Genomic DNA, 72,089 nt, shown 5'->3' with positions numbered 1-72,089 from the left:
AACGCCGACCTCTCAACCACAGATCCTGCTATCTGGCAAAGTTACCAAATCAAGCCTAAAAACTGGACGAAGTGTCCAAGATATTCGGCATCATGAGGGCAGGGCCTGGAATGAGCAAACCACACAAAACCAGACAGCAGTACCTCCACGCGTCCACCAGTAGGCGTCTACTTAATGGTACTGGTGAAAGCTCGGGGTCCGCATGCCAGCCCCCGTAAGCCTTTTCAGGCCAGGGTCCAAAGCGGGCCCCATGGAAAATGCGCCACCCCCCAAGAACACCATCCCGACAGACAAGGAAAAAGAAACCGAAGAAATGAACACACCACTAAACAACAGTGAAGGCAGATGAGTATGGTTCCTACCATCACATATAAGGTGAAGGGTTTGTACTAACGGGGGGGGGGGGGGGGGGGGGTAGGGGGGTCACATATGGGTTTGGAAGCATGAAGAACTATCACACTTGGTAGTTATATACCAAAAGTATTCAAGGATAAAAATTGAATTAAGAAACTTGCCACCAGTTCAGCATGCACCCCAAAGGGGTTTAACCTCCCACTAAAAAAGAACACGAGGGACTAGCTAACTGGAGAAGATATACAAAGGGGTCAGAAAGAAGTCTAATATGAACCTTTGGTACCAAAAAACCCAAAGATGGTGAATGTCGCACCATCATTTACTTAACCACTTGAATATTTTTACCAGGTATACACACTTATGGAAACTTGTAACTGCTAACCGTGGATTTCCTAGGACACTTTATGGTAGACATCGACTTAAAAGATGCATACTATTCAGTACCCATTCATAAAAGATCTTCGGAGATACCACAATTTACCTGGATGGGGTAACTATGGCAGTATAAATTATTGACAATGGCAAAATATGAGCCAAAACTGTTTTCCAAAATATTCAAACCAGCCCTGACACTATTAAGGAACATATCGTCATGGCAGTGGAGTAGAATTCTCCCAGTTTTGCTAGCCCTTGCTGTCTCCTCCCCTTCCTTAACCCTCGAGCTGTCTCCTCCCAACCCCCCGCCCTCGGGCTCCTCCTTCACCCTTTTTCCTTCCTTCTCCCCCCCTCCCCCACCCCTATCAGTCTGAAGAAGGGTTTCGGCCCGAAACGTTGCCTATTTCCTTCGCTCCATAGATGCTGCTGCACCCGCTGAGTTTCTCCAGCATTTTGTGTACCCCCATATCGTCATGGCATGTCTCTATGATATTAACGACAGACAAAACCATGGAATAGCTAAATCAGCAGCATTAGCTATTAAAACTTATTTAGCCTAGGCTCTGTCATACAATCCAGATAAATCTACGTTGACACCATCCACAACTATGGACTATCTGGTATTCAATTAATTCTATCCACTTATCTATAGCATTGCCAAAAGGAGAGTGAGTCGTCATCACTACAGACACTGGGCATAAAACCTAGTTGGAAATATTGAGTACGTTCTATGGGTAAAAGCATATTGTTCAGTAGTGCACCATTTTGCATGTTCATTTATAAATTAACAACATCACAGTGGTGGCATATACCAAACCACTTGGGCGGAAAAAAATCGATATCATGTGACAATTTAACAATTGGTAACCGTATGTCATCAAACATATTTGACCATCAGCGACTTACCTACCATGTGAGCTAAATACTGTAAACAGACATATTAAACCAAAGTATTGCTGAAATTCCCGCTGAACTGGGGGGGGGGGGGGCTAATCTCTATGTTTCTCCCCTTTTCTACCTCATCAGTCAGGTACTACGGCCTCATCAGTCGGGTACTACGCAATATACAGATGGACTCTGCTTCAGGTATTTTGATAGTACCCGACTAAACCTACACAGTCATGGTTCCCAGTGGTCCTCGACGGTCATTAAATCCCTAATGATTTCCCCAGTAGCCCAGACTTATCAACTCACCCAGTATCAGGCATAAGCCACCCATGCCACGATAAATTAAACTACCGGGTTGCAGATTTGAAAAGACCACTGCTGGACCTGGGTTGCAGAATTGGGAAGACCACTGCTGGGCCTGGATTTGTCAGACAGCCCTATCGACACGATGACAGCATTCCACAAGGGAACATACTTGGCAAACATCAAGAGTAGGAAGATACTGTTCAAATACAGGAACTACATATTCAACTACAACAAAACCTGTACTGGAGTTCCTGGCAAGTCTTCACCACAATGAAGGACTCAGCTACTCAGCCATTAATACAGCCAGAAGTGCCCTGTCAGCCTATTTAACTCAGGTACCAGGACAACAGGCCATAGGGCACCACCCACTGGTGATCAAATTCAGGAGAGGCATATTCAACTCTAATCCCCCAGACCAAGGTACACCCAAATCTGGGATGTCAGTGTGGTCCTGACGTACCTTAGGGGATGGTCACCAGCCAGGTCCCTCAACCTGGAACAGCCCATCCTGAAGACGGTCATGCTGATGGCCTTGTCTCAGCACAAAGAGTCCAGTTCCTCCATCTACTACGTTTCTACAATATGGTAATGACATCAGATCGTGTCACATTTACCATTCAGGGGCTGGTCAAACAGAGCAGACCAGGAACATCAGGTCCAGTCATGGAATTCTGGGCATACCCACCTGAACCACGGTTATGTGTCATGACCCACTTATTGAATTACAGCGACACAATAATAAATCCCCGAGGGAGAGAAAAAGCCTTATGGGTCAGCCACAAGAAACCTCATGGTCGGGTGACGAGCCAAACTATCTCAAGTGGCTCAAGCAGGTACTGGGAGTTGCGGGAGTAAATACTAACGTGTATACATCTTACTCTACCAGGGCAGCATCCACATCGGTGACTAAGAGGGTGGACGTGCCTATGGACCGCATCCTAGCTACAGCGGGGTGGTCTAGGGAGTATACGATCCAAACGTTATAACAAGCCACTGGCAGAACCTGTATCGTTTGCAGAAAAATTATTAGAATCTGCAAATATATAATTTAAGCCCGGGGGAACATTTTGGTCTTGTTATTGTTAATAACACCATTATTGTTTTACAAACAGATTCATGGTTGATTACGATAACTTACCTCCTCCCTCGAATGAGTTCGGCAGCGAGTGAAGTATGAACTGTTACACGGTTTGAAATCACAGAGCTTTAAAATCTTCACGTAGTCACTCACGTGACTCCGAAGTAAAATAGTAAGATTAAACGAGAACTTACCAGTTCGAAGTTTGATCTGTATTTTATGAGGAGTTACGATGAGCGATTACGTGCCCTCCGCTCCCACCCTCAATTATAGAGATCAACTGATATTTAAGTTTTTCCTTTTCTTTACTATGTTTATTTCAATTATTGTGTCTTCTGTGATTCCACACCGCTGCTTTGAAGTATGGCGCGCATGCGTGCTGGACGGGTTCTTCACGTAATCCATCATCGTAACTCCTCATCAAATACAGATCAAACTTCGAACTGGTAAATTCTCGTTTAATCTTACTATTTTTCTCTTTTGCCGAGGATCGCCCGTGAGGAACTCCAACCTCGGGGCCTGTGGACTTTAACACCGTGAAGCCCGCGGTCTCCGGTAAGAAGAGGCCGACTCGGGAGCTCCATGCTACGGAGTGTTCCAATACTTCCCGATGCCGGAGTTTCCGTCATCCCGACGCGAGGGCTTGACATCGGACCGTCGGCAGCGGCGACTGCGGAGGGTTCAACAGCCCCGACCACTGGTGAACAAACGAGGAAGGTGATTGAACTTTATTACCTTCCATCACAGCGAGGAATATGGATTCCGCTGTGGTAGATGTTTCTGTTAAATTTTATTTGGTATGGCTGTATGGTAACTCAAATATCACTGTACCTTAGTTGGTGCATGCGACAGTAAATGTGAACTGAACTAACTTTTGAAAACATCCAGTGAATTGGCCTCCACTGCCTTCTGTGGCAGGGAATTCCGGATTCACAACTCTCTGGTTGAAAAGGTTTTTCCTCATCTGAGTCTGAAATGACCTACCCCTTATTCTTAAACTGTGCCCCCCTGGGTCTGATAATATCCTAGTGACATAATACAAGTTATAACGCAAGGTATTTTATTAAGTAAAGTTTAATTTGACTTATTTGGGCGGCGGGGGGGGAAGCTGGAAAAAAGAGTTGGGGTCGGGACAGACTCCAGGATTTCATTTGGATGAGGGGAGAGTTTCCACAAATTGGAGAATTCTGTGTTCATGTAATTGGGCTGTAAGGAACAGATAGGTGACGTTTCAGAGTGCTGGAGTAACTCGGCGGGTCAGGCAGCATCTGTGGAGAACATGGATAGTGACATTTCGGGTCAGGACCCTTCTTCAGACTAACACTATGTTGACAGTTGAGAGGGTGATCGGCAGATGAGTGAAGTGACAGAGGCGAGGGAAAATAAGGAGATAAATGGATGTCAGATAAGGAGAGAGGAGTGTATATGTGTAGCTTTAAGGGACATTGTTCAGGTAGCATTTGGAATATTACATTAAGTTAACCAGAATGGTTTAAATACAAGGAACTGCAGATGCTGGTTTACAAAAAAGGACACAAAATGCTGGAATACCTCAGTGGGCCAGGCAGCATCTCTGGACAGAAGGACTGAGTGACATTTTGGGTCGAGACTGAGGAGGGTCTCGACCAGAAACGTTACCCATTCCTTCCAGCATTTTGTGTTTACCAAAACTGCGCCTATCCAGGTGACGGTGTGCCAGCAGGCTGGAGGAGCGGGGAAAGGCATTGCCACAGAGCGGGCAGGTGAAGGGGCGCTGGCCGGCGTGGTCTCGCTAGTGCTCCAGCAGGTGGTCAAGGCGGGTGAAGCCCTTACCACAGGACGGGCAGGGGAAGGGACGCTCAGGGCTGGACATGCGGGTGAAACCCTTGCCACACTCAGCGCACACGAGGGTCTCTCTCTGGTGTGTTTCCGTTGGTGCTCCCGCAGCCCCCATGCTCTCGTCACAGAGGGATCAGCTGCTCGCCAGCATGGGACCGCTGGTGCTGCCGCAACCCACGCGAGCAGTCAAACGACTCACCACAGTACGGGCAGTCGTAGGGCTGGCCACTGGTGTGCTCGCCACACACCGGGCTGGGACGGGACTGTCACCGGCGTGCACCCACTGGTGGAACAGCAGCCGGGTGGAGTTGCTGAAGCCCTTGCCGCACTGGGCACAGGTGTAGGACCGCTCGCTGGTGTGGTTGCACTGGTGCTCCAGCAAGTTGCTGGAGTGGGTGAAGCCCTTGCCGCACTGGATAGAGGTGTAGGGGCGCTCGCCGGTGTGGGAGCGCTGGTGCACAAGCAGGTTGCTGGATTGGGAGAAGCCCTTGCCACACTGGGCGCAAGTGTAAGGGCGCTCGCCGGTATGGGTACAGCGCTGGTGCTTCAGGAGGTTGCCGGTGTGGGTGAAGCCCTTGTCACATTGGGCACAGATGTAAGGACGCTCGCCGGTGTGGGTGCGCTGGTGCTGCAGCAGGCTGCTGGATTGGGTGAAGCCCATGCCGCACTGGGCACAGGTGTAGGGGCGTTCGCCGGTGTGGGTGCGCAGGTGCTGCAGCAGTTTGCTGGACTGGGTGAAGCCGATGCCACACTGGGCACAGCTGTAGGGGCACTCGCCGATGTGTGTGCGCTGGTGCTGCAGGAGGCTGCTGGACTTGGTGAAGCCCTTGCCACACTGGGCACAGGTGTAGGGCCGCTCCCCGGTATGCAGCCGCCTGTGCACCTTCAGGTCCTTGGACGATTTGAAGTCTTTGACGCAGTCGGAGCAGGTGAAGGGCCGCTCACTGCTGTGCACCCGCTGGTGCACCCGCTGGTGCACCCGCATCCCTGACAACTGGGTAAAGCTCTTGCCGCATGTGGAGCAGCCATAGGGCTTCTCGCCCCTGTGCACTTGCCGGTGGGCCTTAAGGACATTCGCCGCCTTGAAAGTCTTGCCGCAATCCGAGCAGTTGAAGGGATGTTCTCCCGTGTGCACCCACCGGTGGATCTCCAGCTCGCTCGGGCTCTGCCAGTCCTTGCCACATACGTCGCACTCATAACGCTTCTCCTTGTTGTGCCCCATCATGTGGTCCTCCATTAAAGCTCAGCCCCTCGAAGCTCAACCCACACACCGAGCGGGGGGGGGGGGGGGGGGGGTCACCTGCACCCTGGCCGCCTTCAATAGCCGCTCACGTCCCCGTCTCCGTCCACAGCAAAGGCTCCTAAACCCTGCAGGAGGGGAAGAACGAGGGACAACAAGCTGGCAAACAGGACATTACTAGCACATGTAGAGCGTGTTTATGGCGGAGGAAACCGTTACATAATTCTGCGCGGCACACTGGCGCACCGTTACAGTTGCTGCCTCACCGCCAGAGACCCGGGGTCGATCATGACTACAGGTGCTGTCTGTGTGGAGATTGTACGTTCTCTCCTTGACCTGCGTGGATTTTTATTCCTGGTGTTCTGGTTTCCTCCAACATTTCAAAGACGTTCAGGGTTGTAGATTAATCGGCCTCCGCAAAATTGCTGAATTGTCCCTAATGTGTATGGGACAGCGCTGGTCGGTCCGGACTCCGTGGGCCGAAAGATCTGTTGATTCCACTCTGCATCTCTAAACTAAGCTAAACCAAATAGTGTCGATCCAAAACGCCACCCATTCCTTCTCTCCACAGATGCTGCCTGACCCGCTGAGTTACTCCAGCACTTTGTCATAGTCATAGAGTGATACAGCGTTTGAAAGAGGCCGCTCGGCCTAACTCGTACCCGCAGTCCTAGATCCCTCGGCTCCACACATTCCGCAAGGCTCAGAGTTGTACAGAGTCCTAGCGAGACCACACCTGGAGTATTCTGTGCAGTTTTGGTCCCCTAATTTGAGGAAGGACATTCTTGCTGTTGAGGGAGAGCAGCGCAGGTTTACAAGTTTAATTCCCGGGATGGCGGGACTGTCATATGCTGAGAGAATGGAGGGGCTGGGCTTGTATACTCTGAAGTTTAGAAGGATGAGAGGGATTCTTAATGAAACATATAAGATTGTTAAGGGTTTGGACATGCTAGAGGCAGGAAACATCTTCCCGATGTTGGGTGAGTCCAGAACCAGGGGCCACAGTTTAAGAATAAGGGGTAAGCCATTTGGAATGGAGGTGAGGAAACACTTTTTCTCACACGGAGTTGTGAGTCTGTGGAATTATCTGCCGGTTCTCTGGATACTTGCAAGAGAGAGCTAGATAGGGCTCTTGAAGATCGCGGAGTCAAGGGATATGGGCAGAAGGCAGGAACAGGGTACTGATTCGGGAAGATCAGCCATATTCACATTGAATGGCGGTGCTGCCCCAGCGCCCCACCATTCACAGTGAAGATCCTGCCCTGGTTTGAATTCATAAACTGCAACACCCTCCCCACCCCCAAAACAATGTGCCCTCCTCACTGCCCCTTACTCCCATTGCTCCCTCCCCCCTTCTTCCCACCCCACCAGGCTCCCTCCCCCTTTCCTTGACCCCTCTCTCGCCCCCAGTTCCCTGCCCCCCCTAGTAACCTCTTCAAAATTTCCCTAGTAACCTCTTCAAAAAATTCAAGAAGATTAGTCAAACATGACCTTCCAGGCACAAATCCATGTTGACTGTTCCTAATCAGACCCTGTTTATCCAGATGCTTATATATATTATCTCTAAGTATCTTTTCCATTAATTTGCCCACCACTGAAGTCAAACTAACAGGTCTATAATTGCTAGGTTTACTCTTAGAACCATTTTTAAACAATGGAGCAACATGCACAGTACGCCAATCCTCGGGGACTATTCCCGTTTCTAATGACATTTGAAATATTTCTGTCATAGCCCCGGCTATTTCTACACTAACTTCCCCCAATGTCCTAGGGAATATCCTGTCTGGACCTGGAGACTTATCCACTTTTATATTTTTCAAAAGTGTCAGTACTTCTTTTACTTTGAAACTCATAGTATCAATAGCTACTCTACTAGTTTCCCTCACCTCACATAATTCAATATCCTTCTAACCATATAACAATTACAGCACGGAAACAGGCCATCTCGACCCCTCTAGTCCGTGCCGAACACATAGTCTCCCCTAGTCCCATATACCTGCGCTCAGACCATAACCCTCCATTCCTTTCCCATCCATATAACTATCCAATTTATTTTTAAATGATAAAAACGAACCTGCCTCCACCACCTTCACTGGAAGCTCATTCCACACAGCTACCACTCTCTGCGTAAAGAAGTTCCCCCTCATGTTACCCCTAAACTTCAGTCCCTTAATTCTCAAGTCATGTCCCCTTGTTTGAATCTTCCCTACTCTCAGTGGGAAAAGCTTTTCCACGTCAACTCTGTCTATCCCTCTCATCATTTTAAAAACCTCTATCAAGTCCCCCCTTAACCTTCTGCGCTCCAAAGAATAAAGCCCTAACTTGTTCAACCTTTCTCTGTAACTTAGTTGCTGAAACCCAGGCAACATTCTAGTAAATCTCCTCTGTACTCTCTCTATTTTGTTGACATCCTTCCTATAATTAGGCGACCAAAATTGTACACCATACTCCAGAATTGGCCTCACCAATGCCTTGTACAATTTTAACATTACATCCCAACTTCTATACTCAATGCTCTGATTTATAAAGGCCAGCACACCAAAAGCTTTCTTTACCACCCTATCTACATGAGATTCCACTTTCATGGAACTGTGCACAGTTATTCCCAGATCCCTCTGTTCACCTACATTCTTCAATTCCCTACCATTTACCATGTACGTCCTATTTTGATTTGTCCTGCCAAGATGTAGCACCTCACACTTATCAGCATTAAACTCCATCTGCCATCTTTCAGCCCACTCTTCCAACTGGCATAAATCTCTCTGTAGACTTTGAAACTCTTCTTCATTACCCGCAACCCCACCTATCTTAGTATCATCTGCATACTTACTAATCCAATTTACCACACCATCGTCCAGATCGTTGATGTACATGACAAACAACAGTGGACCCAACACAGATCCCTGTGGCACCCCACTCGTCACTGGCCTCCAACCTGACAAACAACCATCCACCATTACTCTCTGGCATCTCCCATTCAGCCACTGTTGAATCCATCTTGCTACTCCACCATTAATACCCAACCATTGAACCTTCTTAACCAACCTTCCATGAGGAACCTTGTCAAAGGCCTTACTGAAGTCCATATACACAACATCCACTGCTTTACCCTCATCAATTTCCCGAGTAACATCTTCAAAAAATTCAAGAAGATTAGTTAAACATGACCTTCCAGGCACAAATCCATGTTGACTGTTCCTAATCAGACCCTGTTTATCCAGATGCTTATATATATTATCTCTAAGTATTCTTTCCATTAATTTGCCCACCACTGACGTCAAACTAATAGGTCTATAATTGCTAGGTTTACTCTTAGACCCCTTTTTAAACAATGGAACAACATGCGCAGTACGCCAATCCTCCGGCACTATTCCCGTTTCTCCTTGGTGAATACCGAAGAAAATAAATTGTTCAATATCTCCCCCATCTCTTTTGGCTCTGCAGATAGCTGTCCACTCTGTCTCTCCAATGGACCAATTTTATCCCTTGTTATCCTTTTGCTATTAATATAGCTGTAGAAACCCTTTGGATTTACTTTCACCTTGCTTGCCAATGCAACCTCATATCTTCTTTTAGCTTTTCTTATTTATTTCTTAAGATTCTTTTTACATTCCTTATACTCCTCAAGCACCTCATTTACGTCATGCTGCCTATAATTATTGTAGATCTCCCTCTTTTTCCGAACAAGATGTCCAATTTCCCTTGAAAATCAGGGCTCTTTCCAATTTTTACTGTTTCCTTTCAACCGAACAGGAACATAAAGATTCTGTACTCTTAAAATGTCCCCTTTAAATGTCCTCCATTTCTCTTCTACATCTTTCCCATAAAACAAAATGTCCCAGTTCAGTCCTTTTAAATCATCTCGCATCTCATCAAAGTTAGCCTTTCTCCAATCAAAAATCTCAACCCTAGGTCCAGTTCTGACCTTCTCCATAATTATATTGAAACTAATGGTATTGTGATCACTGGACCCGAAGTGCTCCCCAACGCATACCTCCGCCACCTGTCCCGTCTCATTTCCTAACAGGAGGTCCAGCACTGCCCCTCCTCTAGTAGGTACCTCTATGTATTGCTGCAAAAAACTACCCTGCACACATTTTACAAACTCCAAACCATCAAGCCCATTTACAGAATGTGTTTCCCAGTCTATGTGTTGAAAGTTGAAATCTCCCACAATCACTACCTTGTGCTTACTACTAATATCTGCTATCTCCATACATATTTGCTCTTCCAATTCTCGTTCCCCATTTGGCGATCTATAATACACCCCTATAAGTGTTGCTACACCTTTCCCACTTCTCAGTTCCACCCAAATAGCCTCCCTAGATGAGCCCTCCAATCTATCCTGCCAAAGCACTGCTGTAATATCTTCCCTGACTAGCAATGCAACACCTCCACCTCTTGCCCCTCCAATTCTATCACACCTGAAGCAGCGAAATCTTGGAATATTTAGTTTCCAATCACAGCCCTCATGCAACCATGTTTCACTGATCGCCACAACACCATACTTCCAGGTGTCTATCCAGACCCTAAGCTCATCCACCTTTCTTACAATGCTCCTAACATTAAAATATGCACATTTAAGAAACCCCCCGTCTCTTATTCTCTGTTTATTTCCTTTTTTTATTTCTCCTCTTGAGTCCGAGTGCTTCCCTTTTCTGCTTCCTGCCTCCCATTCTGTATACTAGCTTTCTCTATTTGAGTCCCTCGCCCCAACCATTCTAGTTTAAAGTCTCCCCAGTGGCCTTTGCAAATTTCCCCGCCAGGATATTGGTCCCCCTCGGGTTCAAGTGCAACCCATCCTTTCTGTACAGGTCCCATCTTCCCCAAAAGAAGTCCCAATGATCCAGAAACTTGAATCCCTGCCCTCTGCACCAGTCTTTCAGCCACGCATTTATCCTCCACCTCGCTCCATTCCTACTCTCACTGTCGCGTGGCACAGGCAGTAATCCTGAGATTGTTACCTTTTTGGTCCTTTTCCTTAACTCTCCTCCCAACTCCCTAAATCCTCCCTTCAGGACCTCTTCCCTTATTTTACCTATGTCATTGGTACCTATATGTACCACGACCTCAGGCTCCTCTCCCTCTGATTTCAGAATATCTTGGATTCGTTGAGACACGTCCGAGACCTTGGCGCCAGGGAGGCAGACCACCATCCTGGTCTCCCGACTGCGTCCACAGAATCACCTATCCGACCCCCTAACAATAGAGTCCCCAGTTACTATTGCCCTCTTATTTTTTTCCCCCGCCTTTCGGAGCAACAGGGCCGGTCTCTGTGCTGGAGACCCGTCCGCTGTCGCTACCCCCGGGTAGGCCGTCACCCCCATCCGTACTCAAACAGGATTACTTATTTGCAAAAGTACACAAAATTGCTGGAGAAACTCAGCGGGTGCAGCAGCATCTATGGAGCGAAGGAAATAGGCGACGTTTCGGGCCGAAACCCTTCTTCAGACTGATGGGGGGTGGGGGGGGGGGGGGGAAGGAAGGAAAAAGGGGAGGAGGAGGAGCTCGAGGGCTGGCGGATGGGAGGGTGGGAGGAGACAGCTAGAGGGTTATGGAAGGGGAGGAGACAGCAAGGGCTAGCAAAATTGGGAGAATTCAATGTTAATGCCATCCGGACGCAATGTCCCCAGGCGGAATATGAGGTGCTGTTCCTCCAATTTCCGCTGTTGCTCACTCTGGCAATGGAGGAGACCCAGGACAGAGAGGTCGGATTGGGAATGGGAGGGTGCGTTGAAGTGCTGAGCCACCGGGAGGGCAGGTTGGTTATTGCGGACTGAGCGGAGATGTTCGGCGAAACGATCGCCCAACCCACACATCGCCCCGTCCCCAGTCCACCCACCTGCCTTCCTCTGGCCCCAACTCCCACCCTGCCGGGTGTTCACCATCCCCCCCCCCCGACCTCCCCCTCTCCCACACCCAACGGTATGTCCTCTGCAGAGGTCTTACCTTTGTCCCCCTCCGTCCCCATCTCAATGAGTTCCGCGCCCACCATGACTTGGAGCGCTTCTACCGTCGTCTCCGCCTCACAGCGCACTGCCATGGGAAGGAGTCCTCGCCCCCCAATGATGACCCTTTTCCCCGTCTCCGACGCACCCCCTCCTCGTGGAACCCCTCTCGTAAAGTCCCGGCTCTGGAACTCTTTATCCAGAACTGCCGCCGCGACGTCAACCGCCTTAACTTCTCCACTCCCCTGTCTCACTCTAATCTTTCCCCCTCTGAACGCACTGCCATTGAATCACTCCGCAAAAACCCAGATTGGGTCATCAAACCAGCCGACAAGGGAGGTGCCGTGGTAGTCTGGCGCGTCGATCTCTACAAAGCTGAGGCCACGCGCCAACTATCGGACACCTCCTCCTACTTACCCTTGGACCATGACCCCACTGACGAGCACCAGGCCACCATTTCTAGCACCATCACCAACTTCATCAATTCCCACGCCCTGCCCGACCAAGCTTCCAACCTCATCGTTCCCCAGCCCCGCACGGCCCGTTTTTACCTTTTCCCCAAAATCCACAAACCCGGATCTCCCGGCAGACCGATTGTCTCTGCGTGTTCGTGCCCCACCGAACTAATCTCCACATACCTTGACTCCATCCTATCCCGCTTGGTCGAATCCCTTCCCACCTATGTTCTAGACACCCCAGACACTCTCCGCCGCCTCCACGCATTCCACTCTCTGGGCCCTCACCCCCTCATCTTCACCATGGATGTCCGGTCACTCTACACCTCCATCCCCCACCAGGATGGCCTCGGAGCCCTCCGGTTCTTCCTCGACCAGAGGAGCAACCTATACCCAGCCACTGACACTCTCCTCCGCTTAGCGGAGTTAGTCCTCACCCTCAACAACTTTACATTTGACTCCTCCCATTTCCTCCAAACACAATGCGTAGCTATGGGCACACGCATGGGCCCCAGCTACGCCTGCCTCTTTGTCGGGTACGTTGAACAATCCTTGTTCAATACGTACCAGGGCCCCATCCCCGACCTCTATCTCCGTTACATTGACGACTGTTTTGGGGCCACCTCCTGCACCTACACACAACTGACTGACTTCATCCACTTCACCACCAACTTCCATCCGGCACTCCAATACACCTGGACCATTTCCGACACTTCCCTACCATTACTTGACCTCACCATCTCCATCGCAGGGGACAGACTCCTGACCGACATACATTACAAACCCACTGACTCACATGGCTATCTGGACTACACGTCTTCCCACCCTGCCCCCTGTAAAGACTCCATCCCCTACTCCCAATTCCTCCGCGTACGCCGCATCTGTTCCCAGAATGAGACATTCCATACCAGGGCATCGGAAATGTCCTCGTTCTTCAGGGAACGGGGATTCTCCTCCGCCACCATAGATGAAGCTCACACCAGGGTCTCCTCCATACCCCGTAACACTGCTCTCTCTCCCCATCCCCGCACTCGCAACAAGGGCAAAGTCCCGCTTGTCCTCACCTTTCACCCCACCAGCCGGCAAATACAACACATAATCCTCCGCCATTTCCGCCACCTCCAACGTGACCCCACCACTCGCCACATCTTCCCATCTCCCCCCATGTCTACCTTCCGCAAAGACCGCTCCCTCAGCCACTCCCTCGTCAATTCTTCCCTTCCCTCCCGCACCACCCCCTCCCCGGGCACTTTCCGTTGCAACCGCAAGAAATGCAACACCTGTCGCTTGACCTCCCCCCTCGACTCCATTCAAGGACCCAAGCAGTCGTTCCAGGTGCGACAAAGGTCCACCTGTACCTCATCCAACCTCATCTACTGCATCCGCTGCTCTAGATGTCAGCTGATTTACATCGGGGAGACTAAGCGGAGGTTGGGCGATCGTTTCGCCGAACACCCCCGCTCAGTCCGCAATAACCAACATGACCTCCCGGTGGCTCAGCACTTCAACACCCCCTCCCATTCCCAACCCGACCTCTCTGTCCTGGGCCTCCTCCATTGCCAGAGTGAGCAACAGCGGAAATTGGAGGAACAGCACCTCATATTCCGCCTGGGGACCTTGCGTCCGGATGGCATTAACATTGAATTCTCCCAATTTTGCTAGCCCTTGCTGTCTCCTCCCCTTCCTAAACCCTCTAGCTGTCTTCTCCCACCCTCTCATCCGCCCGCCCTCGGGCTCCTCCTCCTCCCCTATTTCCTTCCTTCTCCCCCCTACCCCCCATCAGTCTGAAGAAGGGTTTCGGCCCGAAACGTCGCCTATTTCCTTCGTTCCATAGATGCTGCTGCACCCGCTGAGTTTCTCCAGCAATTTTGTGTACCTTCGATCTTCCAGCATCTGCAGTTCCTTCTTGAACACTTTGTCTACTCCACTGCGATATCTCCTCAAGGTATGCCTACTTTGAAGAAGTTCTCCTCCTCTCTCCGGAGACAGTTTCACAACCTCCTCTCTAACTGCACACCCTCTGTGATCCCCCTGCCTTCCAACTGTACGACCACATCCTTGCCCAGACTCGATACCGCAGCCACATTTGCTTCCTCGGGGCCTGCCTGCGCCTCCATCTCATACCCCATGGCTTCCAGCTCCAGTTCCCTACCTCCCAGTTCGGACCCCAACCGGACCATCGGTACCGATTGGCTATCCACCGGCATACCCAGCAATTCTCCAACCGGGCACTGAGATCCACCCTGGTCGCGATGCGCCGGCACCAGCAGGACCTCACATCGTCACTCTCTGAACTTCAGGCCTCACTAACCCATACCTGCAACGGACCCCAATTATATTTCATCCTCCGGAAGATCCACCTCTTCAATCAAAAATTCCTGGCCTACCTAACTCCACCAAGGACCTTAAATTATCCCGCCTACAGGCTGCTCCCGACGCCCCGCGACTCGACCACCAGCAGACTCCAGGCCCCAACTCCGGCCTGCATCGCCTGCCCGAGTCCCTACTCACCAGGACGCCGCCTTCACCGACTTCCACATCGATGCCGCCGCCGACCCTCACCTGCCTACCGATGACGCCCAGCCTCGCCGCTTCTACGGTAACTTGGACTTTCTCCCCCTCGCTGATTCCTCCGACCCTCGCCGCCCTCCGGGACCGCCCAGCCTCATCGCCGCACCGGGCCTACCCGACATCGCCGCCGCACTGGGCCCATCCAGCATCGCCGCCGGTCCGGGCCCACTGAACTTCGCCGCCGCACTGGGCCCGCCTAACATCGCCGCGGGACCCGACCTACCCAACATCGCCGCCGGACACGACCTACCGGACACCGCCGCCGGACCCGACCTACCCGGCATCGCCGCCGGACCCGACCTACCCGGCATCGCCGCCGGACCAGACACACCCAACATCGCCGCAGGACCCGACCTACCGGACACCGCCGCCGGACCAGACCCACCCAACATCGCCGCCGGACCCGACCTACCGGACACCGCCGCCGGACCAGACCCACCCAACATCGCCGCCGGACCAGACCCACCCAACATCGCCGCCGGACCCGACCCACCCAACATCGCCGCCGGACCCGTCCTACCCGGCATCGCCGCCGGACCCGGGGCTCCCCCAACATGGACGCTGCAACGCACCCGACTCATCTCGCCGCCCCACCGCTATGGCCGACCCGCGCCGCCCCGCCGACTATCCACCCACCGGGACCTGCCACGCATCGCCCGCGGACCCCGACTCAACCGCCACTGGACCCCGACCATCGGGTCCGGTGACCATCGCCACTGGACTCCGACCATCGGGTCCGGTGACCCGCGCCACTCCACCTCCCTCCAGCAACCCACAGCAGTCGCCTTACCTGGAGCCTGGACTCTGCACTGGGCCTGGAGCCTTCACCTGCTTACTCCCACTCTCCTGGGCGTAACTCCACTGGGTCCTAGTGCCCGTCTGCCCAGCCTTGCTAACCTCAGTGGCTGTTCCACTGACTCTCCCCATCCCCCTCTAACTATGTCACCCCGCTCTTCCCCACCCACATTACAGCCCTCTCACCCCCCACCCCCTGACCACCCACCACCCCTCCAACACCCACAACCCCCCCCCCCTTCACATCGCCCTGTCCCCAGTCCACCCAAATGCCTTCCTCTGGCCACAACTCCCACCCCTGCCGGGTGTTCACCACACCCCCCGATCTCCCCCTCTCCCACACCGAACAGTCTGTACTCAGCAGAGGTCTCACCTTTGTCCCCCTCCGTCCCCATCTCAATGAGTTCCGCGCACCATGACTTGGAGCGCTTCTGCCGTCGCCTCCGCCTCACAGCGCACTTCCATGGGAAGGAGTCCTCGCCCCCCAATGATGACCCTTTTCCCGTCTCCAACGCACCCCCTCCTCGGGGAACCCCTATCGTAAAGTCCCGGCTCTGGAACTCTTTATCCAGTACTGCCGCCGCGACGTCAACCGCCTCAACTTCTCCACTCCCCTGTCTCACTCCAATCTCTCCCCCCCCTGAACGCACTGCCATTGAATCACTCCGCAAAAACCCAGATTGGGTTATAAAACCAGCCGACAAGGGAGGTGCCGTGGTAGACTGGCGCGTCGATCCCTACAAAGCTGAGGCCACGCGCCAACTCTCGGACACCTCCTCCTACTTACCCTTGGACCATTACCCCACTGACGAGCACCAGGCCACCATATCTAGCACCATCACCGACTTCATCAATTCCCACGCCCTGCCCGACCAATCTTCCAACCTCATCGTTCCCCAGCCCCGCACGGCCCGTTTTTACCTTCTCCCCAAAATCCACAAACCCGGCTCTCCCGGCAGACCCATTGTCTCTGCTTGTTGGTGCCCCACCGAACTAATCTCCACATACCTTGACTCCATCCTATCCCCCTTGGTCAAATCCCTTCCCACCTATGTTCTAGACACCTCAGACACTCTCCGCCGCCTCTCTAGGCCCTCACCCCCTCATCTTCACTATGGATGTCCAGTCACTACACCTCCATCCCTCACCAGGATGGCCTCAAAGCCCTCCGGTTCTTCCTCGACCAGAGGAGCAACCTATACCCAGCCACTGACACCCTCCTCCGACTAGCAGAGTTGGTCCTCACCCTCAACAACTTTACGTTTGACTCCTCCCATTTCCTCCAAACACAAGGCGTAGCTATGGGCACACGCATTGTCCCCAGCTACGCCTGCCTCTTTGTCGGGTACGTTGAACAATCCTTGTTCAATACGTACCAGGGCCCCATCCCCGACCTCTACCTCCGTTACATTGACGACTGCTTCGGTGCCACCTCCTGCACCCACACACAACTGACTGACTTCATCCACTTTACCACCAACTTCCACCGGCACTCCAATACACCTGGGCCATTTCCGACACTTCCCTACCATTCCTTGACCTCACCATCTCCATCGCAGGGGACAGACTTCTGACCGACATACACTACAAACCAACTGACTCACATGGCTATCTGGACTACACTTCTTCCCACCCTGCCCCCTGTAAAGACTCCATCCCCTACTCCCAATTCCTCCGCCTACGCCGAATCTGCTCCCAGGATGAGACGTTCCACACCAGGACATCGGAAATGTCCTCGTTCTTCAGGGAACGGGGATTCCCCTCCGCCACCATAGATGAGGCTCACACTCAACTCCCTTGTCAATTCTTCCCTTCGCCTCCCGTAGCACCCCCTCCCCGGGCACTTTCCGTTGCAACCGCAAGAAATGCAACACCTGTCCCTTCACCTCCCCCCTCGACTCCATTCAAGGACCCAAGCAGTCGTTCCAGGTGCGACAAAGGTTCACCTGCATCTCCTCCAACCTCATCTACTGCATCCGCTGCTCTAGATGTCAGCTGATTTACATCGGGGAGACTAAACGGAGGTTGGGCGATCGTTTCGCCGACCACCTCCACTCAGTCCGCAATAACCTACCTGAGCTCCCGGTTGCTCAGCACTTCAACTCCCCCTCCCATTCCCAATCCGACCTCTCTGTCCTGGGTCTCCTCCATTGCCAGAGGGAGCAACACCGGAAATTGGAGGAACAGCACCTCATATTCCGTCTGGGTTGCTTGCGTGCGGATGGCATGAACGTTGAATTCTCCCAGTTTTGCTAGCCCTTGCTGTCTCCTCCCCTTCCTTAACCCTCGAGCTGTCTCCTCCCAACCCCTCGCCATCGGGATCCTCCTCCCCTTTTCCTTCCTTCTCTCCCCCACCCCCTATCAGTCTGAAGAAGGGTTTCGGCCCGAAACGTCGCCTATTTCCTTCGCTCCATAGATGCTGCTGCACCCGGTGAGTTTCTCTAGCATTTTTGTGTACCACCGTCAGTTAACATACTCATTGTCCTTACCATAGCTCATTACAGCACTCAGAAACCACCAGCCAGAAATCATTATTGAGCACAGGTACCTTCATTATCCACGTATCCAGGTCGCGATCTAGTGTCAGAATTGTTAACATATTACATAGTGTCAGAATTTATTAACAGATTGTTAAGGGTTTGGACACACCAGAGGCAGGAGACATTTTCCCGATGCTGGGGTAGTCCAGAACCAGGGGCCACACACAGTTTAAGAATAAGGGGTAAGCCATTTAGAACGGAGACGAGGAAACATTTTTTCTCACAGAGAGTGGTGAGTCTGTGAAATCCCCTGCCTCAGAGGGCGGTGGAGGCCGGTTCTCTGGATGCTTTCAAGCGAGAACTGGATAGGGCTATTAAAAATAGAGGAATCATAGAAAACACTAAAAAAATTAGAAAATAGGTGCTGTAGTAGGCCATTCGGCCCTTCGAGCCTGCACCACCATTCAATATGTTCATGGCTGATCATCCAACTCAGTATCCTCACCTGCCTTCTCTCCATACCCCCTGATCCCTTTAGCCACAAGGGCCACATCTAACTCCCTCTTAAATATAGCCAATGAACTGGCCTCAACTACCTTCTGTGGCAGAGAATTCCAGAGATTCACCACTCTGAGAGAGAGATAGAGATTCATGGGATATGGGGAGAAGGCAGGAACGCAGTACTGATTGAGGATGATCAGCCATGGTCACATTGAATGGCGGTGCTGGCTCGAAGGGCCAAATGGCATCCTCCTGCACCTATTGTCTATTGTCTATATCAATTATCCTTACCATGTGAACCCGTTAATTATGGAGCCAAGAAGTCTCGACCTTTGTGTAAGGTAAAAGTGAAGTATAGATTCTGTGATTTACATATCAATCTACCTCACCCTTGTACAATCTACCTCCCCTAGTCCCATATACGCAGGTATATGGGACTAGGGGAGAATACGTGTTCGGCACGGACTAGAAGGGTCGAGATGGCCTGTTTCCGTGCTGTATTTGTTATATGGTTATTTGGTTATATGGTTACTTCCTTAGTAATTATCGTTTTGGTAAAAAATGCTCTGCTGTACCAACTTAATTATAGAGTTGGGGTCACAGCCCTTCACTGTGACATTTCTCTCCTTGTGCAAGTAAAATAAACTCACTGCTGATGGTTAACCCAGTCGTCCACGAGTCTTGATGAAGGCTTTCGACACCTATGATGATAGCTTGACGGCACTGGGCCTGTAGTCGCTGGAGTTTAGAAGAATTAGGGGGGGCGGGGGGCTCAGTGAAACAAAGAGAATAAGGAAAGGCTTGGATAGAGTGGATGTGGAGAGGATATTTCTACTAGTGGGAGCGTCTAGGACTGTAGGTCACAGCCTCAGACTAAACTGACGTTATTTTTGGAAGGAGATAATAGACAGACAATAGACAATTCGGCCCGTCGAGCCAGCACCACCATTAAATGTGATCATGACTGTACATCTCCAATCAGAACCTCGTTCCTGCCTTCTCCCCATATCCCCTGACTCCGCTATTTTTAAGAGCCCCATCTAGCTCTCTCTTGAATGCATCCAGAGAATCGGCTTCCACTGAGGCAGAGAATTCCACAGACTCACAACTCTCTGAGAAGAAAAGTGTTTCCTCGTATCCGTTCTAAATGGCTTACTCCTTATTATTAAACTGTGTGGCCCCTGGTTCTGTCCTCCCCCAACATCGGGAACATGTTTCCTGCCTTTTGCGTGTCCAAGCCCTTAATAATCTTGTACGTTTCAATCAGATGCCCTCTCATCCTTCTAAACTCCAGAGTGTATAAGCCCAGCTGCTCCATTCTCTCAGCATATGACAGTCCGGCCATCCCGGAAATTAACCTTGTAAACCTACGCTGCACTCGCTCAATAGCACGAATGTCCTTCCTCAAATTAGGGGACCAAAACTGCACACAATACTCCAGGTGTGGTCTCACTAGGGCTCTGTACAACTGCAGAAGGACCACTTTGCTCCTATATTCGATTCCTCTTGTTATAAAGACCAACATGCCAATCGCTTTCTTTATTCGCCCTCTCTGCTACACCCTCTCTCTGTCAACCGCTCTCCCCTCACCCCTCCTTCCCCTCTGACTCTCACTGCATCTCTCCGTCCGTTTCTCTAAATATCTCTGACCCCTTGCAATCTCCCTGTTGCCAACCCACTCGCTCGGACCTCCCATCTCTCTTCATCTTCCCTCAATAAGGTCACTCCTCATCCTGCCGTGCGCTCCAAGGAATAAAGTCCCAGCCTGCCCCAACCTCTCGCTGTAGCTCAGGCCCCTCGAGTCCCGCCAACATCCTCGTAAATCTCAACTGCGCCCTCTCCAGCTCCAGTAGAGTCGCTGCCCCCCCCATGTTCCCCACAGATGCTGCCTGACCAGCTGAGTTACTCCAGCACTGTGTGAAATGTCACCTATCCATGTTCTCCACAGACGCTGCCTGACCCGCCGAGTAATTCCAGCACTCTGTGAAACGTCACCTATCCATGTTTTCCACATATGCTGCCTGACCGCCGAGTTATTCCAGCACTCTGTGAAACGTCACCTATCAATGTTCTCCACATATGCTGCCTGACCCGCCGAGTTATTCCAGCACTCTGTGCAACGTCACCTATCCATGTTCTCCACATATGCTGCCTGACCCGCTGAGTTAGTCCAACACTGTGTGAAATGTCACCTATCCATTTTCTCCACAGATGCTGCCTGACCCGTTGAGTTACTCCAGCACTTCGTGTTAGAGTCGTAGAGTGATACAGTGCGGAAACAGGACCTTCGGCCCAACTTGCCCACACCGACCAACATGTCCCGGCTACACTAGTCCCACCTGCCTGCATTTGGTCCATATCCATTCAAACTTGGCCTAACTATGTACCTGTCTATAACTGTTTCTTAAACGTGGGGATAGTCCCAGCCTTAACTCCCTCCTCCGTCAGCTCGTTCCGTACACCCACCACCCTCTGTTAAAGAGTTACCCCTCAGAATCCTATTAAATATTTTCCCCTTCACTTTCTACCTATGTCCTCTGGTCATCGACCCCCCTCCCTCATTCTGGGCAAGAGATTCTGTGCATCTAACTAAATTGTGCTCTATGCTAGATTAAAGCATCTGCAGTTTCTTGTGTCTCCATCACCTATATCCACCTATCACTTCTGAAGATGGTTCTCAACCTGAAACTTCACCCATTCCTTCTCTCTAGAGATGCTGCCTGTCCCGCTGAGTTACTCCAGCATTTTGTATCCACCTATCACTTGCCAGTCTTTGTCCAATCCACATATTTCTTTTCCAGCTTCCTCCCCCCACCCTCTCCAATCAGTCTGAAGAAGGGTACTGACTCAAAATGTCGTCTGTCCATACCCTCTAAAGCGGTGGAGGAACTCAGTGGGTCAGGTCACATCTGTAGAGGGAAGCCAATCTAGGGCGACCACTCCCACCTCTCCTTTCCAACTTTCTCCACCCCCCACACCAAGCAGTCTGAAGAAGGGTCCTGACCTAGAATGTTGCCTGTCTATGCTCTCCAGAGGTGCAAGTCACTCCAGGAGATTGTGTCTCTTTTTGTAAACCAGCATCTGCTGTTCCTTGCATCTAGACTAGGCGTGCATTTCACCCTACGCTTGCGCTCGGTCCGCCAAGGCCTGCTGGATCTCCCGGGTGCCAACCATTTTAACTCTCCTTCCCATTCCCACACTGGTCTTTCTGTCCTTGGCCTCCTCCATTACCAGAGTGAGGTGACATGTGAACTTGAGGGACAGCACCTCAAAGCTTACAGCCCAATCACATGAACATTGAATTATCCAAATTAAACGGACATCCCCCCCTCCCTCGTGGGCCATCTTTTCGTCATTCCTCTGTCTTCTTCTCGCTGGCGAAAGGCGTCAGGATTAATCCGGTCACCGCTTCCCGTATTTTAAATATGTTTTAAAAGTATGTTTTATTGTTTCCAGGTTTGTTTTATATGGAGGGGAGGGGGAGAATTGGTCGAAACTTTTTTTTAGTCACTTACCTCGACGGAGATGCGATTTTACTTCGGAGTCACGTGAGTGACTACGTGAAGAACCCGTCCAGCATGCATGCGCGCTTTGAGCGTTCACGCAGATGCAACAGCGAGGAACGGGAGTACGGGCGCTCCCGCTACAAGCCTGAAAGAATGGACCGTTAGGTAAGTACTTACCCACAGGTTCGAATTTACAACGTTGCTCCTCTTTGTGCTCCAGGTTAAACTGGAGCAAAGCAGCACAGAGGGAATCCGCCCCCGTTCGACTCCAGGGAAGGAGCAGAGGGGGGGGGGGGGAGGCGGCACCTGGACCGCACACGCTGCGGTCCACAGTCGGGGTACTGAGCCGATGCCCAGTCCGCTAACAGCTGTCTGACCAACAGCAGCGGACTGGAGGGAAATTCAAAAACCGGCCGGTAATCCCTGCAACTCCCGTCAAGGAGACTCGCTGCCCGAGAACTGCAGAAATGCCGCCCGAACATGGCAGGAAGCCTCTAGAGCAAAGTCAGCAACCAAACCTCGGACTGGAGACAGACACGGAAGATGGAACCGGCACTTCAAATTACCGCCAGAGAGCGAGTAAGTGTCTGTTTTCCAAGACTAGAGAAAGGTCATGGAGTAAAACCTCCAGTGAGACTTGCCTCGGGAGCTGGGGCAAGCTCGCCAAGGGAGCATAACACTCCCGCTCCAGTGCACTAACAGCACTGGCCATCTCCCTTATCGAGGGATCGATGGTGACCAGGGCTGGGCTGGTCAAGAAGAGGGGTCACTGGCTGAACAACATCGGGAGTATGCTCGAGGTACAGGATCAGGAAGAGCTGCTGGGTGTGAGATACCGCTACGTGGCTACACCACGAGCGAGATGGCCTTTTCAGTCTAAACTGACGGCAGCTTACTACCTGTCTCTACAATAAAAACCCCAAAAAACCTCTCCAAGACAGGTAGCCATGAAGCGTTGGATTTTATCACGCCTCCCCAAAATTGCATTTACTCAAAGTGCCTACCATTATTGGGGGTAAAGTGAGCAGGGCATTTAAAAACCCAAATATCTTAAATTGCATTTGATACCCCTGACGTCGGCTATCATTTTCGCATGCTCATTCCAGAGGGGCAGGGTAGTATGGTAAAACACCTGACCCTACTGTTCGCCACGGTATGTGATCCGCAAGCTCCGGAAGGAAGCCATAAAACCTGCCCTCAACCTAAAAATTCACAGGACTGTGAGAACGCCGACCTCTCAACCACAGATCCTGCTATCTGGCAAAGTTACCAAATCAAGCCTAAAAACTGGACGAAGTGTCCAAGATATTCGGCATCATGAGGGCAGGGCCTGGAATGAGCAAACCACACAAAACCAGACAGCAGTACCTCCACGCGTCCACCAGTAGGCGTCTACTTAATGGTACTGGTGAAAGCTCGGGGCCCGCATGCCAGCCCCCGTAAGCCTTTTCAGGCCAGGGTCCAGAGCGGGCCCCATGGAAAATGCGCCACCCCCCAAGAACACCATCCCGACAGACAAGGAAAATGAAACCGAATAAATGAACACACCACTAAACAACAATGAAGGCAGATGAGTATGGTTCCTACCATCACATATAAGGTGAAGGGGTTGTACTAACGGGGGGGGGGGGTGTAGGGGGGTCACATCTGGGTTTGAAAGCATGAAGAACTATCACACTTGGTAGTTATATACCAAAAGTATTCAAGGATAAAAATTGAATTAAGAAACTTGCCACCAGTTCAGCATGCACCCCAAAAGGGTTTAACCTCCCACTAAAAAAGAACACGAGGGACTAGCTAACTGGAGAAGATATACAAAGGGGTCATAAAGAAGTCTAATATGAACCTTTGGTACCAAAAAACCCAAAGATGGTGAATGTCGCACCATCATTTACTTAACCACTTGAATATTTTTACCAGGTATACACACTTATGGAAACTTGTAACTGCTAACCGTGGATTTCCTAGGACACTTTATGGTAGACATCGACTTAAAAGATGCATACTATTCAGTACCCATTCATAAAAGATCTTCGGAGATACCACAATTTACCTGGATGGGGTAACTATGGCAGTATAAATTATTGACAATGGCAAAATATGAGCCAAAACTGTTTTCCAAAATATTCAAACCAGCCCTGACACTATTAAGGAACATATCGTCATGGCAGTGGAGTAGAATTCTCCCAGTTTTGCTAGCCCTTGCTGTCTCCTCCCCTTCCTTAACCCTCGAGCTGTCTCCTCCCAACCCCCCGCCCTCGGGCTCCTCCTTCACCCCTTTTCCTTCCTTCTCCCCCCCTCCCCCCCCCCACCCCTATCAGTCTGAAGAAGGGTTTCGGCCCGAAACGTTGCCTATTTCCTTCGCTCCATAGATGCTGCTGCACCCGCTGAGTTTCTCCAGCATTTTGTGTACCCCCATATCGTCATGGCATGTCTCTATGATATTAACGACAGACAAAACCATGGAATAGCTAAATCAGCAGCATTAGCTATTAAAACTTATTTAGCCTAGGCTCTGTCATACAATCCAGATAAATCTACGTTGACACCATCCACAACTATGGACTATCTGGTATTCAATTAATTCTATCCACTTATCTATAGCATTGCCAAAAGGAGAGTGAGTCGTCATCACTACAGACACTGGGCATAAAACCTAGTTGGAAATATTGAGTACGTTCTATGGGTAAAAGCATATTGTTCAGTAGTGCACCATTTTGCATGTTCATTTATAAATTAACAACATCACAGTGGTGGCATATACCAAACCACTTGGGCGGAAAAAAATCGATATCATGTGACAATTTAACAATTGGTAACCGTATGTCATCAAACATATTTGACCATCAGCGACTTACCTACCATGTGAGCTAAATACTGTAAACAGACATATTAAACCAAAGTATTGCTGAAATTCCCGCTGAACTGGGGGGGGGGGTCTAATCTCTATGTTTCTCCCCTTTTCTACCTCATCAGTCAGGTACTACGGCCTCATCAGTCGGGTACTACGCAATATACAGATGGACTCTGCTTCAGGTATTTTGATAGTACCCGACTAAACCTACACAGTCATGGTTCCCAGTGGTCCTCGACATGGTCATTAAATCCCTAATGATTTCCCCAGTAGCCCAGACTTATCAACTCACCCAGTATCAGGCATAAGCCACCCATGCCACGATAAATTAAACTACCGGGTTGCAGATTTGAAAAGACCACTGCTGGACCTGGGTTGCAGAATTGGGAAGACCACTGCTGGGCCTGGATTTGTCAGACAGCCCTATCGACACGATGACAGCATTCCACAAGGGAACATACTTGGCAAACATCAAGAGTAGGAAGATACTGTTCAAATACAGGAACTACATATTCAACTACAACAAAACCTGTACTGGAGTTCCTGGCAGGTCTTCACCACAATGAAGGACTCAGCTACTCAGCCATTAATACAGCCAGAAGTGCTCTGTCAGCCTACTTAACTCAGGCACCAGGACAACAGGCCATAGGGCACCACCCACTGGTGATCAAATTCAGGAGAGGCATATTCAACTCTAATCCCCCAGACCAAGGTACACCCAAATCTGGGATGTCAGTGTGGTCCTGACGTACCTTAGGGGATGGTCACCAGCCAGGTCCCTCAACCTGGAACAGCCCACCCTGAAGACGGTCATGCTGATGGCCTTGTCTCAGCACAAACAGTCCAGTTCCTCCATCTACTACGTTTCTACAATATGGTTATGACATCAGATCGTGTCACATTTACCATTCAGGGGCTGGTCAAACAGAGCAGACCAGGAACATCAGGTCCAGTCATGGAATTCCGGGCATACCCACCTGAACCACGGTTATGTGTCATGACCCACTTATTGAATTACAGCGACACAATAATAAATCCCCGAGGGAGAGAAAAAGCCTTATGGGTCAGCCACAAGAAACCTCATGGTCGGGTGACGAGCCAAACTATCTCAAGTGGCTCAAGCAGGTACTGGAAGTTGCGGGAGTAAATACTAACGTGTATAAATCTTACTCTACCAGGGCAGCATCCACATCGGTGACTAAGAGGGTGGACGTGCCTATGGACCGCATCCTAGCTACAGCGGGGTGGTCTAGGGAGTATACGATCCAAACTTTATAACAAGCCACTGGCAGAACCTGTATCGTTTGCAGAAAAAGTATTAGAATCTGCAAATATATAATTTAAGCCCGGGGGAACATTTTGGTCTTGTTATTGTTAATAACACCATTATTGTTTTACAAACAGATTCATGGTTGATTACGATAACCTACCTCCTCCCTCGAATGAGTTCGGCAGCGAGTGAAGTATGAACTGTTACACGGTTTGAAATCACAGAGCTTTAAAATCTTCACGTAGTCACTCACGTGACTCCGAAGTAAAATAGTAAGATTAAACGAGAACTTACCAGTTCGAAGTTTGATCTGTATTTTATGAGGAGTTACGATGAGCGATTACGTGCCCTCCGCTCCCACCCTCAATTATAGAGATCAACTGATATTTAAGTTTTTCCTTTTCTTTACTATGTTTATTTCAATTATTGTGTCTTCTGTGATTCCACACCGCTGCTTTGAAGTATGGCGCGCATGCGTGCTGGACGGGTTCTTCACGTAATCCATCATCGTAACTCCTCATAAAATACAGATCAAACTTCGAACTGGTAAGTTCTCGTTTAATCTTACTATTTTTCTCTTTTGCCGAGGATCGCCCGTGAGGAACTCCAACCTCGGGGCCTGTGGACTTTAACACCGTGAAGCCCGCGGTCTCCGGTAAGAAGAGGCCGACTCGGGAGCTCCATGCTACGGAGTGTTCCAATACTTCCCGATGCCGGAGTTTCCGTCATCCCGACGCGAGGGCTTGACATCGGACCGTCGGCAGCGGCGACTGCGGAGGGTTCAACAGCCCCGACCACGGGTGAACAAACGAGGAAGGTGATTGAACTTTATTACCTTCCATCACAGCGAGGAATATGGATTCCGCTGTGGTAGATGTTTCTGTTAAATTTTATTTGGTATGGCTGTATGGTAACTCAAATATCACTGTACCTTAGTTGGTGCATGCGACAGTAAATGTGAACTGAACTAACTTTTGAAAACATCCAGTGAATTGGCCTCCACTGCCTTCTGTGGCAGGGAATTCCGGATTCACAACTCTCTGGTTGAAAAGGTTTTTCCTCATCTGAGTCTGAAATGACCTACCCCTTATTCTTAAACTGTGCCCCCCTGGGTCTGATAATATCCTAGTGACATAATACAAATTATAACGCAAGGTATTTTATTAAGTAAAGTTTAATTTGACTTATTTGGGCGGCGGGGGGGGGAAGCTGGAAAAAAGAGTTGGGGTCGGGACAGACTCCAGGATTTCATTTGGATGAGGGGAGAGTTTCCACAAATTGGAGAATTCTGTGTTCATGTAATTGGGCTGTAAGGAACAGATAGGTGACGTTTCAGAGTGCTGGAGTAACTCGGCGGGTCAGGCAGCATCTGTGGAGAACATGGATAGTGACATTTCGGGTCAGGACACTTCTTCAGACTAACACTATGTTGACAGTTGAGAGGGTGATCGGCAGATGAGTGAAGTGACAGAGGCGAGGGAAAATAAGGAGATAAATGGATGTCAGATAAGGAGAGAGGAGTGTATATGTGTAGCTTTAAGGGACATTGTTCAGGTAGCATTTGGAGTATTACATTAAGTTAACCAGAATGGTTTAAATACAAGGAACTGCAGATGCTGGTTTACAAAAAAGGACACAAAATGCTGGAATACCTCAGTGGGCCAGGCAGCATCTCTGGACAGAAGGACTGAGTGACATTTTGGGTCGAGACTGAGGAGGGTCTCGACCAGAAACGTTACCCATTCCTTCCAGCATTTTGTGTTTACCAAAACTGCGCCTATCCAGGTGACGGTGTGCCAGCAGGCTGGAGGAGCGGGGAAAGGCATTGCCACAGAGCGGGCAGGTGAAGGGGCGCTGGCCGGCGTGGACTCGCTAGTGCTCCAGCAGGTGGTCAAGGCGGGTGAAGCCCTTACCACAGGACGGGCAGGGGAAGGGACGCTCAGGGCTGGACATGCGGGTGAAACCCTTGCCACACTCAGCGCACACGAGGGTCTCTCTCTGGTGTGTTTCCGTTGGTGCTCCCGCAGCCCCCATGCTCTCGTCACAGAGGGATCAGCTGCTCGCCAGCATGGGACCGCTGGTGCTGCCGCAACCCACGCGAGCAGTCAAACGACTCACCACAGTACGGGCAGTCGTAGGGCTGGCCACTGGTGTGCTCGCCACACACCGGGCTGGGACGGGACTGTCACCGGCGTGCACCCACTGGTGGAACAGCAGCCGGGTGGAGTTGCTGAAGCCCTTGCCGCACTGGGCACAGGTGTAGGACCGCTCGCTGGTGTGGTTGCACTGGTGCTCCAGCAAGTTGCTGGAGTGGGTGAAGCCCTTGCCGCACTGGATAGAGGTGTAGGGGCGCTCGCCGGTGTGGGAGCGCTGGTGCACAAGCAGGTTGCTGGATTGGGAGAAGCCCTTGCCACACTGGGCGCAAGTGTAAGGGCGCTCGCCGGTATGGGTACAGCGCTGGTGCTTCAGGAGGTTGCGGTGTGGGTGAAGCCCTTGTCACATTGGGCACAGATGTAAGGACGCTCGCCGGTGTGGGTGCGCTGGTGCTGCAGCAGGCTGCTGGATTGGGTGAAGCCCATGCCGCACTGGGCACAGGTGTAGGGGCGTTCGCCGGTGTGGGTGCGCAGGTGCTGCAGCAGTTTGCTGGACTGGGTGAAGCCGATGCCACACTGGGCACAGCTGTAGGGGCACTCGCCGATGTGTGTGCGCTGGTGCTGCAGGAGGCTGCTGGACTTGGTGAAGCCCTTGCCACACTGGGCACAGGTGTAGGGCCGCTCCCCGGTATGCAGCCGCCTGTGCACCTTCAGGTCCTTGGACGATTTGAAGCCTTTGACGCAGTCGGAGCAGGTGAAGGGCCGCTCACTGCTGTGCACCCGCTGGTGCACCCGCATCCCTGACAACTGGGTAAAGCTCTTGCCGCATGTGGAGCAGCCATAGGGCTTCTCGCCCCTGTGCACTTGCCGGTGGGCCTTAAGGACATTCGCCGCCTTGAAAGTCTTGCCGCAATCCGAGCAGTTGAAGGGATGTTCTCCCGTGTGCACCCACCGGTGGATCTCCAGCTCGCTCGGGCTCTGCCAGTCCTTGCCACATACGTCGCACTCATAACGCTTCTCCTTGTTGTGCCCCATCATGTGGTCCTCCATTAAAGCTCAGCCCCTCGAAGCTCAACCCACACACCGAGCGGGGGGGGGGGGGGCTCACCTGCACCCTGGCCGCCTTCAATAGCCGCTCACGTCCCCGTCTCCGTCCACAGCAAAGGCTCCTAAACCCTGCAGGAGGGGAAGAACGAGGGTCAACAAGCTGGCAAACAGGACATTACTAGCACATGTAGAGCGTGTTTATGGCGGAGGAAACCGTTACATAATTCTGCGCGGCACACTGGCGCACCGTTACAGTTGCTGCCTCACCGCCAGAGACCCGGGGTCGATCATGACTACAGGTGCTGTCTGTGTGGAGATTGTACGGTCTCTCCTTGACCTGCGTGGATTTTTATTCCTGGTGTTCTGGTTTCCTCCAACATTTCAAAGACGTTCAGGGTTGTAGATTAATCGGCCTCCGCAAAATTGCTGAATTGTCCCTAATGTGTATGGGACAGCGCTGGTCGGTCCGGACTCCGTGGGCCGAAAGATCTGTTGATTCCACTCTGCATCTCTAAACTAAGCTAAACCAAATAGTGTCGATCCAAAACGCCACCCATTCCTTCTCTCCACAGATGCTGCCTGACCCGCTGAGTTACTCCAGCACTTTGTCATAGTCATAGAGTGATACAGCGTTTGAAAGAGGCCGCTCGGCCTAACTCGTACCCGCAGTCCTAGATCCCTCGGCTCCACACATTCCGCAAGGCTCAGAGTTGTACAGAGTCCTAGCGAGACCACACCTGGAGTATTCTGTGCAGTTTTGGTCCCCTAATTTGAGGAAGGACATTCTTGCTGTTGAGGGAGAGCAGCGCAGGTTTACAAGTTTAATTCCCGGGATGGCGGGACTGTCATATGCTGAGAGAATGGAGGGGCTGGGCTTGTATACTCTGAAGTTTAGAAGGATGAGAGGGATTCTTATTGAAACATATAAGATTGTTAAGGGTTTGGACATGCTAGAGGCAGGAAACATCTTCCCGATGTTGGGTGAGTCCAGAACCAGGGGCCACAGTTTAAGAATAAGGGGTAAGCCATTTGGAATGGAGGTGAGGAAACACTTTTTCTCACACGGAGTTGTGAGTCTGTGGAATTATCTGCCGGTTCTCTGGATACTTGCAAGAGAGAGCTAGATAGGGCTCTTGAAGATCGCGGAGTCAAGGGATATGGGCAGAAGGCAGGAACAGGGTACTGATTCGGGAAGATCAGCCATATTCACATTGAATGGCGGTGCTGCCCCAGCGCCCCACCATTCACAGTGAAGATCCTGCCCTGGTTTGAATTCATAAACTGCAACACCCTCCCCACCCCCAAAACAATGTGCCCTCCTCACTGCCCCTTACTCCCATTGCTCCCTCCCCCCTTCTTCCCACCCCACCAGGCTCCCTCCCCCTTTCCTTGACCCCTCTCTCGCCCCCAGTTCCCTGCCCCCCCTAGTAACCTCTTCAAAATTTCCCTAGTAACCTCTTCAAAAAATTCAAGAAGATTAGTCAAACATGACCTTCCAGGCACAAATCCATGTTGACTGTTCCTAATCAGACCCTGTTTATCCAGATGCTTATATATATTATCTCTAAGTATCTTTTCCATTAATTTGCCCACCACTGAAGTCAAACTAACAGGTCTATAATTGCTAGGTTTACTCTTAGAACCATTTTTAAACAATGGAGCAACATGCACAGTACGCCAATCCTCGGGGACTATTCCCGTTTCTAATGACATTTGAAATATTTCTGTCATAGCCCCGGCTATTTCTACACTAACTTCCCCCAATGTCCTAGGGAATATCCTGTCTGGACCTGGAGACTTATCCACTTTTATATTTTTCAAAAGTGTCAGTACTTCTTTTACTTTGAAACTCATAGTATCAATAGCTACTCTACTAGTTTCCCTCACCTCACATAATTCAATATCCTTCTCCTTGGTGAATACCGAAGAAAATAAATTGTTCAATATCTCCCCCATCTCTTTTGGCTCTGCAGATAGCTGTCCACTCTGTCTCTCCAATGGACCAATTTTATCCCTTGTTATCCTTTTGCTATTAATATAGCTGTAGAAACCCTTTGGATTTACTTTCACCTTGCTTGCCAATGCAACCTCATATCTTCTTTTAGCTTTTCTTATTTATTTCTTAAGATTCTTTTTACATTCCTTATACTCCTCAAGCACCTCATTTACGTCATGCTGCCTATAATTATTGTAGATCTCCCTCTTTTTCCGAACAAGATGTCCAATTTCCCTTGAAAATCAGGGCTCTTTCCAATTTTTACTTTCCTTTCAACCGAACAGGAACATAAAGATTCTGTACTCTTAAAATGTCCCCTTTAAATGTCCTCCATTTCTCTTCTACATCTTTCCCATAAAACAAAATGTCCCAGTTCAGTCCTTTTAAATCATCTCGCATCTCATCAAAGTTAGCCTTTCTCCAATCAAAAATCTCAACCCTAGGTCCAGTTCTGACCTTCTCCATAATTATATTGAAACTAATGGTATTGTGATCACTGGACCCGAAGTGCTCCCCAACGCATACCTCCGCCACCTGTCCCGTCTCATTTCCTAACAGGAGGTCCAGCACTGCCCCTCCTCTAGTAGGTACCTCTATGTATTGCTGCAAAAAACTACCCTGCACACATTTTACAAACTCCAAACCATCAAGCCCATTTACAGAATGTGTTTCCCAGTCTATGTGTTGAAAGTTGAAATCTCCCACAATCACTACCTTGTGCTTACTACTAATATCTGCTATCTCCATACATATTTGCTCTTCCAATTCTCGTTCCCCATTTGGCGATCTATAATACACCCCTATAAGTGTTGCTACACCTTTCCCACTTCTCAGTTCCACCCAAATAGCCTCCCTAGATGAGCCCTCCAATCTATCCTGCCAAAGCACTGCTGTAATATCTTCCCTGACTAGCAATGCAACACCTCCACCTCTTGCCCCTCCAATTCTATCACACCTGAAGCAGCGAAATCTTGGAATATTTAGTTTCCAATCACAGCCCTCATGCAACCATGTTTCACTGATCGCCACAACACCATACTTCCAGGTGTCTATCCAGACCCTAAGCTCATCCACCTTTCTTACAATGCTCCTAACATTAAAATATGCACATTTAAGAAACCCCCCGTCTCTTATTCTCTGTTTATTTCCTTTTTTTATTTCTCCTCTTGAGTCCGAGTGCTTCCCTTTTCTGCTTCCTGCCTCCCATTCTGTATACTAGCTTTCTCTATTTGAGTCCCTCGCCCCAACCATTCTAGTTTAAAGTCTCCCCAGTGGCCTTTGCAAATTTCCCCGCCAGGATATTGGTCCCCCTCGGGTTCAAGTGCAACCCATCCTTTCTGTACAGGTCCCATCTTCCCCAAAAGAAGTCCCAATGATCCAGAAACTTGAATCCCTGCCCTCTGCACCAGTCTTTCAGCCACGTATTTATCCTCCACCTCGCTCCATTCCTACTCTCACTATCGCGTGGCACAGGCAGTAATCCTGAGATTGTTACCTTTTTGGTCCTTTTCCTTAACTCTCCTCCCAACTCCCTAAATCCTCCCTTCAGGACCTCTTCCCTTATGTTACCTATGTCATTGGTACCTATATGTACCACGACCTCAGGCTCCTCTCCCTCTGATTTCAGAATATCTTGGATTCGTTGAGACACGTCCGAGACCTTGGCGCCAGGGAGGCAGACCACCATCCTGGTCTCCCGACTGCGTCCACAGAATCACCTATCCGACCCCCTAACAATAGAGTCCCCAGTTACTATTGCCCTCTTCTTTTTTTCCCCCGCCTTTCGGAGCAACAGGGCCGGTCTCTGTGCTGGAGACCCGTCCGCTGTCGCTACCCCCGGGTAGGCCGTCACCCCCATCCGTACTCAAACAGGATTACTTATTTGCAAAAGTACACAAAATTGCTGGAGAAACTCAGCGGGTGCAGCAGCATCTATGGAGCGAAGGAAATAGGCGACGTTTCGGGCCGAAACCCTTCTTCAGACTGATGGGGGGTGGGGGGGGGGGGGAAAGGAAGGAAAAAGGGGAGGAGGAGGAGCTCGAGGGCGGGCGGATGGGAGGGTGGGAGGAGACAGCTAGAGGGTTATGGAAGGGGAGGAGACAGCAAGGGCTAGCAAAATTGGGAGAATTCAATGTTAATGCCATCCGGACGCAATGTCCCCAGGCGGAATATGAGGTGCTGTTCCTCCAATTTCCGCTGTTGCTCACTCTGGCAATGGAGGAGACCCAGGACAGAGAGGTCGGATTGGGAATGGGAGGGGGCGTTGAAGTGCTGAGCCACCGGGAGGGCAGGTTGGTTATTGCGGACTGAGCGGAGATGTTCGGCGAAACGATCGCCCAACCCACACATCGCCCCGTCCCCAGTCCACCCACCTGCCTTCCTCTGGCCCCAACTCCCACCCTGCCGGGTGTTCACCATCCCCCCCCCCCCCGACCTCCCCCTCTCCCACACCCAACGGTATGTCCTCTGCAGAGGTCTTACCTTTGTCCCCCTCCGTCCCCATCTCAATGAGTTCCGCGCCCACCATGACTTGGAGCGCTTCTACCGTCGTCTCCGCCTCACAGCGCACTGCCATGGGAAGGAGTCCTCGCCCCCCAATGATGACCCTTTTCCCCGTCTCCGACGCACCCCCTCCTCGTGGAACCCCTCTCGTAAAGTCCCGGCTCTGGAACTCTTTATCCAGAACTGCCGCCGCGACGTCAACCGCCTTAACTTCTCCACTCCCCTGTCTCACTCTAATCTTTCCCCCTCTGAACGCACTGCCATTGAATCACTCCGCAAAAACCCAGATTGGGTCATCAAACCAGCCGACAAGGGAGGTGCCGTGGTAGTCTGGCGCGTCGATCTCTACAAAGCTGAGGCCACGCGCCAACTATCGGACACCTCCTCCTACTTACCCTTGGACCATGACCCCACTGACGAGCACCAGGCCACCATTTCTAGCACCATCACCAACTTCATCAATTCCCACGCCCTGCCCGACCAAGCTTCCAACCTCATCGTTCCCCAGCCCCGCACGGCCCGTTTTTACCTTTTCCCCAAAATCCACAAACCCGGATCTCCCGGCAGACCGATTGTCTCTGCGTGTTCGTGCCCCACCGAACTAATCTCCACATACCTTGACTCCATCCTATCCCGCTTGGTCGAATCCCTTCCCACCTATGTTCTAGACACCCCAGACACTCTCCGCCGCCTCCACGCATTCCACTCTCTGGGCCCTCACCCCCTCATCTTCACCATGGATGTCCGGTCACTCTACACCTCCATCCCCCACCAGGATGGCCTCGGAGCCCTCCGGTTCTTCCTCGACCAGAGGAGCAACCTATACCCAGCCACTGACACTCTCCTCCGCTTAGCGTAGTTGGTCCGCACCCTCAACAACTTTACATTTGACTCCTCCCATTTCCTCCAAACACAATGCGTAGCTATGGGCACACGCATGGGCCCCAGCTACGCCTGCCTCTTTGTCGGGTACGTTGAACAATCCTTGTTCAATACGTACCAGGGCCCCATCCCCGACCTCTATCTCCGTTACATTGACGACTGCTTTGGGGCCACCTCCTGCACCTACACACAACTGACTGACTTCATCCACTTCACCACCAACTTCCATCCGGCACTCCAATACACCTGGACCATTTCCGACACTTCCCTACCATTCCTTGACCTCACCATCTCCATCGCAGGGGACAGACTCCTGACCGACATACATTACAAACCCACTGACTCACATGGCTATCTGGACTACACGTCTTCCCACCCTGCCCCCTGTAAAGACTCCATCCCCTACTCCCAATTCCTCCGCGTACGCCGCATCTGTTCCCAGAATGAGACATTCCATACCAGGGCATCGGAAATGTCCTCGTTCTTCAGGGAACGGGGATTCTCCTCCGCCACCATAGATGAAGCTCACACCAGGGTCTCCTCCATACCCCGTAACACTGCTCTCTCTCCCCATCCCCGCACTCGCAACAAGGGCAAAGTCCCGCTTGTCCTCACCTTTCACCCCACCAGCCGGCAAATACAACACATAATCCTCCGCCATTTCCGCCACCTCCAACGTGACCCCACCACTCGCCACATCTTCCCATCTCCCCCCATGTCTACCTTCCGCAAAGACCGCTCCCTCAGCCACTCCCTCGTCAATTCTTCCCTTCCCTCCCGCACCACCCCCTCCCCGGGCACTTTCCGTTGCAACCGCAAGAAATGCAACACCTGTCCCTTGACCTCCCCCCTCGACTCCATTCAAGGACCCAAGCAGTCGTTCCAGGTGCGACAAAGGTCCACCTGTACCTCCTCCAACCTCATCTACTGCATCCGCTGCTCTAGATGTCAGCTGATTTACATCGGGGAGACTAAGCGGAGGTTGGGCGATCGTTTCGCCGAACACCCCCGCTCAGTCCGCAATAACCAACATGACCTCCCGGTGGCTCAGCACTTCAACACCCCCTCCCATTCCCAATCCGACCTCTCTGTCCTGGGTCTCCTCCATTGCCAGAGTGAGCAACAGCGGAACAGCACCTCATATTCCGCCTGGGGACCTTGCGTCCGGATGGCATTAACATTGAATTCTCCCAATTTTGCTAGCCCTTGCTGTCTCCTCCCCTTCCTAAACCCTCTAGCTGTCTTCTCCCACCCTCTCATCCGCCCGCCCTCGGGCTCCTCCTCCTCCCCTATTTCCTTCCTTCTCCCCCCTACCCCCCATCAGTCTGAAGAAGGGTTTCGGCCCGAAACGTCGCCTATTTCCTTCGTTCCATAGATGCTGCTGCACCCGCTGAGTTTCTCCAGCAATTTTGTGTACCTTCGATCTTCCAGCATCTGCAGTTCCTTCTTGAACACTTTGTCTACTCCACTGCGATATCTCCTCAAGGTATGCCTACTTTGAAGAAGTTCTCCTCCTCTCTCCGGAGACAGTTTCACAACCTCCTCTCTAACTGCACACCCTCTGTGATCCCCCTGCCCTCCAACTGTACGACCACATCCTTGCCCAGACTCGATACCGCAGCCACATTTGCTTCCTCGGGGCCTGCCTGCGCCTCCATCTCATACCCCATGGCTTCCAGCTCCAGTTCCCTACCTCCCAGTTCGGACCCCAACCGGACCATCGGTACCGATTGGCTATCCACCGGCATACCCAGCAATTCTCCAACCGGGCACTGAGATCCACCCTGGTCGCGATGCGCCGGCACCAGCAGGACCTCACATCGTCACTCTCTGAACTTCAGGCCTCACTAACCCATACCTGCAACGGACCCCAATTATATTTCATCCTCCGGAAGATCCACCTCTTCAATCAAAAATTCCTGGCCTACCTAACTCCACCAAGGACCTTAAATTATCCCGCCTACAGGCTGCTCCCGACGCCCCGCGACTCGACCACCAGCAGACTCCAGGCCCCAACTCCGGCCTGCATCGCCTGCCCGAGTCCCTACTCACCAGGACGCCGCCTTCACCGACTTCCACATCGATGCCGCCGCCGACCCTCACCTGCCTACCGATGACGCCCAGCCTCGCCGCTTCTACGGTAACTTGGACTTTCTCCCCCTCGCTGATTCCTCCGACCCTCGCCGCCCTCCGGGACCGCCCAGCCTCATCGCCGCACCGGGCCTACCCGACATCGCCGCCGCACTGGGCCCATCCAGCATCGCCGCCGGTCCGGGCCCACTGAACTTCGCCGCCGCACTGGGCCCGCCTAACATCGCCGCGGGACCCGACCTACCCAACATCGCCGCCGGACACGACCTACCGGACACCGCCGCCGGACCCGACCTACCCGGCATCGCCGCCGGACCCGACCTACCCGGCATCGCCGCCGGACCAGACACACCCAACATCGCCGCAGGACCCGACCTACCGGACACCGCCGCCGGACCAGACCCACCCAACATCGCCGCCGGACCCGACCTACCGGACACCGCCGCCGGACCCGACCCACCCAACATCGCCGCCGGACCCGACCCACCCAACATCGCCGCCGGACCCGACCCACCCAACATCGCCGCCGGACCCGACCTACCCGGCATCGCCGCCGGACCCGGGGCTCCCCCAACATGGACGCTGCAACGCACCCGACTCATCTCGCCGCCCCACCGCTATGGCCGACCCGCGCCGCCCCGCCGACTATCCACCCACCGGGACCTGCCACGCATCGCCCGCGGACCCCGACTCAACCGCCACTGGACCCCGACCATCGGGTCCGGTGACCATCGCCACTGGACTCCGACCATCGGGTCCGGTGACCCGCGCCACTCCACCTCCCTCCAGCAACCCACAGCAGTCGCCTTACCTGGAGTCTGGACTCTGCACTGGGCCTGGAGCCTTCACCTGCTTACTCCCACTCTCCTGGGCGTAACTCCACTGGGTCCTAGTGCCCGTCTGCCCAGCCTTGCTAACCTCAGTGGCTGTTCCACTGACTCTCCCCATCCCCCTCTAACTATGTCACCCCGCTCTTCCCCACCCACATTACAGCCCTCTCACACCCCCACCCCCTGACCACCCACCACCCCTCCAACACCCACAACCCCCCCCCCCCCCCCTTCACATCGCCCTGTCCCCAGTCCACCCACATGCCTTCCTCTGGCCACAACTCCCACCCCTGCCGGGTGTTCACCACACCCCCCGATCTCCCCCTCTCCCACACCGAACAGTCTGTACTCAGCAGAGGTCTCACCTTTGTCCCCCTCCGTCCCCATCTCAATGAGTTCCGCGCACCATGACTTGGAGCGCTTCTACCGTCGCCTCCGCCTCACAGCGCACTTCCATGGGAAGGAGTCCTCGCCCCCCAATGATGACCCTTTTCCCGTCTCCAACGCACCCCCTCCTCGGGGAACCCCTATCGTAAAGTCCCGGCTCTGGAACTCTTTATCCAGTACTGCCGCCGCGACGTCAACCGCCTCAACTTCTCCACTCCCCTGTCTCACTCCAATCTCTCCCCCCCCTGAACGCACTGCCATTGAATCACTCCGCAAAAACCCAGATTGGGTTATAAAACCAGCCGACAAGGGAGGTGCCGTGGTAGACTGGCGCGTCGATCCCTACAAAGCTGAGGCCACGCGCCAACTCTCGGACACCTCCTCCTACTTACCCTTGGACCATTACCCCACTGACGAGCACCAGGCCACCATATCTAGCACCATCACCGACTTCATCAATTCCCACGCCCTGCCCGACCAATCTTCCAACCTCATCGTTCCCCAGCCCCGCACGGCCCGTTTTTACCTTCTCCCCAAAATCCACAAACCCGGCTCTCCCGGCAGACCCATTGTCTCTGCTTGTTGGTGCCCCACCGAACTCATCTCCACATACCTTGACTCCATCCTATCCCCCTTGGTCAAATCCCTTCCCACCTATGTTCTAGACACCTCAGACACTCTCCGCCGCCTCCGCGCATTCCACTCTCTAGGCCCTCACCCCCTCATCTTCACTATGGATGTCCAGTCACTACACCTCCATCCCTCACCAGGATGGCCTCAAAGCCCTCCGGTTCTTCCTCGACCAGAGGAGCAACCTATACCCAGCCACTGACACCCTCCTCCGACTAGCAGAGTTGGTCCTCACCCTCAACAACTTTACGTTTGACTCCTCCCATTTCCTCCAAACACAAGGCGTAGCTATGGGCACACGCATTGTCCCCAGCTACGCCTGCCTCTTTGTCGGGTACGTTGAACAATCCTTGTTCAATACGTACCAGGGCCCCATCCCCGACCTCTACCTCCGTTACATTGACGACTGCTTCGGTGCCACCTCCTGCACCCACACACAACTGACTGACTTCATCCACTTTACCACCAACTTCCACCGGCACTCCAATACACCTGGGCCATTTCCGACACTTCCCTACCATTCCTTGACCTCACCATCTCCATCGCAGGGGACAGACTTCTGACCGACATACACTACAAACCAACTGACTCACATGGCTATCTGGACTACACTTCTTCCCACCCTGCCCCCTGTAAAGACTCCATCCCCTACTCCCAATTCCTCCGCCTACGCCGAATCTGCTCCCAGGATGAGACGTTCCACACCAGGACATCGGAAATGTCCTCGTTCTTCAGGGAACGGGGATTCCCCTCCGCCACCATAGATGAGGCTCACACTCAACTCCCTTGTCAATTCTTCCCTTCCCTCCCGTAGCACCCCCTCCCCGGGCACTTTCCGTTGCAACCGCAAGAAATGCAACACCTGTCCCTTCACCTCCCCCCTCGACTCCATTCAAGGACCCAAGCAGTCGTTCCAGGTGCGACAAATGTTCACCTGCATCTCCTCCAACCTCATCTACTGCATCCGCTGCTCTAGATGTCAGCTGATTTACATCGGGGAGACTAAACGGAGGTTGGGCGATCGTTTCGCCGACCACCTCCACTCAGTCCGCAATAACCTACCTGAGCTCCCGGTGGCTCAGCACTTCAACTCCCCCTCCCATTCCCAATCCGACCTCTCTGTCCTGGGTCTCCTCCATTGCCAGAGGGAGCAACACCGGAAATTGGAGGAACAGCACCTCATATTCCGTCTGGGTTGCTTGCGTGCGGATGGCATGAACGTTGAATTCTCCCAGTTTTGCTAGCCCTTGCTGTCTCCTCCCCTTCCTTAACCCTCGAGCTGTTTCCTCCCAACCCCCCGCCATCGGGATCCTCCTCCTCCCCTTTTCCTTCCTTCTCTCCCCCACCCCCTATCAGTCTGAAGAAGGGTTTCGGCCCGAAACGTCGCCTATTTCCTTCGCTCCATAGATGCTGCTGCACCCGGTGAGTTTCTCTAGCATTTTTGTGTACCACCGTCAGTTAACATACTCATTGTCCTTACCATAGCTCATTACAGCACTCAGAAACCACCAGCCAGAAATCATTATTGAGCACAGGTACCTTCATTATCCACGTATCCAGGTCGCGATCTAGTGTCAGAATTGTTAACATATTACATAGTGTCAGAATTTATTAACAGATTGTTAAGGGTTTGGACACACCAGAGGCAGGAGACATTTTCCCGATGCTGGGGTAGTCCAGAACCAGGGGCCACACACAGTTTAAGAATAAGGGGTAAGCCATTTAGAACGGAGACGAGGAAACATTTTTTCTCACAGAGAGTGGTGAGTCTGTGAAATCCCCTGCCTCAGAGGGCGGTGGAGGCCGGTTCTCTGGATGCTTTCAAGCGAGAACTGGATAGAATCATAGAATCATAGAAAGTAGGTGCGAGAGTAGACCACCAGGTCCGTCGAGCCCGCACCGCCATTCACTCATGGCTGAACACTAAACAGACACACTTACCCACAAACAGTAGACACAAGACACAGAACACAAGACACTACCCTCCCCTTTATACCGCTATCACCCCTCTCCACCCCAAGAACCGCGTGATCTCCTGGGGGAGGCAAAAAACCGGATAAAAACCCAGGTCCAATTCGGGAAAAAAATCCGGGAAATTCCTCTCCGACCCCAATCCAGGCGATCGACACTTGTCCAGGAGATCACTCAGGTCTACTATACTAACCATACCTAGGTCCATATCCCTGCCCTCTCCCCGTAGCCCCTTATCCCCTGGCAGCTAAAAAAACATCTATTTTTGACTTAAATATATTTAACGTTTCTGCTTCCACTGCTCCCTGGGGCAGTGAATTCCACAAACTAACCACCCTCTGGGTGAAGAAGTTCTTCCTCATCTCAGTTTTAAAAGAGCCCCCCCTCACTCTGCAACTATGTCCCCTAGTTCTAGCCTCCCCGATCATTGGGAACATCCTCGGTGCATCCACCCGATCAAGGCCCCTCACGATCTTATACGTTTCAATGAGATCGCCTCTCATTCTTCTAAACTCCAAGAGTAGAGTCCCAGCTTACTTAACCTTTCCTCATATGTCAATCCCCTCATTGCAGGAATTAATCTTGTAAACCTTCGCTGCACTGCCTCCAGGGCTAGTACATCCTTTCTTAAGTATGGACCCCAGAACTGTACACAGTATTCCAAATGTGGTCTCACTAATACCGTGTACAGCTGCAGCAAGACCTCCGTGTTTTTATACTCAATCCCCCTAGCAATAAAGGCCAAAACTCCATTGGCCTTCCTGATTGCTTGCTGCACCTGCATACTGACTTTTAGTGATTCATGTACTCTCTCACCGTCCAGTGCAGATCGGCTCCATCTTGGCCGTGGCGTCATTTCCAGGCTGAGGCCGCCCCGGGGCAGCCACGTAATTTCCGGGTTGACGCCCCTCTGCCCCGTGTTGCGCGATCTCTCTCTCTCTGCCTCCGGGGCAACGGGCAGCGGGCGGGCGGGATGAGCCGTGAGTGAGTGAGTGAGTGAGGACCCGGGCTGGGCCGGGCGCGGTGAGAGGCTCCGGTGGATCAGGGCGGGCGGGGCGGGCGCGCTGGCTGGGGATTCGGTGCGCGGGGGGTCCAGCCCGCGGCCTCGCACCCGGGAGACAGTGACTGGGCCTGGGGTTGGCGGAGCTCGGGGAGCCGGGCATGGGCCTGGGGTCGGGCCTGCGCCGGGTACCACCGCCGCCGCAACACGACCATCAATCTGGGGTGGGGCTGATGGGTGGACGCCGTGCGGCCGGGGTGGTGGAGGAGTCATGTCGCGGCTGAGGGGAGCGGGGAGTCGGGACACAGTCTCTCTCTATCTCTCTCTGTGTGTCTGTCTAGCAATGTTACTAAATTTTGGGATTTTAAAAATCAAGTCTGCAATTTATCCCATCAGATAAAGCATAAAAAAAGTTTAATTTGACACCTAATTCACTTTCATATCTTCAGTATTAAAAAAGTTATGGCCGTTTTCATACTCGGAAATTAGCATCTTGTTCCCTATTGCTTTTCCATTGACTCAACACAAAAGCTGTGATCGAGGACAGTCAAAAGCCCGTAACTTTATTAGAAGTTAAGAGAACTGAATGAAAATTTTAGTTATTATAGATTGAAGCATTCTGAAACAAATATAAAACATCTTACTTGGATGACCTGAAATTATAACATATAATTAGTTAGTTACCGAATTGTACCTAATTACAAAATTGATTGTTATGATGGAAATAGTAAAGAACCAAGAACAAGAAACACCCAGACTGCCTTGAACATTCAAAAATGTGATATTCTCAAGATCAGAACTTTAATATTATTGTATAATATGCTGTAAGTCCATAACAGATAGGTAAATAAATTACAATTTCTAGCAATAGACAAAGTCTTTATGGAGAAGATCAGTTGCTAGCTGCTACATTGGCATATCATAATCAATTGCATCACCATACTCCTCAGATTGTAACCAATAAGCAAATTCTTTTTCCTCAACTTTTCAATTTTGGCATTGTAAACTACAAGTTTTTGCTCTTGAAACCACACAAGACATGCCTTTCTGCCATTTTTGCTACTTTCCCATTAACAATGTTCTGTAGATTCCATTTCTTAAGAAAATTATATATTTTCTAAATAACCTAAGTATCCAAATAACAAACTAATCCCATTCACACACGAATTCACAATATAACATGATTTTTAAAATTCACTGTCATGAATTTACATGCCAGTTGGAAGGAATTTAATGTTTAATTCCCATAAATTAATCCAGAAACACGTGACTCAAACTTTTGTGAATATTTAGTTTAAAAATAATGATCATGGAGAGCGAATAACACAAAATATAGACAATTTGGACGGTTTATGACATTATTGTCCAAAATAAATGGGCATTTTAATCATCTTCCTTCTGGAACGCGATCGATTTGAAAGTTGCATTTGCAGTGAATTTGAACCCCATATCAGCAGGAAAAACACTGCCGGTTCGTATGGGGCCCAAATCACATTTTCGCAACGTAAAATTAGATTAAAGCCATCCCAAGAAGCAAGATTATATGTAAAATATACGACTTGCACTTTGTTTCGTCCCTTTCTTGCGATCCGTCACGTTGTAGTCGTTGAGGGCATTAGAAGTCACTTTTTATTTTATTCCAAATACTAAATTGTCGACCGATTAAAAAAAAAAAAAAAAAAGCATTTATTTATTTATTTATTAATATAGAGCAAACGGGAGTCGGGTCGATTTTTCTTAAGCAGCTAGCAGCCCGAGGAAGTCTGCCTCCGATAGGCAGTACAAAACGGCATTTTAATCCCGCCCCCACCCCAAAGGCGCCAAAGTCGCCCACACGGCCAGTGACAGAACTGCAGCGCCGCTGAAGGTAAGTATTGTAACATCACTAAGTAATGTCGGGGCTGAGGGGAGCGGGGAGTCGGGACAGGGTCTCTCTCCATACTGTTTTTACTGTCTCTCTCTATCTCTCCTTGTTTCTATCTCTCTCCATCTCACTCTCTACCTGTCTCTCTGTTTCTCTCTAACTCCCCATCTCTCTCTCCATCTCTCCCTATCTCTCTCTCTACCTCGCTATCTCCGTCTCTCTATCTCTCTCTACCTCCGTCTCTATCTCTATCTACCTGTCTGTCTGTCTGTCTGTCTGTCTGTCTGTCTGTCTGTCTGTCTGTCTGTCTGTCTGTCTGTCTGTCTGTCTGTCTGTCTGTCTCTCTCTCTATCTATCTATCTATCTCTCTGTCTCTGTCGTCACTCCTGATGCTATACAGTCTTGCTAATATCAGCCCGGGAGATAGCGCTGTTATGGAGAGAGTATATCAGCTTCTATTGCGGCTAGCGAGTCGCAGAGAGATAGATCGAGAGTATATAGCCGCTCGCTCATCTCTCTCTCTCTCTCTCTCTCTCTCTCTCTCTCTCTCTCTCTCTCTCTCTCTCTCTCTCTCTCTCGCTCTCTCTCTCTCTCCATCTCTCTCTCTCTTTATCTGCGGGATGTACACTGCTATATCTCTATCGCCCTGTCTCTCTCTGTCACTCTCTCTCTAGCCCTATCTCTCCCTCTCTATCTTTTTCAATTAAAAATAACGTTATTGGCATGATAAAATACATTGTTATATTGCCAAAGTATAAAACATAACATACATAGTTAAAATGCATAAATATAAATACAAGTATACAGTGCATGGATATATATATGCCCCAGTACGTATATACATATACTCGCAATACACCTATAGCCCTTTATTGATTGCTACACGTTCTTGCAGCTGTAAGCAGTAATAATTATAATGATAAGCCTTTATTGTCATTGTACTTAGAAATACAACTAAATTAGGAGAACTACTCCTGATCAGTGCAACCAAAACAAGTCCAAACAAGATAAAGACACATCCAATACATTCAATACGTTATTTCGCTGCTTAAATTAGTAGATACATTATAATTATCCCACCTAGGTAGAACATTGCACTGGGAGAATATCTATATACTATTAAAACTCTGTGGCTGCCGCCTGCCTTTCGATTCGTTCCATCGTGTGATGTCACAATGCCCAATACTCGCAGATGTCCAATCGGAATGGCCGATGCTCGCAGATGTCCAATCGGAATGGATCAATTTACATGTTCGACTGCCGGCTGCATTTCTTCTTTTGATTCCTTGCCACGCCGAATCCAGACGCACAATCGCCGAGATCTTTTCCATTTCGGTAGAGATTTCACTTTTCTTTCTAAGTATCCGCTCCTCATTACATTTCGTCGTGTTTAAGTACACCTTTTAAATCAAATCCTTCTCCCCCCCCCCCCCACCCCCCAATATTTCAAAAATAAACTGGCTTCTCACCCATAGAAGCAACCATTTCGGTAGACATTTCACTTTTAATTCCAACTATCCACTCCTCATTAGATTTCGTTATGTTTATGTCCAAATTTTTCATTAAATCCTTCTCCCCCCCCCCCCCCCCCACTCACTCATTTTGTCGCCTCCTGCTGGCCAGCGACCATAACGGCTGCTGGCGCCCGCATCTCGCCTCAAAGACGCCATTTAAAACCAGCCGCACCGCTCATTCCTGAGCCGCTTGAGTTGGAGGACCACTTCTCCCGTGGGGGCTACGGGTAGGGAACGGCTGCGTTGGGGGAGCAGACCCAACGGGTCTGCCCTTGGTCTAGTGACACTTTAAAATTTAATAAATACTTTAAATTTAAAAAATAATAAATATTAGCTGAATGGTCTGTTTTATAGTGGAATGGATGAGAACATTCTCATGTCGTGTGGATATTTGAGGAATTTAGAGCTCGAATGACCCAGGGATAGAAACTGTTCTTGAGTCTGTTTGTCTGGCTTTTGACACACCTGTGCCGCCTACCAGAGGACAGGAGGTTGAACAGGAACTGTCCAGGAAGGAAGGGATCTTTGATTATTTTCCTGGCTCTACAGAGGGATCGAGAGCTGGAGATGTCTTCCAGGGAAGGCAGAGGGCAGCCGATGATTTTCTGGGCAGTTTTGATCACTCTCTGCAGGGCTCTCCTGTCTGCTGCTGAGCAGCCGGCATACCACACGGTGATACAATATGCCAGCACACTCTCGATGGTGGAGCGGTAGAAGGTCACTAGCAGCTTCTCCTCTAAACTGTTCTTCCTTAGCACTCTCAGGAAGTGCAATCGGTGCTGGGTCTTGTTTACCACCGCTGAAGTGTCGGCAGACCAGGAGAGGTCCTCCGCGATGTGCCTTCCCAGGAATTTGAAGGTGGAAACTCTGTCGACACAGTCCCCGTTGATGTAGAGCGGGGCAGGGTCCACTCTGTACCTTCTGTAGTCGATTACCATTTCCTTTGTTTTGCTGTTGTTGAGTGCCAGGTTGTTCGCAGAACACCACTCTGACAGCTTCAGGACCTCGTCTCTGTACGCTGCCACGTCTCCTTCTGATATGAGTCCGACCACCGTGGTGTCATCCGCGAATGTAATAATGGAGTTTGTGGAGTGGATGGGAGTGCAGTCGTAAGTGTACAGAGCATAGAGGAGTGGGCTCAGCACACATCCCTGTGAAGAACCAGTGATGAGAGTGAGGCTGGAGGAGCAGTGGGGGCCATTTTGACTGTTTGTGGGCAGTTAGTGAGGAAGTCCTTTATCCAGGCGCAGGTGAGAGGGGGGAGTCTAAGTCAGCTTGTTGACGAGTATGGGAGGGATGATTCTATTGAAAGCTGAACTATAGACAATAAAATGGATCCTTACATGGTTCCCCGGGTGTTGCAGATGACTCAGAGCAGTGTGGAGGGCAGTGGCCATGGCGTCCTCCGTCCATCTGTTTGCTCTATAACAAACTGATGAGGGTCAAGGTTTGGAAGGAGGCTGGCTTTGATGTGCTGTGAAATTAATCTTTCAAAGCATTTCATGACGACTGATGTGAATGCAATTGGTCTGCAGTCATTGAGACTGTTTATGATTGGTTTCTTAGGGACAGGGATGATGGTAGCTGACTTCAGACAAGGTGGTATAATGGCTTGTGTCAGGGAAAGATTGAAGAACTTGCTAAAGACCCCTGATAGCTGGTCTGCACAAGCTTTGAGTACTTTGCCGAGTACACCATCAGGTCCAGCGGCTTTCCTTGGGTTCCCCGACTTGAGCGCACGCCTCACTTGGTGAGCACTGTTCCTGGGGAGTGAGCGAACGGGAGCTGGAGGTCGGTGGGAGCAGCGTGACTGCACGAGGCTTCTTTGCCCGAAGGCGGGAGTGAGACAGCAAGAGAGCGACTACAGGAGTCTGAGCAGACCTCATCCAACTAGCTTTTATTGTGTCCTCTTTTGGACTAGAACATAAGTGCTATCGGATGACGTTGGACGATACTAGGATGTGTGAAATGGAGTGTTTCGCCTCTAGTGAGGGGCCCTCTGGGAGGAGGCTTTCCCCAATACCTGCCAACGGGGACTCGGGGTGGAAAGGAATCCCTCTTACTTGGAAGTCAACTGTTTTCTCTTTCATTTTATTTTTTTATTTGGCACAAGTTGTTCAGATGTTCAGACCTGCACAGTTTCAAGTTATCCAGAGATTTATGAATGCAAGACCGGATTAGGTAAATTAAATGTCACGTAATACTATCAAATTGGTGTCACTCAATGTAAATGGGATGAATAATCCAGTTAAAAGGAGCAAGTTCCTGGCTAAACTGAAAAAAGAAAAGGCTCAGGTACTACTTTTACAAGAAACCCACCTGCCTCAACAAGAACATGATAAACTAAAACGCTTTGGCTTTAGAAATGCATTTTATAGTTTCTATAAATCTAGCCAAAAGAGGGGAGTGGCTATCCTTATTACAAATGCAGTCCATTTTGAATGCCATAAAGAAGTCAGGGACAAAGAGGGAAGGTATGTAATGGTTAAAGGAAAGCTGGAAAACAAAGTTGTGACACTGATCAATGTATATGCCCCCCAGAGTGTACCAAATGTTTTTTTCAAAATTCTGTTTGATATTATTGCTTTAGTGACTGAAGGTATTTTGATATATGGAGGGGACTTCAATGTGGTCATGAATCATAATTTGGATACAACAAGCCTAAAAACCCCCAAGATGCATCTGACCAAGTTTATTAACACATCAGTACAGGAAATGGGCCTAATTGATGTTTGGCGAGAACTTAACCCTTTAGAAAGGGACGACACACACTATTCAGCACCTCATTCAGTCTACTCCAGGATTGACTACTTTTTAATGAATACGGGTGAAAGTTACAGAATCACAGAGTGTAAAATCGGGGTGGCAGATGTATCTGATCACAGTGCGATCATCTGGACAGTACACCTGAATAGTAGAAAAAGAAATACTGTTTGGAGGCTCAATGTGGGTATTTTGAATAATAAGGCAAATGTGGTGCAAATAAGGGAAGAGATAAAAAGGTACATAGAAGAGAATGATAACGGGGATGTGGATCGTGTAATACTGTGGGATACTATGAAGGCAGTTATACGTGGAAAGCTGATCGCCCTGACATCATCACAAAAAAAGGCTTGGCTAGTTACGTATGAACATAAAGTAGAAAACTGAAAGAATTGGAGAAAAAACATAAAAACATACAGGATCAGTTGGTACTAAAACAGATTAAGGAAATAAGGGGGGAGATAGATCAGATCCTCAGGGGAGATATGGAAAAAAGGGCAAGATTCGTAAAGCAGACCTATTATGAAGCAGGTCCAAAAGCAACTAGACTCCTGGCCAGAAGCCTGCGTAAACAGCAGGCCTCTAATTCAATTCATAAAATAAGAGATCCTAAAACCAATCAATTATCACATGAGCCAGATGAGATAGAAAGAATATTTGAAGAAGAATATAAGAAACTCTGTTCTAAGCCACCATCAGCTGACGAAAGGACAATGAGAAGCTTTCTTAACTCACTTGATCTGTCATCCATTGGTGAGACACAAAATAATATAATTATGTCACAATTTACGGTTAAGAAGCTGGAAGCTGCAATCAGTAGACTTAAGGCTAGTAAATCACCAGGCAGCGGTGGGTTTCCACCAGAATGGTACAAGGCCTTTAAGAAAGAGCTAACACCTCTGCTCCTGTCTTGCTTTAACTGGACCCTTAAAGAGGGCAGGACTCCCCCATCATGGAAGGAAGCAATTATTACCATTTTACCCAAGGAAGGCAAAGACAAAGAGCAATGTAAACATTTCAGGCCAATCTCAATTTTAAATGTAGACAACAAACTATTTACTTCAATCATTTGCAAAAGACTCGAGACTTTTGTACCAGATCTGATTAATGAAGACCGTACTGGATTTATTCGGGGGCGTCAAACACAGGATAATATTAGAAGAACCTTCCACATTGTGGATAATGCTAAAAAAATGGATACAAGTATGGCCCTGGTCAGTTTAGATGCAGAAAATGCCTTTGATAGTGTTAGTTGTGTATTTTTTTATGAAGTACTGAAGAGATTTGGTTTCAATGAAGATGCAATTCTGTGTATATATCAGGAGCCTACAGCTAGGATTAAGGTACATGGAAACATATCAAAAAGGATCCAGTTAGAGAGGGGCACAAGGCAAGGATGCTGTCTTTCTCCTACTCTCTTCGTTTTGTACATTGAACCCTTCGCACAAGCAATAAGGCAGAGAGAAGACCTGCAGGGGGTCAAAATAGGGGGGAAAGTACATATAATTGGTCTTTTCGCTGATTATATCATTATTATTCTTGAACGACCAGATATATGTCTCCCAAATCTAATGAACCTATTTGAAACATATGGATATAAACTGAATATAACAAAAACACAAATTCTTTCATTCAATTATTCTCCATCCCAACAAATCAGAGATGCATATAATCTGAAATGGAATTCTAAAACGATGCAGTATCTTGGTGTAACTATAACCAAAACACTTTCCAACTTGTTTGAAACAAATTATAACAAAATTGAAGAAAACATCAAAAAGGATGTTGAAAGGTGGTCGACCATTCCTCTAGACTTCAGTGCCAGAATACAGACGGTAAAAATGAATATCCTACCGAAATTACTATATTTATTCCAATCTCTGCCAATTAATGTTCCCCGAGACAAATTCATAGCCAGGGATAAAATGATCGCTAGATTCATTTGGAACAGCAAAAAACCAAGAATAAAACTAACAACACTTCAACTGCCGTAAAGCAGGGGTGGAATGGCGTTACCAAATCTGAGGAAATACTTTTATGCAGCTCAACTCAGACCTCTGGCTTGTTGGTGTAGACCTGATTATGAATCTCGATTGAAAGAAATGGAAAGGGAGATACAGGGTTACCAGATCCAGATTTTGGCGGGAGAGAAATATCTGAGAGGGGCTTTGAGACATGCGATGGACCCAATAGTAGCATTTACGTTAGAAATATGGAATGTTATAGTGGAAAAATACAAATTAAAAAGAGCGGTTCACGAGAACGGCCTGGAACATCGGGCCACCGTAGAGGCAACTGTGGAGGCCTCAATAGGCCCGACCTTTGGGTGAACTGGGGTTGGGGACTGGACTTTGTGCCTTCCCCCATAATGGCAACCATTGTGGGGGGATGTTCTTTATGTTTAAAACTCTTATTAATGTTATGTCTGTATTCCTTCTTTATGTGCTGCAAAATGGCAAGAAGCATTTCACTTCACTACACCTAGGTGTATGTGAATGTGACCAATGAAATACCTTTGATAAAATACCTTTGATACCTTTGGTTGAAGTGGTTCGCATATGACTCAAAGTTGAAGCCAGGGGTGTATGATTCAAAATTCAAAGAATGGGCACAAAAAGGCATAACGGCAATGTATACAGTTTCAGAAAATGGCGAGTTTATGAGTTTCCAAAATTTAAAGTCAAAGTATCGTCTCGAAAATATTTTTTTTTTCAAATACTTGCAATTAAGAGACTACTTTACAAAAGAGATAAGGCCAGAACTGGATAACACTTCAAATAATGTGATCAAGGTGATTGTGGATGCCTACAAACAGAAAGGGGTCTCGGGTCAACTCTGCTTTCTACCAAGCTTTGGTGGGAAGCGTGGGAGAATCAACGCTCTACATAAAAACAAAATGGGAAGCAGAATTAAAGATTCAAATAACAAAAGAAGAATGGTATCAAATGTGTGAAACACAATGTTCATCCACAGCTCACTAGTATGGAGAGAAGTTTGCTGGAAGAATCTATCTCGCTTTTTTATAACACCCAAAATAAAAAGCAGACAACTTGCTGTCCAACAACACTGTTGGATGCTGTGTGGGAGTACGAGGCAGACCACTCGCATATTTTCTGGCAATGTGTAAAGATAAGGACATACTGGGAAAATGTTAATGCAGCTGTAAAAAATATCTTGGGTTATAAAATCCCAAATACCTGCCCTGTGATGTATCTGGGGCGTATTAAAGATATTGTAAAACTAGAAGATATATATTTGATTAAAGTTTGCAGCAAGTAAGAAGGCCATTACCAGGCAGTGGCTTAATGAAAAAAAGTCCAAAACAGGAACAGTGGTTAGAAATTGTGCGAGACATCTTTAATATGGAGAAATTGACATATTCCTTGAAATTCAAGTATAATCCATTTGAGAAGATCTGGGTAAAATGGACCGTTTATTTGAGCCATGACACCAATTAGATAAATGCCGAGCTAGATATGGGAAGATTGCGTTATATAGAACTAGATGGTATGTTTGTATGAATATTGAATTATCTCCTGATTACTAATCAATGTAATGTTTTTTTCTTTTTTTTAAGTTGGTAAGTGAACCACACGGTTTTATTACAATTTTATTTACTTCTTTATTTTCCCCCTATCTACTTATTTGTTTATTTGGATTGCTGTTTTTCTTACTTTGTTTTATTTATGGTGATGGCGTTGCACTGTTTTGTATATATCTCTTAAAAATCAATAAAAATTTAAGTGAAAAAAAAGAACACAACAAGAGACACAACAAGAGACACAACAAGTAACAACTTACTAAATCTCATCTTTAACATTTAAATTGTTCTTATATTTTAAGAGTCATTCACAATTTAAACGTTAATAAATCCTTTTTGCACTTTTGATGCCTGTGTGTTCTTCATCACGATGGGAACCTAATAGGCGGATGGCTGCACTGTGGGAGAGCAACTAAGAGTGCATGGGGGAGGTTGTGGGGAGATGCACTGAATGTGTGGGTGGGAGGGGAATGGCAAGGAGCAGAGTGCGGCGGGGGGGGGGGGGGGGGTAGGTAGGTGGGGTGACTGAGTGAACTGCCAGCGTACCAGGCGTGAGTGACTGCGCTGCCAGCCCACGAGCCGTGAGTAAGTGAACTGCCAGCCCACCAGCTGTAAGTGACTGAACTGCCAGCCCAATAATCCATTCAGTCCACCTTCTTCCCCCTTCTCTCTCACAGTCTGTCACCTGTTTTGGGCAGAATTTCTGGCAGTTTCTCAGCCGCCCGCCTGCCATGTCCGAGTGATTGTACTGCCAGGCCTCAGTGACTGAGCTGCCAGCCCTCAGTGACTGAGCTGCCAGCCCAAAAATCGATTCGGCCCACAAACGCCATACTAGCCCTCTGGAAACCAGTGCCTTCGGCCCACCACACTCATACTAGCGCAACATACGGTGCCCTCCCCGGACAGCAATATTGGAATTGTTGGAGAGGGAGAATATTGCATTGGGTGACCGACCCTCCCGTGTGATGCTGGGACCCAACGGGTCCCACTTAGTCTAGTTTATTTTAGAAACATATAAAATTACAAAAGGACTGGACAAGGTAGATGCAGGAAAAGGATTCCCAATGTTGAGCCAGTACAGAATCAGGGGTCACAGTCTTAGGATAAAGGGGAGGCCATTTAAGACTGAAGTGAGAAAAAACGTTTTCACCAAGTGAGTTGTGAATTTGTGGAATTCCCTGCCACAGTGGGCAGTGGAGGCCAAATCACTGGATGGGTTTAAGAGAGAGATAGAGCTGTAGGGGCTAATGGAATCACGGGATAGGGGGAGAAGGCAGCACGGGTTATTGATTGGGGGCGATCAGCCAATATCACAATGAATGGCGATGCAGGCACGAAGGGCCGAATGGCCTCCTTCTGCACCTATTTTCTATATTTCTATGAATATTTCATTATCTGTCTTGCAATATCAGTGATGTCATGGTATGAATGATGATTTATTTGTGGGGGGGAACAAAACTGGAGTGGTAGATGTGTTCACTGGAGATGTCCATCGAAATCACACCAACATTAAATGATATAACACAGTGTCATGTACCATTCTTGCATTGCATAGGACAAATTCTTGTTTTCAGTGAAAAATACACAAAGTGCTGGTGTAACAGAGGGTCAGGTAACATTTTTGGAGAACGTCTATAGGTGACGTTTCGGAAAGTGACCGTTCTCCAGACTCTTTTTGCAGCGACTCGCTTTGTGCTATTTTTACTCGATCTTTAAATTATTCGCTTGTCATCTACCATGGTGCAGTCAATGTCTGTGACGCAAGGTGTTTGTTCCGTGAGTGTCACTAATGACAATCAGCAGGTATGAGGTCATGTCACTGGGGAAATATCGCTCTATATATCTCGGTGCCCACCAGAAGGCATCGCCACAGAGCTACAGCGATGACGGACTGACGGAGCCACATGAGTTAATTGTGTCTTCCAGCTATGGGGTATCCGTTGATCTATCGATTTGAAGATATATATTACCCTGTAATAGCGGCTGTCGCTGTTTTCGGTAATTTGGTTTGTCTCTGATTTTCATGTACGTGTATTAGCTGTGAGACATTCCGTGTACTTCGGCGCTGCCGACGTTAAACAAACATGGTTTCTGTTTCAATAATTCACTTGTTTAATACGGTTAGACATCCATTTTCTTACTGTAACCGCCGCAATGTGTACATCATGCCCGTTGCTTATCCTGGCCTGGATCGCTGTCTGTACTGATTGCGCCGGCCAGAGCCATGACCAGCGAGCAGGTATCAGATAATCACACCCTGATGTGTTGGTCAGGAGCTGAGAGAATGGCAACTTGGGTTCCTTCCGTGGAGAGTCTGAAACGAGTTAGTAAAATTACATGGTACACAATACAGCTGGAGAAACTCAGCGGGTGCAGCAGCAACTATAGGAAATAGGCAACGTTTCGGGCAAAACCCTTCTTCAGACTGATGGGGGGTGGGGGCGGGGAGAAGAAAGGAAAAAGGAGGAGGAGCCAGAAGGCTGGGGGATGGAAGGAAACAGCCGGAGGGCTGAGAAAGGGGGAGAGTCAGCAAGGGCTAACAAAATTGGGAGAATTCAATGTTTATGCCATACGGATGCAGACTTCCCAAGCGGAATATAAGGTGCTGTTCCTCTAATTTCCGGTGTTTCTCGCTCTGGCCATGGAAGAGAGCCGGGCCAGAGGTATCGGATACGGAGTGGGAGGGGGTATTGAAGTGCTGAGCCACCGGGAGGTCAGGTTGGTTATTGCGGACCGAGCGGAGGTGTTCGGCGAAACGATCGCCCAACCTCCGCTTGGTCTCACCGATATAGATCTGCTCACATCTAGAGCAGCGGATGCAATAGATGAGGTTGGAGGAAATGCAGGTAAACCTCTATCGCACCTGGAACGACTGCTTGGGTCCTTGAATGGAGTCGAGGGGGGAGGTAAAGGGACAAGTGTTGCATCTCTTGCGGTTGCAAGGGAAAGTGCCCGGGGAGGGGGTGGAACGGGAGGGAAGGGAAGAATTGACAAGGGAGTTACGGAGGGAGCGGTCTTTGCGGAAGGTAGACATGGGGGGATAGGGAAGACGTGGCGAGTGGTGGGGTCGCGTTGGAGGTGGCGAAACTGACGGAGGATTACTTGTTGTATGTGACGGCGGGTGGGGTGAAAGGTGAGGACTAGCGGGATTCTGCCCTTTTTGCGAGTGGGGCGATGGGGAGAGAGAGCAGTGTTGCGGGGTATGGTAGAGACCCTGGTGCGAGCCTCATCTATGGTGGAGGAGGGGAACCTCCGTTCCCTGAACAATGAGGACATTTCAGATGCCCTGGTGTGGAACGCCTCACCGTAAAATTACATGTGTTCCTAATCGGACAAACCTGCTTAACTGAATATATAATCGATATATTGTCTGCAGTCGTCACTGCGTGAAGCGTAATCCCGATTTAGACCTGTAATGCTACAGCTCATGAGATAAAGAAAATGAATGTCACGAGCTGGGATCTGACTATGGAAGTGTCACGACTTTACTATGATGTAAACTCAGATGTTAATTCAAATGTAAACAGATGCTGTCACGTAATTTTATATCAGTTAATGTTATGTATTTTGATATCGGCTCCTTCGGACGATCTGTAAATTCGAATTGCTATCCGCAGATGTACAGTGTATGTACATGCTCGCCACCGTGCCACAATCAGTACTGCCGACATGGGCGAAAATCCTGGGGGTGGGTGGGCGAGAGGACGTCCCCACAGTGCTTTGAGAGATGGGGGACAATCCCTCCCATGTTTCGTGATCCGGAATTTATCAGACGCTTTCTCAGGGCTGAATTGGACCGTTGGTGGTGCCTATCATCGCCCTTCGCGGCTTAAAATCATCCTGCTGCATCCAGGCGATCGAGGCTCCCGATGACGAAGCCCCCGCCGGCCGATGAAAGGCCCCGAGAACGTGCCGATTCAAGCCCCACCATTCGGGGCGGAAGAAGCTGCTGTTGCTGGAGTTCGTTGTCGGTCACCAACCAGGTCAGCTTGCGATGTTACCGTCCCCTCATTTTTGATAGCGATTTCCGTGCCTGACTGCCGGTGTCACACACTTCCGGAGACGCAGGTTCAATCTCTACCCTCCCGTGCTTTATGAGCAATGTTTCATCGTTGGTCCTCCGACTCCACGCAAATCTTGGCTGTGCTTATGTGTCCTCCGACATGCCATTGACCTGCCCATTAATGGTTTCTGTAACTACTGTGCATGGGTAAGTGTTAATGGGTGCTATAATCTGAGGGAAAGTTGATAAGAATTTGGGGAGAATTAAAAGCTGTGAACGTAATATACATTGGTGTTTGATGAGTTGCGTCGACACCGTGGTCCAAAGACTGTCGTCTCTGAACTCTGTCGGGGCTAAAGGTAATTTGATCAGCGCAGCCAAGTTTGAAAACCTTCCAATCAGACAATGTTACTCAGATACATTTGTGCGGGTCTTTTGTCATTAATATTTCCTCTTTCCTTCACAGTAAACTTGTTGGCGATTGTGATTCTCTATCGAGGTAAATGCGGCCTCTCCAAATGCATCACTCTCTACATGATGGCCATGGCAGCGTCTGATCTCCTGGTCGGCATCACCGATCCGTTTCTGCGTCAGACTATTCAAATTCACTTCCCATATTCGTTGCTGAACATTACCCCCGTGTGCGCCACCACCGAAGTCCTGGTCTTTGCATCCACCGCGGTCTCTGTCTGGCTGACGGTGGCCTTCACCTTCGATCGGTTTGTGGCCATTTGTTGTGAGAAGCTGAAAACAAGATATTGCACTGAGAGAACGGCGGCTGTGATTATCGGGGCAGTGAGTGTGCTGGGCTGTTTGGAGAATGTCCCTCAGTGGTTTAGGTACGAATCAGCGAACGAAATTGATGATCTTCCCTGGGATTGCTCCACCAAACCCATCTACTATACGTCGGCTGCATGGGTCGCATATCGTGTCACACACCGCGTTCTAACCCCTTGTATCCCGTTCTTTCTGATTCTGCTGCTCAATGTGCTGACGGTCAGGCGGATTGTAGCGGCCAGCAGAGTCCGCAGGGGTCTCCGGGGCCGCAGCAACGGAGAGAATGACAAGGATCCGGAGATGGAGAACCGCAGGAAATCCATTGTTTTACTCTTCAGTATCACGGGCACTTTCATATTGCTGTGGGCAACACAGGCCATATTTTACATCTTTACATCTATTGCGAAGGTGCGAGTAGACTACACCCCCACCGGTTATTACTACATCACACGGGTCACGTCGGTGTTCCTGCAGCTGCTCAGTACCTGCACCAACACGTGTGTTTACGTGGTGACCCAGAGTAAATTCAGAGCTGAGCTGATGAACGCGGTTAAATTCCCAGTGAGTGCAATTCGTGCACTTGTACGTCCGTGACCCTCTGACCCACACCGATAGTTCAACATACATTTGCTCCCATCAGTGTTTGTTCTCCCAATATTCACATCCAACTGCTAAGAATTTGCTCTACGCACATATTCACATATTCTATAACAGCTTGCAAAGGTCATTTGAACTACTACTCGTAGAAGTTATAGAATCATACATCACTGAATCTGTCACTTTGGCTCAATTCGTCTCTGCTAACCGAGATGCCTCGTCAACGCGTCCAATTTGCCCGCGATTCCCCGAAACAGGGCCGCGACATGAACGTGATTTCCTTGAGCCCTTGTCTCCGCCACTGTACGAGTAATTCAATAGTTCTCCCGAATTTTCCTCTGATTCGAACTAAGTGAATGTCCGTAGCGGGTCCGTAGGAGGTCGTGGATGTCTCCTAGCGGCTTGTAGGTACTCGGAAAATCCGGTAACCTCGTGACGTTTTTTTCAACATGTTCACGAGTGTTCACGAGTTACCGCGTTTCCGGTGTACCTGCCGTTCGCGTTACGAGCCGCTAAGAGACGTCCCGAGCTCCGACGTACCCGCTACGTACATTCTACGTGCTTACCACGAGTATGATGTTTTAAAATCTCGAGAGAGCTCTTGAATTACCTCGTACAGTGGGACTTCGCACTTATTTCTTTGTTATCAACATTCTACATGTCTGCGTGAGCCAGGCTTGTGTTGGCCACACACGCTACTCACATTTTCTCTCCCGACCGGATACATATTTCCCGTCGCATTTCAACCAATATTTCTCCAGTTATTAACCTTTAAACAGCAGCTCCAAAATATTAAGTTTCAGCGTTCTAATTTTGAAGAAAAAATGCCGACACGATCTTCTCCCTCTCTACCTCTCTCCTTCTCACCCCGTCTCCCTCTCTACCACCTTCACCTCCCTAAGGGAGCGCCGCGGGAGGGAGGGAAGGAGTTGCACGGTAGGCGTCGGAGGGGTGAACGGGATTACAGAGACGGGGGGAGGGTGTGTAGGGCCGTGGATAGGGTGTCTAGGGGCCGGGGAGAGGGGGTGTAGTCCCGGCGTCTGCTCCGCACATGCTGGGTATCAGCGCTCATCGGCCGGAGGGCAGGGGGAAGAAGCCGATTCATATATTGGGCAGAAAATTCCGACACATCACCGCTGACCTTGGCTCGCTGTGGCTCATCGAGATGAACGGGTACATCATTTACTGTCGTTGATGCCCTCCCCCCCCCCCACCCCCCCCCCCCCCCCCCCACTCTCCTTCCGCCCCCCCCCCCCCCCCGGGGAGGGTGCACCCCCTCCCCCTCTCCTCCCCTCGCACAACGAATATCAAATACATTACATTCACATGAGTCGGAAGAAGGGTCTCAACCCGGAACGTCACCCATTCCTTTGCCCCATAGATGCTGCTCCACCCGCTGAGTTTCTCCAGCATTTTTGTCTACCTTCACATTACTTCTTTCTCTTGAAAACTTGTCTTTGAATCTGAGAATGTGCTGGGAGAGAGAGAGACACACAGAGGGAGACACAGAGAGAGAAATAGAGACACAGCGAGAGAGAGAGAGAGACGGAGTGCTGGCTCTGGAGATGGTCCAGAGGAGGTTTATGAGTACGATCCCAGGAATGAGTGGGTTAACATACGATGAGCGTTTGTCAGCACTGGGCCACTACAAGCTGGAGTTTAGAAGAGTGACGGGGGACCTCATTGAAAGTTTACCAAATAGTGAAAGGCCTGGATAGAGAGGATGTGAAGAGGATGTTTCCACTTGTGGGAGAGTCTAGGACCAGAGGTCACAGCCTCAGAATTAAGGGACGTTCGTTTGTGAAGGACAATCGGAGGAATTTATTTAGCCAGGGCGGTGAAACTGTGGGAGTCTTTGGCACAGACGGCTGTGGATATTTTTAAGGCAGTGATAGATATATTGTTGATTAGTGCGGGTGTCGGGGGCTATGGGGAGAAGGCGGGAGAATGAGGTTGGGAGGGAGAGATAGATCGGCCATTATTCAATGGTAGAGTTGACTCGATGGGCTTAATGGCCTAAGTCTGCTCCTACCACTTGTAGCCCTATGACCTCTCCCACTCTACCAGGTGGTAATCCCGGGGGGGGGGGGAGAAGTCGGCGGACGTGTTCCCCCCATGGTTTGATAGTAGGGGGACATCCCCCCCATGTTTTCTTTTATGCAGAAACATAACTTAAGCCTATCCTCCAGTCCCTTCACCACCCTAAGTGCTACCACCCACCACGGAAGGAAGCTAGCGCTACACCCTTCCCAACTAAGTTAGTGCTAACAGTAATTACCATATCATGCGCACTCGCCATGAGAGATCTGCAGATATCTGATCGGCGGAGGCAGAGGTTAGAATGGGTCGGAAGCACGTGGTAACGTGCGATCGTTGATATCCACCCTCTCTGCCTGCTCGTCTCTCTGCCCCCTCTCTCTGCCCTCTTTCTCTCTCTCTGCCTCTCTCTCTGCTAATCTCCCACCCTCTGCCTCTCTCTCTGCCTCTCTCTCTGCCTCTCTTTCTGCCTCGCTCTCTCTGCCTCTATCTTTCTGAATCTCTCACTGCCTCTCTCTCTGCTTGTCTTTCTCTACCCCCATCTCTGCCTCCCCTCTCTTTGATGTCTCTCTCTCTGCCCCCACTCCCTCCTCCTCTATCTCCCTCCCCTTACCCCTACCTCTCTACCCCGCCCCGTCCCTATCTACACCCACTATCTACCGTTTCCACCCCACTCTCCTGTGTGTTTGAGAGAGATGGTGTGTGTGTGTGTGTGATGGAAGGGTTGTGTGAGAGAACAAGGGTGTGTTTGTGTGTGATGGAGGGTGTGTGTGTGAGATGTAGTGCCTGTGTGTGTGTGTGTGTGTGTGTGTGTGTGTGTGTGTGTGTGTGTGTGTGTGTGTGTGTGGTGTGTGGTGTGTGTGTGTGTGTGTGTGTGTGTGTGTGTGTGTGTGTCTGAGTGCGTGTTTTGTGTGTGTCTGAGCATCTGAGTGTGTGGCTCTGTGATTGTGTGTGTGTGTGTCTTTCTCACTTTGTATACGTGCAGTGTGTGAAGTTAACGAATGCGATATTAGACGAGTGTTTGTATTATACAGTGGAGTGTTTTTGCATGATGGTAATAAGTGGTGTAATTTCTTGTCTAAGTACGAATTTTGCTTGTATGTTTTGAGCTAATTTCTCGGTGTTTAGATTAAAGTGTTTACAGTGTGGGATAATTTCTGCTGAAGAGTGTGTTTGATTGTCTGCTAAAGCACCTAAACATTTTGTCGAACAAAGATTGTACTTGAAATTGTTTACATGTTGAAAGTTGCGGGAGTTGTGAATTGTGTGAGACTGTAAAGGAATTTGGGTACCGGCATGAAAGGATTAATTGCATGTTTGTGCTGTGAGAAGTGTGAGACTGCCGACGCGCTGCGGGACGTTTGGCCATTGTTCGTGAGCGAGTTTGATAAATCAAGAGATTACGAGTGAAGCGTGAATTGTTGGAAGATTGTGTGAATTGCTGAGAGTTTGTGTCCATTGTTGGTAAAGATGGGAAATCAGATCGAGGCAGATATGGTAGAGGATCCAGAGAGTCCGCTCCAATTATTATGTCGCGAGTTTCCACAAAAGGCTGAGAGATTAAGGAACATTTTGGGAGCATTGAATAGAAAATGGCGAGATGATTTATGGGCTGAGTGGGTCGTTGGAACATTGAAGGGTGTGAAATATATTGAAAAGATATTTGGCAGTGTAGTAATAGCGATATAGCGAAGGCGTTAATTGGATTATGGAAGAAGTATTATGAAGCGCAGAAAGCAAGTAGAGAAGCTGTGAGAATGGCGAATTGGCAAGAAGCAGCATTAAAGCTGGGAATAGAGCTGAAAGATGATGAAGTAAACCGACCTCCAGGCACCTGGGGAGAGGAGTGTGGATGTATTAGTGAGAGTAAGGAACAATAGACAGATAGATATCCTGAAGGGAAATTGGCACCGGTAAATTTTGAATTTAAGGATCCGATGGTTGGCATTGGATTTGAAGGGGGAGGACTAATATTTGGAAGATTGGGAAAGTGTTCAAATTAGAAGAAGTTCGCAGCCTCCACCATATTCCTCTTGTGTTCCCCTGGCTCCACCCACACATTGTACAGCTTGTGCACACACGCCATTCAGAGCTTGCAGCACCTTTAACACCACCTGCAGATTCCACAATAAAGTCTGCTTTACAAACAGCAGCAACACGAGAACACGATTCTATGACTCCATCCATTCCACTATTGGCAGAGAGTCCAGTAGCTCACCGTACCAGGAGTAAAACAAAGACGATAGCTCCAGTATTTAAGGGGAGAGAGGTTATTAGACACAGTACAACCTCCAGAGTACTTCAGCGAGGCTAAACCTAGACGAATTAGATGAGCAGCGAAAGAACAGAGAGTCTTCTAGAAGGTACCGTGATCCCCTTGGTGAAGAGGAAGACATATCTGAGGATGATGGTAAGTGTGTGTTTGTTGGACGTTATTTGAAGCAGCATTTTGTTTCAGCAACCACAGCCATTACAGCAGGCTTTAAACGTTTGAATCGTTCGTTTTATACACTGTCGGTTTATCATGTCCTGAAGTTACTTGTCATTTTAGTATTGGCTGTGAGTGTGTGTTTCTCTGTGTTTTCTTCAGGAAATGTTTGGTTGTAAAGAGATTGTAAATTTGTTTCTATTGTATTTAAAATAAATGTTTACAGAAAATAAAATGCATTTGTTGTAAAGAGTTTGCAAATTTGTTTCTATTGGGTTTAAAATAAATGTTTACCGAAAAGAAAATGTAGTTGATGTAATGAGTTTGCAAATTTGTTCATATTGGGTTTAAAATGTTTACAGAAAAGAAAATCTATTTGTTCTAAAGAGTTTGCAAATTTGTTTCTCTTGGGTTTTAAAATGGTTGCCACCGTTTTCAGACGGATAAAGCATGAAACAACGTTTTATTAGATCAGACGTGTGTTTAATTTTAAAATTGGCGCTCATTCTGTGAATTTGGCTGGGTTGCAAGATGGCGTCGCTGACGACATTTCCGGTTAGCGGCAAGATGGCGTCCATGACGTCATTTCCGGTCGGTGGCAAGATAGCGCTGACTGCAGAAGACAGAGTTCAGGCGCTGCTGAATAATTCAACAGTGCTGGCTGCTTTGTCTATGGTAAGTGTGTGTTTGTTAGACGTTATTTAAAGCAACATTTTGTTTCAGCAACAGCCTCGACAGCAGGCTTTAAAGATTCGTTTTACACACTGTATATTCAACACGTTCTGAAGTTACTTGGCATTTTAGTAATGGCTGTGTATGTGTTTGTTTGTTAGATGTTATTTAAAAGCAGCATTTTGTTTCAGCAGCAGCAGCGTCTACAGCAGGCTTTACAGATTTATTTTACACACTGTATATTCAACACGTTCTGAAGTTACTTGGTATTTTAGTTGTATGTGTGTGTGTTTGTTAGATGTTATTTAAAAGCAGCATTTTGTTACAGTAGCAGCCGCCAGAGCAGGATGTAAAGATTCGTTTTACACACTGTATATTCAACACGTTCTTGCGACTCTTCCTAACAGACAAAACAGACCAATTCTTAGTGATTTGGTCTCCATTTATTGACTTCTTACAAGCATATGGTGCAACATAACTGTAGAAAATCACAGTTTCAGGATCGGGTGAAGGGTGGTCAAGAATAATAAATAGCTATTTCTCCTTCAGTCCTCTGTTTTCTATCACCTTTTTTCTCTCTCTATTTTCTCACTTTTCTTCTTTCCTTCACCTCACTGATCGATATCACGCACGTCTCTTTTTTTTCTACTATTCTCTTTCTTTTCTTCCATTTACTGCTCAAAAAAATAAGTTGTACATAAAAATATAACGTGTCAATATATATTAGGTATCTACAACATACCACAATATTGTACTTCTAATAAAATAAAAAAATAAAAAATACACGTTCTGAAGTTACTTGGCATTTTAGTATTGTGTGATTGTGTGTGTGTGTGTGTGTGTGTGTGTGTGTGTGTGTGTGTGTGTGTGTGTGTGTGTGTGTGAATATATGTATGTGAATATGTGTATATATGTGTGAATATATGTGTGAATGAGTGTGTGTGTATATGTGTGTGTGAATATGTGTGGATGTGTGTGAATATGTGTGTGAATATATGTGTGTGTGAGTGCGTCTGTGTGTGAATATATGTGTGTGTATGTATATATATATATATGTGTGAATGTATATGTGTGAATGAATGTGTGTGTGAATGAATGTGTGTGTGAATGAATGTGTGTGTGTGTGAATGAATGTGTGTGTGTGAATGAATGTGTGTGTGAATGAATGTGTGTGTGTGTGTGAATATGTGTGTGTGTGTGACTGTGTGAATATGTGTATGTGTGTGAATATGTGCGTGTGTGAATGTGTGTGTGAATGTGTGTGTGAATATGTGTGTGTGAATGAATATGTGTGTGTGTGAATATGTGTGTGTGTGTTTGACCATATGTGTGTGCGAATGTCTGTGTGCATGAGTATGTGTGTGTACGTCTGTGAGAATGTCTGTAAATTAATCTGTGTGTGTGAATGAGACTGTGTGTGTATATGTGTGTGCGAATGACTGTGTGTGTGTATATGTGTGTGTGAATGAGTGTGTGTATGAGTCTGTATGTGTATACGAGTGTGTGTGTATATGCGTCTCTTTGTGTATATGAGTCTGTGTGTGTGTGAATGAGTCTCTGTATGAGTCTGTGTTTGTGTGTGTCTGTGTGAGGTGGAGGGTGTGTGTGATGAATGTGTGTGTGTGAATATGTGTGCATGTGTGTGAATATATATGTGTGTGAGTGTGTCTGTGTGTGTACGTGTGTGTGTATATATGTGTGTGTGTGAATATGTGTTTGTGTGAGTGTGTGTGTGAGTGTGTGTGAATGTGTGTGTGTGTGTGAATGTGTGTGTGTGTGTGTGAATATGTGTGTGTGTGTGTGTGTGTGAATATGTGTGTGTGTGACCATGTGTGTGTGTGAGAATGTGTGTGTGAATGAGTCTGTGTGTGTGAGAATGTGTGTGCGGATGAGTCTGTGTATGTCTGTGTGAATGAGTGTGTGTGAATGAGTGTGTGTGTGTATGAATGAGTCTGTGTGTGTGTGTGTGTGTGTGTGTGTGTGTAAATGAGTGTGTGTATGTATGGATGAATCTGTGTGAGAGTGTGAATGCGTCTGTGTATGAATGTGAATGAGTCTGTGTGTATGTGTGTGAATGTGTGTGTATGTGGATATGTGTGTGCGAATGAGTGTGTGAATGAGTCTGTGTGTGTGTGACAATGTGTGTGCGAATGAGTATGTTTATGTGTGAATGAGTCTGTGTGTGTGTATATGTGTGTGTGAATGAGTCTGTGTGTGTGTGTATAGATGAGTGTGTGTGTATATGAGTGTGTGTGTTGATGAGTCTGTGTGTGTGTGAACGAGTTTGTGTGTGTATATGAGTATGTGTGTGTGAGTCTGTGTTCGTGTGTGTGTGTGTGAGCCTGAGTAAGGTGGAGGGTGTGTGTGATGAACAAATAGTACAAATAATAGTATTTCGTCGTTCAGAACTTATTTGTTGTGTTTAATAGCCTGATGGCTGTCAGGAAGAAGTTGTTCCTCAATGTAGATGTTATAGTTTTCAATTTACAAAAGTCGGACGTGACTCCAGAAGTCGGGCATCAGTCAGTCCACAAGCCGCGAGAATCAGTCAGTCAGTCAGTCAGTCCAAAGGCCATGAGTTAATCCCAAGTCAGTGAGTGAGTCTAGAGGTCATCAGTAAGTCACTCACCACCCCACCCCCGCTCCACCGACATCCCCCACCTCAAGACGCTGCCCACCGCCTGGCTATAGGATGCAACCCCACCTGAAGCCGCCCACATCCCCTGTATGAGGACACCCTTCGTTCTCATCAGCTCACGAGAAACCCCGCCTGGAGCTGTGCCCCTCCCTTGGCTGCACGACGTTTCCCACCCAGAGGGCAGCGTCTTGAGGTAGGGGATGAGTCTGTGTGAATGTGTGAATGTGTGAATGTGTGTGTGTGTGTGTGTGTGTGTGTGTGTGTGTGTGTGTGTGTGTGTGTGTGTGTGTGTGTGTGTGTGTGTGTGTGTGTGTGAATTAGTCTGTGTGTGTGTGTGAATTAGTCTGTGTGTGTGCGTGTGAATGAGTGTGTGTGTGTGCGTGTGTGTGTGTGAATGAGTCTGTGAGTGTGTCTGTGTGAATGAATCTGTGTGTGTGTGTGTGTGTGAATGAGTATCTGTGTGTATGTGTGTGTGTGAATGAGTCTGTGTGTGTATGTGTGTGAATTAGTCTTTGTGTGTGTGAATGGGTGTGTGAATGAGTCTGTGTGTGTGTGTGTGAATGTGTGTGTGAATGAGTCTGTGTGTGTGTGAATGAGTCTGTGTGTGTGAATGTGTGTGTGTGTGAATGAGTCTGTGTGTGTGAATGAGTGTGTGTGTGTGTGAATGAGTCTGTGTGCATGTGTGCATGATAATGTGTGTGTATGACTGTGTGTGTGAATGTGGCTGTGTGTGTGAGTGTGTGAGGTGGAGGGTGTGTGTGATCAACAAACAGTACAAATAATATAGTCTTTCGTAGTTTAGAGCGTATTTGTTATGTTTATTAACGCGGTGGTTGTCAGGAAGAAGCTGTTCCTCAATGTAGATGTTACAGTTTTCAGTTTACAAATGTCGGACATGACTCCAGATGTCGGGCATCAGTCAGTCCACAAGCCGTGAGAGTCAGTCAGTCCAAACGCCATGAGTTAATCCTAAGGCAGTGAGTGAGTCCACAGGTCATGGGTAAATCGGTCACTGCCCCCTCCCACCCCCTCCTCCACCTCAAGATGCTGCCCTCCGCCTGGCTATAGGATGCACCCCATTCTGAAGCCGCCCACACTACCTGCATGAGGCCACCCCCCCCCCTTCTCATCAGCTCACCAAATAGCCTCCCTAGACGAGCGCTCTAATCTATCCTACCAAAGCACTGCTGTAATATCTTCCCCTCGAAGCAATGCAACACCTCCACGTCTTGCCCCTCCAATTCTATCACACCTGAAGCAACGAAATCCTGGAATATTTAGTTTCCAATCACAGCCCTCCTGCAACCATGTTTCAGTAATCGCCAGAACATCATACTTCCAGGTGTCAATCCAGGCTCTAAGGTCACCCACCTTTCTTACAATGCTCTTAGCATTAAAATATACACATTTAAGAAACCCACCGCCTCTTATTCTCTGGTTATTATCTTTTTATTCTTTCTCCCCTACATGTTGGGTCTGAGTGCTTCCCTTGTCTGCCTCCTCTCACACACTGTCTGCTAGCTTTCGCTATTTGAGTCCCTCCCCCCAACCGTTCTAGTTTAAAGTCTGCCTTTGCAAATCTCCCCGCCAGGATATTAGTCCCCCTCGGGTTCAAGTGCAACCCGTCCTTTCTGTACAGGTCACACCTTCCCCAAACGAGGTCCCAATGACCCAGAAACTTTAATCCCTGCCCACTGCACCAGTCCCTCAGCCACGCATTTATCCTCCACCTCGTTCCATTCCTGCTCTCATTGGCGCGTGGCACAGGCAGTAATCCTGATATTTCTTTTTTCGTCCTTCTCCTTAACTGTCCTCCCAACTACCTAAATTCCCCTTTCAGGACCTCTCCTCTTTTTCCACCTATGTCATTGGTACCTATATGTACCACGACCTCAGGCTCCTCTCCCTCCGATTGAAAGGAAATCTTGGACACGTTCAGACACATCCCAGACCCTGGCACCAGGGAGGCAAACTATCATCCGGGTCTCCCGACTGTGTCCACAGAATCGCCTATCCGACCCCAAGCTATAGAGTCCCCTATAACACTTGCCCTCGTCTTCAGCATAGTGCTGAGTGCGGCCACAGACCGGCTGCACTGTGACCCGCATGTGCATCAAAAAGGCCCTGCGACGAATTGAAGCCTTTGCCGCAGTCGGAGCAGGTAAAGGACCGCTCACTACTGCGCACCCTCTGGTGCAGCTACAGCCCCGACAACCGCGCAAAGCTATTGCCGCATGTGGAGCAGCCATAGGGCTTCTCGCTCGTGTGCACTCGCCGCTGCATATTCAGCTCATGCGAGGCGCGAAGCTCTTGCCACAGTCGGCGCAGACAAAGAGCCTCTCGCCGGAGAGCTCGCAGTTGTGCCGCAGCAGTCTGTCGTAGCGGGTGGAGCTCTTGTAGCACCCCGTGCATTCGAAATAAAGACGTTTTACTTCCTGCGGCAGCTGAGGAAACACAACCTGCCTCAGGCAATGATGGTCCAGTTTAATACTGCCGTCGTAGAATATGTCCTCACCTTCTCCATCATGGTCGGTGTATCCGCTGGTGCTCCCGCAGCCCCCATGCTCTCTTGTCACAGTGGGAGCAGCTGCTCGCCGGCGTGGGCCCGCCGGTGCTGCCGCATCCACCGCGAGCTGTGAAACGCCTCACCACTGTACGGGCAGTCGTAGGCTGGCCATTGGTGTGCACGTGCTGGTGAGACATGGCATGGGAGGCCATGGCAAAATGCTCTCCACACACTAGGCTGGGGACGGGATGGTCACAGGCGTGCACCCGCTGGTGGGACAGCAGGGTGAAGGACTGGGTGAAGCACTTGGCGCACTGAGCACAGGTGTAGGGGCGCTCGCCGGCGTGGTGGCGCTGGTACACCAGCAGGCTGCTGGAGCGGGTGCAGCCCTTGCCCCAGTCGCTGCAGGTGTAGGGACGGTTCCCGGACGGAACCTTCTGGTTCGTGGATGACGAAGCATTTGCCGCAATCGGAGCAGGTGAAGGGCTGCTCACTGTGTCAAGCACCCGCGAAGCCGTCTAGCCGCCCGCACCACCGCCGCCCAGATACCTCCACCGCCAATCCGCGGGGGACCTCTGACCCCGCCCCCTGCCGTTGCGCGGGGGGGGGGGGGGGGGGGGGGGGGAGGGCAGCATAATCACGGTAAGATGGTCACACAGTGCTGGAGTCACTCCGCGGGTCGGGCAGCGGATATGGAAATAAATATATGACGTTTCGGGCCGAGATCCTTCTTCAATCCAATGTGGTGTTCAGAGATAAGGAAGCATAAAGAGTGAAAACAGGAAAATAGGAATGGGGTTCAAAGAAAATGTTAAATAGATCATTGTTGGATAGATCAATGGGAGGCCGAGCGACGCGACGCGAGCAGATGGCTGCTAAATTTCGAGCTCCCGATAGCAAATTTAAAACTAGCCTCCCTTAATTCACTAAGTGCCACATAATTCACAGTTTTCTGTATTGGAATGAGTGGTGGAGCGACAACTAGAAGTCAAAAGAAACGTGACGGACGAGAAAGAAAGAATTCACCGGAGATGGACAAAGCTCAAAGCTCAAAAGACGATTCTGCAGAAACCGTGCACTCAATGCTCCACAGTATCAGTAAGCAAATACGTGACTTCAGGGCTGAATTTAAAGTGGACTTACATAATTTTAAAGTAGAAATGAAAGGACATGAAACCCGAACTCAGAGTTCTGAAGCAAGAAATTTATCATAAACGTTCTGCAAACTCCAAACAAATCCACGCCCATGAAATTAGACTAAACAAAGCTGAAGCGAATCGAAGAAGCTGAGACAATAGATGGCTATGAAAAATGAGCTGTTTAAATCTATGAAAAAACAGAAAGTAATGCAAGCAAAACCGACTGCAGTGCATATTAAGAACATAATGTACTGGCTGGAAAGTTCCACTCAGCAGTTGGAGTGGATAAGAATGGAGAAAGAGGAGTGCTATCCGCACGATATAGGAACGATCCTGCTCTCACCGATAAAATTGAATAGTATAATATATAATATAGCATTATATATATTCGCAATATAATAAGAATTTGGAAACAAATAAAAGTATCCTTGAAATTATATAATTTATCAGTACTAACCCCACTATTGAACAACCCCGCATTCAAACCGTCTCTCATCGACAACACATATCAACAATGGGATAGACTGGGGATTAGGAAAGTAGGGGATATGTATGAATTGGGCAAATTGTTATCATTTCAACAATTAAAATTAAAATTTAAATTGAAGGATAATCAATATTTTAAATATATACAGGTATGTGACTTTATGAAGAAATATACACATAGATTTCAAACTATATTTTTGGACCCTTTAGAAGAAGCTATGAATATTAAGGCTGATTCACAAAAATTAATATCATACTTTTATAATAATATATTAAATAGAGAATCACCTTCAACAGAAGCACTAAGGGAAGAGTGGGTACATGAGCTAATGATAAAGATCTCGAAGGATAGATGGGAAAACTATTTGATGAATACACATAACTGTTCTATTAATGCAAGACAAAATGTAATTCAATTCAAATTATTACATAGACTATATTATTCAAAAACGAGGTTGAATACATTTTATCCAAACGTCTCTCCCAGATGCGATAAATATTTATTTCAAAACGCTAATATAACACATTCATTTGTAGGATGTACAAAGTTGAATACATTTTGGAGTGATATATTTGATATATTTACAAAGCTTTTCAAGTCAAGAATAGAACCCAAAATGCAATGGAATATATTTGGAATAATAGGAGAAGATACCAATTTAAATAAAGACCAAAATGTTTTTTTTAATTATGGGTTAATAATTGGAAATAAATTGATACTTAAATTTTGGAAAAAATACAACCATACCAACTGTTAAAATGTGGATTAGGAATATGATCGGGGAGGCCCGGGGAGCCGTTGGCGAGAGGAGGACTTACCTGCAGCTGTAAGTATAAATACAGCGCGGGGTTTGCTTCTACAGAGGCCCGGGAGCCGTTGGCGAGAGGAGGACTTACCTGCAGCTGTAAGTATAAATACAGCGCGGGGTTTGCTTCTACAGAGGCCCAGGGAGCCGTTGGCGAGAGGAGGACTTACCTGCAGCTGTAAGTATAAATACAGCGCGGGGTTTGCTTCTACAGAGGCCCGGGGAGCCGTTGGCGAGAGGAGGACTTACCTGCAGCTGTAAGTATAAATACAGCGCGGGGTTTGCTTCTACAGAGGCCCGGGGAGCCGTTGGCGAGAGGAGGACTTACCTGCAGCTGTAAGTATAATACAGCGCGGGGTTTGCTTCTACAGAGGCCCGGGGAGCCGTTGGCGAGAGGAGGACTTACCTGCAGCTGTAAGTATAAATACAGCGCGGGGTTTGCTTCTACAGAGGCCCGGGGAGCCGTTGGCGAGAGGAGGACTTACCTGCAGCTGTAAGTATAAATACAGCGCGGGGTTTGCTTCTACAGAGGCCCGGGGAGCCGTTGGTAAGAGGAGGACTTACCTGCAGCTGTAAGTATAAATACAGCGCGGGGTTTGCTTCTACAGAGGCCCGGGGAGCCGTTGGTAAGAGGAGGACTTACCTGCAGCTGTAAGTATAAATACAGCGCGTTCCATCTCACTTCAAGAGAAGGATTCTGGTGGAAGCCTCTGATTGGTGGAAGCCTCTGATTGGTGGACGAGGATCAGAGGAAGCAGCTGATTGGCTTGTATTGTATTTGTATTGTAATTGTAAGGCTTTATTGTATTCGGATAAAGGGGGAGAATGAGGGCCAGGGCAGTTTACTGTTCTGGATGTCAGATGTGGGAGGTCATGGAGTCTGAGTGCTCTCCAGACGTCCACATCTGCGCCAGGTGCGTCGAGATGGGGCTCCTAAGGGACCGCGTTAGGAACCTGGAGCAGCAACTCGATGACCTCTGTCTGCTCAGGGAGAGCGAGGAGGTCATAGAAAGGAGTTACAGGGAGGTGGTCACTCCAAGACCACGGGAGACAGAAAACTGGGTCACAGTTAGGAAGGGCAATGGGCAGAGGCAGGGACTGGTGAGTACCCCGGTGGCTGTACACCTTGAAAATAAGTACTCATGTTTGAGTAAGGGTGGGGGAGACAGCCTACCTGGGGGCAGCGACAGCGGCCGGGCCTCTGGCACAAAGAGCGGTCCGGTTGCTCAGAAGGGTAAGGAAAAGAAGGGGAGGGCAATTGTAATAGGGGACTCTATAGTCAGGGGGTCGGATAGGCGATTCTGTGGACGCAGACAGGAGTCCCGGATGGTAGTTTGCCTCCCTGGTGCCAGGGTCAGGGATGTGTCTGAACGTGTCCAAGAAATCCTGAAATGGGAGGGAGAGGAGCCTGAGGTTGTGGTGCATATAGGTACCAACGACATAGGTAAAAAAAGAGAAGAGGTCCTGAAAGAAGAATTTAGGGAGTTAGGTAGAGAGTTAAGGAGAAGGACTGGAAAGGTAACAATCTCAGGATTACTGCCTGTGCCACGCGACAGTGAGAGTAGGAATGGAGCGAGGTGGAGGATAAATGCGTGGATGAGGGACTGGTGCAGTGGGTATGGATTCAAGTTTCTGGATCATTGGGACCTCTTTTGGGGAAGGTGCGACCTGTACAGAAAGGACGGGTTGCACTTGAACTCAAGGGGGACCAATATCCTGGCGGGGAGATTTGCAAAGGCTACTGGGGAGACTTTAAACTAGTATGGTTGGGGGGAGGGACTCAAATTGGGAAAGCTAGCAGTCAGTGTGTGAAGCAGGGGGCAGAGAATGGTAGCACTCTGACCCAAAATGTAGCGGAGAGAGAAGAAAAAGAAAATAATCAGAGAATAAGAGAGGGTGGGTTTCTTAAATGTGTATATTTTAATGCTAGGAACATTGTAAGAAAAGTGGATGAACTTAGAGCCTGGATTGACACCTGGAAGTATGATGTTGTGGCGATCAGTGAAACATGGTTGCAGGAGGGCTGTGATTGGAAACTAAATATTCCAGGATTTCGTTGCTTCAGGTGTGATAGAATTGGAGGGGCAAGAGGTGGAGGTGTTGCATTGCTTATCAGGGAAGATATTACAGCAGTGCTTTGGCAGGATAGATTAGAGGGCTCGTCTAGGGAGGCTATTTGGGTGGAACTGAGAAATGGGAAAGGGGTAGCAACACTTATAGGGGTGTATTATATACCGCCAAATGGGGAGCGAGAATTGGAGAGCAAATATGTAAGGAGATTGCAGATATTAGTAGTAAGCACAAGGTAGTGATTGTGGGAGATTTCAATTTTCCACACATAGACTGGGAAACACATTCTGTAAATGGGCTGGATGGGTTGGAGTTTGTAAAATGTGTGCATGATAGTTTTTTGCAACAATACATAGAAGTACCTACTAGAGAAGGGGCGG

The 72,089-nt window shown here is 49.2% G+C and overlaps 2 protein-coding genes across 3 annotated transcripts; one reads left to right on the top strand and one right to left on the bottom strand.

Annotated features, from left to right (window-relative positions):
• Positions 1 to 28,416: 28,416 nt before the first annotated feature.
• LOC116970167 (zinc finger protein 239-like) lies at positions 28,417 to 41,705 on the bottom strand. 2 transcript variants are annotated; one of them, XM_033016872.1, is made up of 4 exons: positions 41,685 to 41,705; positions 29,139 to 29,708; positions 28,971 to 29,054; positions 28,417 to 28,884 (listed from the first exon to the last, which is right to left on the bottom strand). In XM_033016872.1, the coding sequence occupies exons 2-4, from the start codon at positions 29,580 to 29,582 to the stop codon at positions 28,492 to 28,494; spliced, it is 921 nt and encodes a 306-aa protein (XP_032872763.1). In that variant the 5' UTR covers positions 29,583 to 29,708; positions 41,685 to 41,705; the 3' UTR covers positions 28,417 to 28,491. The 2 variants fall into 2 exon arrangements, with proteins under 2 accessions (XP_032872763.1, XP_032872762.1); XM_033016871.1 differs by lacking the exon at positions 41,685 to 41,705 and having other exon boundaries at positions 28,420 to 28,884; positions 28,971 to 29,708.
• A 12,486-nt stretch (positions 41,706 to 54,191) lies between these two features.
• LOC116970166 (probable G-protein coupled receptor 139) lies at positions 54,192 to 60,374 on the top strand. The gene is made up of 3 exons (XM_033016870.1): positions 54,192 to 54,213; positions 56,020 to 56,891; positions 60,297 to 60,374. Exons 1-3 carry the CDS (start codon positions 54,192 to 54,194, stop codon positions 60,372 to 60,374), a joined length of 972 nt encoding a protein of 323 aa, XP_032872761.1.
• Positions 60,375 to 72,089: the final 11,715 nt, after the last annotated feature.

Source organism: Amblyraja radiata, unplaced genomic scaffold (genome assembly GCF_010909765.2).
Source record: "Amblyraja radiata isolate CabotCenter1 unplaced genomic scaffold, sAmbRad1.1.pri scaffold_596_ctg1, whole genome shotgun sequence".
Lineage (NCBI taxonomy): Eukaryota > Metazoa > Chordata > Chondrichthyes > Rajiformes > Rajidae > Amblyraja > Amblyraja radiata.
Note: the sequence above shows the minus strand (reverse complement) of the source record. Positions and strands in the feature narration are given on the sequence as shown.

Bases quoted from the DNA above. Each gene is read 5' to 3' on its own strand.
- LOC116970167 (XM_033016871.1), bottom strand. From the start codon at position 29,582: ATGGAGGACCACATGATGGGGCACAACAAGGAGAAGCGTTATGAGTGC. The intron at 28,885-28,970 runs ACCGGCGAGCGT...CGCTGTACCCAT, and splicing joins TGCAGCACCAGCGCACCCAC to ACCGGCGAGCGCCCTTACAC.
- LOC116970166 (XM_033016870.1), top strand. From the start codon at position 54,192: ATGGAAGAGAGCCGGGCCAGAG. The intron at 54,214-56,019 runs GTATCGGATACG...TTTCCTTCACAG, and splicing joins GGAAGAGAGCCGGGCCAGAG to TAAACTTGTTGGCGATTGTG. The intron at 56,892-60,296 runs GTGAGTGCAATT...TGCTGTGAGAAG, and splicing joins TGAACGCGGTTAAATTCCCA to TGTGAGACTGCCGACGCGCT.